Here is a 72089-nt window from a genome sequence, read left to right on the forward strand (position 1 = left end):
TCTTTGCAAGTGGGGGCGGATTTCTGCAATTAAGAGAGTCCCTCCAAACCTACCACTTGCTATTGTCCTTTAATCCCTGTATAGGGCCCAAAGTCCTTTCCAGTGCTCCCTCGCCGTGGGGAAACCCCATTTGGCGACGTGGCGCTTCGTCCTCCTCCTGAGGTCCACCAGGATCCTCTCCTGCATCTCCCTCGCCCCCCACTTTATGTTGTGCCGGATGAGAGTGTTCCTCGTCTTCCACAGTCCTTGTTTTGTGAGGGACAGCAGCAGCCCCCGCAGGTCCTGTGTCCCCTTGTCCAGTCCGGTGGGTGCCAGCCCCCAGCAGAATGTACTGGTAACTGAGCACCGCACCCGTTCCCAGGAGTTGCATAATGTTGTCCATTCTGCCCCACACCGCCTTGGCGAAGGAGCAGCTCCAGAACACGTGTTCCTGATTCTCCTCGACAAAACACGTGTCCCGGGGGCAATGCGGATTCCTGGAGATCGAGTGTCTGTAGAGGACCTTTCTGGTAGCCAGTCTCTTGTGTACAGCCATCCAGTTGAGGTCCTTCAGTTGGTTGTCAAGTTCTTTGGTCTGTGTCCTTTCCCAGACTTGTCTGGGAACCTGCAGCCTTTCGTCAGCGACCAAATGCCCCCTCACCTCTTTGTACAGGGCTCTGTGGTTGGTGCAGAGCTCTGGCTGTCTCGTGGCCTCGTACCTCCTGCTCCACTTGACAGCGTGGATGTAGAACTCCAGTCGCATCTCTGCCTTGGGCCCAGTGTTTGACCACTGGACCAAGTGCCTCATTGGGATGGAGAGCCACAGCCTGACAAAGTACAAGTACTTGTGGCCGATGGGCTCCCGCAGCGCCCAACAGAGCTTGCAGTAGATGATGCAGTCGAGTTTCAGGGGGAAATGTGGGACATCTCGACCCCCTTCCTCGACCGGCTGACACATCCGGTTTCTCGTGATGTACTCGTACTTGCCGCCCCAGACGAAGCCAAAGATCATCCCTTGCAGCGCTCGTCAGAGTCTGGCCGGCAGCGGGTACACCACCGCCAGGTAAACCAAAGCCACCAGGATGTCTGCTTTCAACACCATCACTTTCCCTGTGTAGGACAGCGACCGCGTTTTCCACAGACCCAGCTTCGCGTTCACCTTGGCGATCCTCTTGGTCCAGTTGTTGGTCTCGTTGTCCTGGCTCTGGAAGGAAACCCCCAGTATTTTGAGGGGCTCCGTGCAGAGCTCGAGACCCTCCGGCGCCATCGTCCTGTGCTTCCAGGGCCCGAAGAACTTCAGTTTGCTCTTTCGGCGGTTGAGTTTCGACCCCGAGGCTCTGGAGTATTGCTCCATGACCTGCAGGGGCCTCCTCAACCCCCTGTCCGACCTCAGGAACAGCGTCGTGTCGTCGGCGTACTGGGAGATCTTCAGGGTCTCCCCCGCGCCTCCCGGTATCTCCAGGGTCCCGTCTCACCGTCTCTGCTAAGGGTTCTTGAAGAGCAGGGAGATGATGCCCTCCCTCATGGTGTCTCCGAGTTTCCCCCGGCGGTACTCGTGCCTTCAGCTCCTCCAGAAAAGCATCGCCTGCCTCCACCTCCGTCTGCTTTTCTGAAAAGAGCTCCGTGTAGAAAGCGGTGGCCGCTTCTACCATGTCGCTCTCGTCCAGCACTTCCTCTCCATCTCCCTGTCTCAGGCCGTGGATCACCCTCTTTTTCTGGGCTCCTCGGACCTGATTGAGTTTGCGGAGCCTCTCCTTCAGGTCCCGTGCCCGGGCTGAATTGAAGGCTCCTCCCCCGTTAGCCGAGCTGTACTCCTCCTCTAGTTGTCTCTGGAGTCGTGCAGCTTCCTTCCTCTCCCTGGCCGCCTTCCGTCTGCAATACGTCTGCGCCAGGGTTCAGGTCCTGTCTTTCACCGACTCCCACCATTCCACCATGGAGCTGTAGCCGTCTCTCAGATCGACCCAGCTTGCGTAGTCTTTACGGAACAGTGCCTTGAAGTCGTCTTCCTCCAGTATCTCCTGGTTCAGCTTCCAGTACCCACGACCGAATGCCGGCAGGTTGGTGTTAGCCACCACCGTCAAGCGCTCGTGGTTGGAATACCACTCCGGGGACACCGTGGCCGACTACAGGGAGCAGGTTGTGTGCAGAAAGATGTAGTCCAGGTGGCTGCACACTCCCCGGGAGTTTTTCCATGTCGTTCCGGCGTCGTTAGGGCGGCACCGTCTGAAACCGTCTACCAGGGAGAACTGCTTGAGTAGCGACTCCAGCTCTGCCGAGCTAGCGTCGCTCCCCTTCTCCCGGTCGACGTTGAAGTCCCCGCCAAGCACCACCTGTCTGTTGGTGGTGCAGCAGCTGGCCAGGTCAGCAAACACTTCCTTCAGGATAGAGGGTTCTGTTGGAGTATAGACGTTAATCGCTCTCAACTTCTGCCCCCTCCAGTCGATGTCTGCGACCCTGCACCACCGAGAAGGAGGAAACCAGCGTCATCTCTGGGTTTCCGAGGAGGATTCCCACTCCGGAAGAGTGGACCCCTCCTACGCTCCAGCATGATTCTCCCTTCGTCCATTCCCTGGTGAATGTCAGCTTGTCGCTTTCATCCTTCAGGTGGACCTCCTGTAAGAAACAAACTGAGAAAGACTTTGAGGCCAGATCATGAAAGACTCCCCGTCTTTTCAACGGGTCTATTAGCCCTCTCACGTTAGTTGTTAGAAAGGTAAGTTTCACAATCATGATTAAACAAGTGAAAGTTGAACCTCCTCTCTTTGTGCTTACAGTGCAAAACTTGGGAGTCTACATCTGGGCACTGTTTAGCCTAGATGTAACTCCTCTCGTTCGGGTCCTGGGGGGAATATGCTGGGCTCCCTCCAGGTCTCGCTGGGGACTGAAAGGTAAACATGCTGGACAGGTCCAGCCCTACCATCAGTCCCGGCTCCAGGGCGGCTTCAAAGTAATCCTCGTCTTCCTTGAGGATACTCTCCACCACCGCTTCAGGAAGGCATTTTTCTTCCCTTTCTCCAGGAGTTTCGGGGACCTCCAGTTGCTCCTGGTCCTTGGGGGAGGGGGTTCCGACTTCCTGGGCTGCCTCTTCCTGTTGTCCCTGGGCCTCGGGGGAGGGGGTTACCTCTTCCTGGGCTGCCTCCTCCTGTTGTCCTTGGGACTCGGGGGAGGGGGCTTCTGTTTCCTGGGCTGTCACTTCCTGTCGTCTTTGGGCCTCGTGTGCTGTTATAAAAACAGGAGCAAGGAAATTCGAGGTTCGCTTGCTACCGGACAATGTAAATGGAGGCTTAAGGCACCTGCCCTCTACAATCCGGCTGGGCGCCTGCAATGGCTATGTTTTTTATGTGGGACAACCAAAGGTGTGTCGGCGCTGTGGTGCTGTGGGACACCTGGCATCGTCCTGCACTGTGAAATGCTGCAAGACCTGTGGCAAACAGGGACATTTAGCCTCTGACTGTTCAATGCTGCCAAAGTGCAATTTATGTGGCTCGGAAGGACACGTTTTTAAGAACTGCCCTCACGCCTACGCCAATAAACTCAAAATGAGAAAGGATGAGGCAGTGCTTGTTTCAGCCAAACCGGCCCGAAAAGCCAAAGCAAACAACAAGTCAAACAAAGAACCCTTGTTGGACAAAGACTCTCAGCCTCCAGCCAGGATCAGTCCTGCTGTGGCTCCGGGGCCGGTGGAAGAAAGATCCAGTACGCCCCCACAACCGCAGACTGCACCAGACAAGCACGAGGGTTTGAAAACCCCCGAGAACAGCGAGGACCCCTCCCCCACTCCTGCTCCTCAGAACGAGGGCCAGTGTGGGGCCCCCCGGTGGAGCGGGTCCAGCGAGGATAACCAGGATTCAGCGGAGCTGCTTTTCCCAGACTCTGCAAGTGCTACAGATGCCCTCCTCTCCTCCATCCAGTCCATCACGGAGGATCTGCAGCAGCTGGTGGGTGAGGGGGAAGAGGAGACTGGTGCATCGGCTGCATCCCTTTCCCCTCAGTGCTCCCAGGAGCTGGACGTGAGGAAAAGGAAAAATGACTCTGTTTTCTCCCCGAGCGAGGAGGAAGGAGAGCATGGCGATGGGGACAGCTGGAACCCCTCCACCCCTCCCTCTACCCCCTTCCTTGAAATGGACTCTGTGAACGCTTTTACTGCTGCCACCCTGATGAAGGCTCATTCAGAGGATGGCTGGCAGGAAATTGGTAAGAAGAAAAAGAAAAAGAAGAAGGTAACAGGTGAGACAGAAGAGAAATGTGTTTTGTAAAGACCGGTTCCACTTTCTTATGTAATATGGCTCTAAACATAATTTCTCTTAACACCAGAGGTATCAATGACAGAGTTAAATGTCAGTCTGTCTTTGATTACCTCCAGCAGAGAGAGGGAGATGTGTTGATGTTGCAGGAGTGTGCTTTAGCCTATCAAGAGAGGTATAAAAGCTTTGAAGATAGGTGGGATAAAGGGCCTTCTGTTTGGTCAGGGGACAATAACAACAGAGCCTCTGGCGTGGCCATTCTTTTCAAAGGATGGGCTTTCAAATTGAAAAGTATTCAGAGGGTCATAGATGGCAGGTTGCTGTGTGTGGATGTGGAATTGGGGACCGTTAACCTGCGGCTAATCAATGTGTATTGTCCTACTGACGTGGGAGGAAGGGTGGAGCTACTCAAGGCACTCTCTCCCCTATTGTTATGTAGCACAGACGTGATAGTGGGAGGGGATTTTAATTGTATCTTAGAGCACACAGACAGGCAGTCTAGCTCTCCGATAAAATTGGATTCCAGCTCACTGGCCCTGCAAAACTTAGTTCAAGACTTTAAACTCTCAGACACATATAGATGTATATATCCCACAACAGCAGGATATACATGGTCAGGGAGGAATAGCAGCTCCAGAATTGACTATTGCTTTGTCTCAGCGAGAGTGAAAGTTGTTGGGGTCACTCTTCAGCCTGTCTTCTTCTCAGATCATCAGGCTTTAGGGTGTAGAGTGGAACTCCAGGGCGGGACTGTCTTTGGCCCAGGCCTCTGGAAACTCAACACAAAGCTGCTAGAGAACGAGGGGGTAGTATCCCGCTACAAGGAGAAACTATCACAGTGGCTGTCCTTGCAGTGTCTGTACGGGTCAGTAGGAGAGTGGTGGGAGGAGGTGAAGGTGAGGACAAAGGCCTTTTTCATGGCTGAGGGAAGGAAGGCTGCTGCCAGACGGAGAGGAGTGCTAGCCAGGAAACAGAGGCAGCTGCAGCGTCTCTACACGATGCTGCACAGTGGCTTCGATGTGCTCGAGGATATCACCCTTTTAAAAAAGGACATCCGGAGCTTAGCCGAAGAAAGTAGTCGAGGAGTGCTGTTAAGAAGCAGAGTGCAGTTCTTAGAAGAAAATGTGAAGTGTACTCGCTTCTTTTTCAGGAAAGTGGTAGGCTCCAAGTCTGTCATGGAAAGTGTAGTTGATGAGGAGGGACGAGAGAGAACAGAGCCGAGTGCTATCCTCTCCTGCACCGAGGCCTTCTACTCAAGACTGTACAGCTCTACAGAGGTAAAGGATGAATAAATTCTTTTTTTCACCTCAAAGCTAGAAAACGTTTTGAGTGAAGAAGATAGGGAAGTACTTGAGAGTAGAAGAGCTGAGACAGGCTATGGAGAGCTTACAGAAGGGGAAAACTCCGGGTGCTGACGGGCTCCCTAAAGAATTTTATTGCACCTTTTGGGATCTGCTTCAGGATCCGCTACTGCTCCTATTCGAGGAAAGCTATAAGACAGAATTGCTGCCTGACTCCTTAAGAGAAGGCACTATCTCTCTCTTGTTTAAGAAAGGAGCAAAGAATGACATAAAGAACTGGAGACCCCTCAGCCTGTTAGGCGTGGACACTAAGATCCTGTCCAAAGCCCTTTTCCTGCGCCTACAAAATGTAGTGGCCTCACTGGTAGGGAAAGAACAGACTTGTGGGATAGCAGGACGCCTGATGAGCGACAACCTGGCCTTGTTGAGGGATGTCTGTCTGTACTCGGAGGATCGCTCCCTCCCTCTGTGCATTTTAGGTGTAGACCTAGAAAAGGCCTTTGACCGCCTAAACCGGCAGTACTTAACATCGGTACTTGAGCACATGAAGTTTGGCCCCATCATGAGAAAGTGGATTAACCTGCTGTACACAGGTAGCAACAGCAGAGTAATGGTTAATGGCAATAGATCACGCCCCTTTGAAGTCTGTTCAGGGGTGAGGCAGGGCTGCCCATTATCCCCCTTGTTATTCGTTTTGGCTATGGAGCCCTTAGCCTGTGCCTTGCGCCAGGATCAGGCCATTAATGGGATACAAGTGCCTGGAAGTGGGGGGGGGAGAGGTAAATACATCTCTATAAATGGATGACGTCACCCTGCTCCTCTCTGACAATGTCTCAATTAGCAGAGCTCTGAAGTGCTGTGATCGTTTCTCTTTGGATTCCTCCGCAAAAATTAACAAATCTAAGAGTGAGATTTTTTATCAGAACTGGAGGGAGCCAAAAGAAGGGCATGATCTCAGGCTGCAAGAGAAGAGAATTAAGGTCCTGGGGGTGTATTTTGGAGAAGAGATGGGAACAGTAAATTGGCAGATCAAATTGCCAATCTTAAACAAAAAACTGATGCAATGGAAGGACCGAGACCTCACCATGACATGGGGTGGGAAGCAGGAAAGACTCAGAAGGGAAATAATGTACAGGCCGCTACTCTCAGGGAGGAAGTCTGTCCCAGATATTGCCATGAAGCTGCTGTGCATTTTCCTGGCCTTTGTGCTGAGAGGCTTTGCACCAGCACCTGAAGCGCGTACCTGGACTTTTTTTGCCAGGCTCTGGGTAGGTAGGGAGGTGTTCAGAGTGTGGGGTGTCAGACCCAAGCTGGATGTCCCACTCTCTGATACATGCCCTGCAATTTATGGGACAGTTAAAAGTTTTCTATGATCTCACCCAATTGGCCATATTTCCCTCCGTGATGTCAGCGTCCAAAAACTGGAAGATTTCGTTGCACTGCAGAAGAATAGGCAGACCCCTGTGGGCATTTTAACATCAGCCCAAACAAGGAAGGTGTGGAAACACACATCCTTTAAGTTTCTGTGCAATATTCACAGAGATTTAGCCTGGAGTGTCGTCCACCAGTGCTTACCAGTCCGAACTTTCTTGTACCATAGGGGCCTCACCCCCAGCCCTCGCTGCGTTAGGGTGGGCTGCGGCGAGGAGGAGACTGTGACCCATCTCCTGTGGTCCTGCTTTTTTGCTAAGGCCTTCTGGGCACAGTTTGAAGATTGGTTGCAAGCTCTCTCACTCCAATTTACCCTGACCGCTGCTTTCGTCATATACGGCATCTCTCCTGTCAAACTTCCTCCTGACGTGTTTGACAGGATCTGGGCCGTGGTGAACAGTGGGAAAGACGCCCTGTGGAGAGTGAGGAACATGGGGCTGTTCAAAGGCATCGAGGTCCCAGTCAAGGCAGCAGGGAGCCTGGCCCTGTTCATCACCCGAGAGAACTATTACTTCAGAGATCTGTGGAGAGAAGGGAGGGAGGAAGCAGAAAATCTGTGGGAAATAGAGAGCATAGGTCAATATCTCAAGAAACTGTGAAAAACATTATCATGTTTAAGTAAAGTATGTGATTTGCACCAGAAAAAAAGAAAACTGTTGCTATGTAACTGGTACCGTGTCAATATGTAATGAGATGTGATCATATATACTGTTTTAAGTATGTATATTAATGTAAACCTTTCTAATTTGTGATGTCCTGAATTTTTTTATGAAAAGAAAATAAAGTTCTTAAAAAATCGGTTCACCCAGGGGGAGGCTCGGCCATTGCACTCCGGATGTGCTGACCCCTGCGAATTCCCCAAATGTGGGAATCTCGACTGCATAATTTCTGGTAGTGGGGGACTGCGTTCGCGCTCTCCCCTGATGTGCTTGGTCCAATATCGGATAAGGAAAAGTTACGACACCACGTGCGATAGGATCCCAGTTCGAAAGGAGTCGATGCCACTGCTGGTTCCCGGTTTCTTTTAGTTAGAGGTCCGGAGAAGCATTACAAGCTGGTTCCACTACTCCTTCCGGACATTCATTCCCTTTTCAAAGTCAGTCGTTTTGCTGTAGTCTGCATTATTTAGGCTGATTATCGAGGTTAGCCTTTATTTGGTCATGGGGGCCTCGGTACTGTATGCTAATTCTCAAGACAGTTTCACCCGTTTTCTGATTGCTAGGTTCTGTACCAGTGCAGACATGTCAAACAGTGAATGGCTGTACCTCTATTGTATCCGTGCTCAATGAATGAAATCAGTAATAAATGAATATATGTATAGTTATACGAAAAACAAGTGGTTTATCGACTCATCTTCATTTGCAGATTTAGAGGCAGCTTCGATATTCGTTTTACAAATGGGTTTTTTTTTATATGGGTCACACACATGCCATAGCAACAAAACATCTCTAGAGATGAGGCTATAGATCACCTTTCCATCCTCCAGGTTTTCCTCCCTACTGGGACCAGTAGGGAGCGCTCACCCTGCGGTCTGTGTGGCTTTCTTATGCCCCAGCATCCTGATGGCGACACTCTGCTGCACAAACAGGCGCCGTCCTTCGGGGGAGGCGTAAAACCGAGGTCCCGACCCTCCTTGGCCATTAAGAAATCCCAGGGCGTCTCTCAAAATGAGACGCCGCGGGTGTCACTCTGGTGTTAGTGTTCCCCTTTACCAATCAGTCGGGGTCTCCTCCTAATCCCCGTCTCATATGTAACAATCAATGACGAGGCCCCCCTGTCCCGCGATATTGTACTTGTCTCCTGGCCGCTGGCTGGCGCCGTGAGATTTAGCACTCGCGCAAGAGATCGGGGGCAGAGCGCGAACGCGGTCTCCCGCCCCCCACAAAGTGTGCGCTCCAGGTTCCCTCTCAGGGCTCTGCAACACAGCGGAAAGGCAGCGAGAAGGAGCCTCTTGCTCTGACGCCGCAAGGCCACAAGAGGGCGGAGGTGCCGCGCGCCCGGCCGACGTGTTGGACTGGTGCGCTTTATGTGCTGAAATAAACACACGACAGCCCAGAAATGTTTTGAGTGCTGTGCATTGGAGGTTTTTGTCTTGTGAAGACTTGCCTTGTGCTCCTCCGAGCAGTTTGTTTGTTCTCCTCCAGTGCGGGACAAGTCAACACAAGGGAGCACATTCGCCAACATCCAGGTACACAATGCGATTTGGAAAGAAGCTCCTTTCCAAAGAGCTGCACATGAACGATCCTTCAGTCCCGCTCGGGGGGCGCGGAGCCCCAGCCACACACAGCTTCAAGTAGCGAGTCAGGCACCGTGGCTTTCGCTTGCGGCCACACCACCCTGAATGTTCCCGATCTTGTCTCATCTTGGAAGCTAAGCAGGGTTGGGCCTGGTTAGTACTTGGATGGGAGACTGCCTGGGAATACCAGGTTCTGCAAGCTTTTGCTCTCTCGGCCAGCAGGGGTCGCCGTTGGTACCGTAGGTTTTGGGAGGAAAACCTGGAGGATGGAAAGGTGATCTATAGCCTCATCTCTAGAGATGTTTTGTTGCTATGGCATGTGTGTGACCCATATAAAAAAAAACCCATTTGTAAAACGAATATCGAAGCTGCCTCTAAATCTGCAAATGAAGATGAGTCGATAAACCACTTGTTTTTCGTATAACTATACATATATTCATTTATTACTGATTTCATTCATTGAGCACGGATACAATAGAGGTACAGCCATTCACTGTTTGACATGTCTGCACTGGTACAGAACCTAGCAATCAGAAAACGGGTGAAACTGTCTTGAGAATTAGCATACAGTACCGAGGCTTTCATGACCAAATAAAGGCTAACCTCGATAATCAGCCTAAATAATGCAGACTACAGCAAAATGACTGACTTTGAAAAGGGAACGAATGTCCGGAAGGAGTAGCGTAACCAACTTGAAATGCTTCTCCGGACCTCTAACTAAAAGAAACCGGAAACCAGCAGTGGCATCGACTCCTTTCGAACTGGGATCCTATCGCAGCTCGTGGTGTCATAACTCTTCCGTATCTGATATTGGACCAAGCACATCAGGGGAGAGCGCGAACGCAGTCCCCCACTACCAGAAATTATGCAGTCGAGACTCCCACATTTGGGGAATTCGCTGTGGTCAGCACAGCTGGAGTGCAATGTCCGAGCCTCGCTCTGGGTGAACCGATTTCAATTTTTAAGAACTTTATTTTCTTTTCACAAAAAAGTACAGGACATCACAATTTAGAAAGCTTTACATTAATATACATACTTAAAACAGTATATATGATCACATCTCATTACATTTTGACACGGTACCAGTTACATAGCAACAATTTCTTTTTTTCTGGTGCAAATCACATTCTTTACTTAAACATGATAATGTTTTTCACAGTTTCTTGAGATATTGACCTATGCTCTCTATTTCCCACAGATTTTCTGCTTCCTCCCTCCCTTCTCTCCACAGATCTCTGAGGTAATAGTTCTCTCGGGTGATGAACAGGGCCAGGCTACCTGCTGCCTTGACTGGGACCTCGATGCCTTTGAACAGCCCCATGTTCCTCACTCTCCACAGGGCGTCTTTCCCACTGTTCACCACGGCCCAGATCCTGTCAAACACGTCAGGAGGAAGTTTGACAGGAGAGATGCCGTATATGACGAAAGCAGCGGTCAGGGTAAATTGGGGCGAGAGAGCTTGCAACCAATCTTCAAACTGTGCCCAGAAGGCCTTAGCAAAAAAGCAGGACCACAGGAGATGGGTCACAGTCTCCTCCTCGCCGCAGCCCACCCTAACGCAGCGAGGGCTGGGGGTGAGGCCCCTACGGTACAAGAAAGTTCGTACCGGTAAGCACTGGTGGACGACACTCCAGGCTAAATCTCTGTGAATGTTGCACAGAAACTTAGAGGATGTGTGTTTCCACACCTTCCTTGTTTGGGCTGATGTTAAAATGCCCACAGGGGTCTGCCTATTGTTCTGGGGTGCAACGAAATCTTCCAGTTTTTGGACGCTGACATCTCGGAGGGGAATATGGCCAATTGGGTGAGATCATAGAAAACTTTTAACTGTCCCATAAATTGCAGGGCATGTGTCAGAGAGTGGGACATCCAGCTTGGGTCTGACACCCCACACTCTGAACACCTCCCTACCTATCCAGAGCCTGGAAAAATAAGTCCAGGTACGCGCTGCAGGTGCTGTTGCAAAGCCTCTCAGCACAGAGGCCAGGAAAATGCACAGCAGCTTCGTAGCAATATCTGGGACAGACTTCCCCCCTGAGGGTAGCGGCCTGTACATTATTTCCCTTCTGAGTCTTTCCTGCTTCCCACCCCATAGAAATTGAAACATCAATCTCCTCAGCACCGCCGCAACACGGTGTGGGATTGGGAAGGTAGAAGCCAGAAAATTCAAGACAGGCAAGAGCTCAGCTTTGATGACCAGCACCTTCCCTGTCATGGTGAGGTCTCGGTCCTTCCATTGCATCAGTTTTTTGTTTAAGATTGGCAATTTGTTCTGCCAATTTACTGTTCCCATCTCTTCTCCAAAATACACCCCCAGGACCTTAATTCTCTTCTCTTGCAGCCTGAGATCATGTCCTTCTTTTGGCTCCCTCCAGTTCTGATAAAAAATCTCACTCTTAGATTTGTTAATTTTTGCAGAGGAAGCCAAAGAGAAACGATCACAGCACTGCAGAGCTCTGCAAATTGAGGCATTGTCAGAGAGGAGCAGGGTGACGTCATCCATGTATAGAGATGTCTTTACCGCTCCTCCCCCACTTCCAGGCACTGGTATCCCATTAATGGCCTGATCCTGGCGCAAGGCACAGGCTAAGGGCTCCATAGCCAAAACGAATAACAAGGGGGATAATGGGCAGCCCTGCCTCACCCCTGAACAGACTTCAAAGGGGCGTGATCTATTGCCATTAACCATTACTCTGCTGTTGCTACCTGTGTACAGCAGGTTAATCCACTTTCTCATGATGGGGCCAAACTTCATGTGCTCAAGTACCGATGTTAAGTACTGCCGGTTTAGGCGGTCAAAGGCCTTTTCTAGGTCTACACCTAAAATGCACAGAGGGAGGGAGCGATCCTCCGAGTACAGACAGACATCCCTCAACAAGGCCAGGTTGTCGCTCATCAGGCGTCCTGCTATCCCACAAGTCTGTTCTTTCCCTACCAGTGAGGCCACTACATTTTGTAGGCGCAGGAAAAGGGCTTTGGACAGGATCTTAGTGTCCACGCCTAACAGGCTGAGGGGTCTCCAGTTCTTTATGTCATTCTTTGCTCCTTTCTTAAACAAGAGAGAGATAGTGCCTTCTCTTAAGGAGTCAGGCAGCAATTCTGTCTTATAGCTTTCCTCGAATAGGAGCAGTAGCGGATCCTGAAGCAGATCCCAAAAGGTGCAATGAAATTCTTTAGGGAGCCCGTCAGCACCCGGAGTTTTCCCCTTCTGTAAGCTCTCCATAGCCTGTCTCAGCTCTTCTACTGTCAAATCCCTCTCAAGTACTTCCCTATCTTCTTCACTCAAAACGTTTTCTAGCTTTGAGGTGAAAAAATGAATTTCTTCATCCTTTACCTCTGTAGAGCTGTAAAGTCTTGAGTAGAAGGCCTCGGTGCAGGAGAGGATAGCACTCGGCTCTGTTCTCTCTCGTCCCTCCTCATCAACTACACTTTCCATGACAGACTTGGAGCCTACCACTTTCCTGAAAAAGAAGCGAGTACACTTCTCATTTTCTTCCAAGAACTGCACTCTGCTTCTTAACAGCACTCCTCGACTACTTTCTTCGGCTATGCTCCGGATGTCCTTTTTTAAAAGGGTGATATCCTCGAGCACATCGAAGCCACTGTGCAGCATCGTGTAGAGACGCTGCACCTGCCTCTGTTTCCTGGCGAGCACTCCTCTCCGTCTGGCAGCAGCCTTCCTTCCCTCAGCCATGAAAAAGGCCTTTGTCCTCACCTTCACCTCCTCCCACCACTCTCCTACTGACCCGTACAGACACTGCAAGGACAGCCACTGTGATAGTTTCTCCTTGTAGCGGGATACTACCCCCTCGTTCTCTAGCAGCTTTGTGTTGAGTTTCCAGAGGCCTGGGCCAAAGACAGTCCCACCCTGGAGTTCCACTCTACACCCTAAAGCCTGATGATCTGAGAAGAAGACAGGCTGAAGAGTGACCCCAACAACTTTCACTCTCACTGAGACAAAGCAATAGTCAATTCTGGAGCTGCTATTCCTCCCTGACCATGTATATCCTGCTGTTGTGGGATATATACATCTATATGTGTCTGAGAGTTTAAAGTCTTGAACTAAGTTTTGCAGGGCCAGTGAGCTGGAATCCAATTTTATCGGAGAGCTAGACTGCCTGTCTGTGTGCTCTAAGATACAATTAAAATCCCCTCCCACTATCACGTCTGTGCTACATAACAATAGGGGAGAGAGTGCCTTGAGTAGCTCCACCCTTCCTCCCACGTCAGTAGGACAATACACATTGATTAGCCGCAGGTTAACGGTCCCCCATTCCACATCCACACACAGCAACCTGCCATCTATGACCCTCTGAATACTTTTCAATTTGAAAGCCCATCCTTTGAAAAGAATGGCCACGCCAGAGGCTCTGTTGTTATTGTCCCCTGACCAAACAGAAGGCCCTTTATCCCACCTATCTTCAAAGCTTTTATACCTCTCTTGATAGGCTAAAGCACACTCCTGCAACATCAACACATCTCCCTCTCTCTGCTGGGGGTAATCAAAGACAGACTGACATTTAACTCTGTCATTGATACCTCTGGTGTTAAGAGAAATTATGTTTAGAGCCATATTACATAAGAAAGTGGAACCGGTCTTTACAAAACACATTTCTCTTCTGTCTCACCTGTTACCTTCTTCTTTTTCTTTTTCTTCTTACCAATTTCCTGCCAGCCATCCTCTGAATGAGCCTTCATCAGGGTGGCAGCAGTAAAAGCGTTCACAGAGTCCATTTCAAGGAAGGGGGTAGAGGGAGGGGTGGAGGGGTTCCAGCTGTCCCCATCGCCATGCTCTCCTTCCTCCTCGCTCGGGGAGAAAACAGAGTCATTTTTCCTTTTCCTCACGTCCAGCTCCTGGGAGCACTGAGGGGAAAGGGGTGCAGCCGATGCACCAGTCTCCTCTTCCCCCTCACCCACCAGCTGCTGCAGATCCTCCGTGATGGACTGGATGGAGGAGAGGAGGGCATCTGTAGCACTTGCAGAGTCTGGGAAAAGCAGCTCCGCTGAATCCTGGTTATCCTCGCTGGACCCGCTCCACCGGGGGGCCCCACACTGGCCCTCGTTCTGAGGAGCAGGAGTGGGGGAGGGGTCCTCACTGTTCTCGGGGGTTTTCAAACCCTCGTGCTTGTCTGGTGCAGTCTGCGGTTGTGGGGGCGTAGTGGATCTTTCTTCCACCGGCCCCGGAGCCACAGCAGGACTGATCCTGGCTGGAGGCTGAGAGTCTTTGTCCAACAAGGGTTCTTTGTTTGACTTGTTGTTTGCTTTGGCTTTTCGGGACGGTTTGGCTGAAACAAGCACTGCCTCATCCTTTCTCATTTTGAGTTTATTGGCGTAGGCGTGAGGGCAGTTCTTAAAAACGTGTCCTTGCGAGCCACATAAATTGCACTTTGGCAGCATTGAACAGTCAGAGGCTAAATGTCCCTGTTTGCCACAGGTCTTGCAGCATTTCACAGTGCAGGACGATGCCAGGTGTCCCACAGCACCACAGCGCCGACACACCTTTGGTTCTCCCACATAAAAAACATAGCCATTGCAGGCGCCCAGCCGGATTGTAGAGGGCAGGTGCCTTAAGCCTCCATTTACATTGTCCGGTAGCAAGCGAACCTCGAATTTCCTTGCTCCTGTTTTTATACCGTCAACATCTCTAACCTCAGTTCCATGGTGGACGGTGCAGTACTGGTTAAGCCAGGTGTGAATGTCCTCCGTCTTTGCCAGTTCCGAGAACATAACAACATGCACGGTTTTCCTCTCTCTCTGTGTCAAAGGCTGCAAGTTGATCTTCTCAAGAGCAGGAACTTTCCCTCTTTTTGCCTCAAACACATCCACACATTGTTCAAACAGAGGATAGGTAGCAAATACAACCTCAAATGCTTTCTGACCTGGGAGAGCGAAGATGAAATCCAAGTGCCGAGGTTCAATGCCAAGTTCCTTCTGCAACACTTTTCTGCTGAACTGCATACGATCCATGAAGAGGTCATCCAAAAGCTCAAAACGCACAGCATTCTTGCGGGATCCAAAAGTTGCTATTTCGTAAACTGCAAAACAAACACTGCTTCCACAAAACAAGAAAACAATCCAACAACTCCACCTACAGGCTGATCAAGGTATCTCCCCTGCCAGGTAAGTATGAGCTGTACAAGCCCCTGCAAGCGGCCCGCACCCACAGCACAAAGCGCGCAGCCTAGGCCAGCTCCTCGCCCCGCACACCACCGCCTCCTGCTGGGCCCACTCTTTCGCACACTCACACGCCACACTAACACTCAAAAGGGTGGGCAAAACGAGAAAACGAGCGCGCCGTTTCCTACACATCTGCAGTCGCCAATGCGCATTCGCAGCATGTCCCGGGACGCAATTCGGCCTCATTTGCATAACACCAGACCGGCAGATCGCTACGCAAGCTCGCGTCGTGCGCCTGCCACACACCGAACAAACACCGGAGCCTTTTCAGCAATTTCCAAAAAACGGGCCTGCTAGCCTGCCCACAAGGTTTGTCTCTTACCCACTCTCCAGAGCCTGCTGCCTTCTGTGCTGTTCTCTCGGCACCGCTGCAGCGCACACAACTCCTGTAGCGCGGGGAGAAAGTTTCCACGCTCCACCGCAGGGAAGGCTCGCTCCGTGCGCACACGTCCTTTCAATGCCAGTTCAACAAGTGCTCCGCATTAGCAGCGTCGGGGCTCCGGCGTGTCGCACCGCACCTCACCCCGCACAGCCCCCTCCTTCAATGTCTGGTGCTGGGCATGCCCCGCTCTCCTCCACCTTATCTTATCGCGTGTGACCACCGACAATGGCCACAATGCCGGGGAATGGCACCTGTAAAGTGTTAATTGGGGCACAGGAACAGCCCGTCTCGTCTCGGGGGCCGGCTTCAAAGACAATACAGCAAACACAGCGGGGTGGGGGAAGTAGACGACACGACACATGCAGGTACATTCAGCTCCGGCGGGAACGAGTCATTTGTCGGCCTTTTCAAGTGCAGGTGTGAGCCTAGCCGGCACCCGGATGGGAGATTCCCCCCGGAAAAGCTCAGGTTGCTGCTGCTCCTGCAAGAGGTGTTACTGGGACCAGTACGGAGCACTCACCCTGCGGTCCATGTGGCTTTCTTATGCCCCAGCATCCTGATGGTGACACTCTACTGCGCAAACAGGCGCCGTCCTTCGGGGGAGGCGGAAAACTGAGGTCCCGACCCTCCTTGTGTCAGTGTCTCAGGGAGAGGATGTGCACTGTGAGACTGACAGGGCTGTCTGGGAGAAGCTCCTCCTACAGGTCTAGGCACAGAAGAGCTTCACCAACAGAGTCACACAGCGAATGTGATAACCGCTACACTACGGAAACATGCAGGGGCTGCTGCTGGTGTCTTGCTTGCGTTTTGGGCTGTGAAAGAGAACGATGGGAACTCGTGCCCAGTGGCCAAGCACTGAGCTTCGCCAAAGCTATTCAGCTGCTTCCAGTATTTATGTTGGAGTGCGCTGATTGACCGCGCTCTCACACCAGAGCCCAGCATGCCTGTCATGGACGGAGCAGGAAAGGCGGCCCCACATTCTACAGCCCTCTCCACACAATCGACAAAATCGGGCTACTGAACTGGAGAAAATCTCCACTCCAGAAAGTGCAAATATCATCTTAGAGAGTATAAATCCTATTGCCGAAGGTCAACACTGTCTACCAGAGTCACCCCTCCCACCTCCTGCAGGTTTCCGAGCTGCAGCGATGATCAGTTCGGCTCACACGCGAGAGGTCCTCGGTTGAAAACATGCGCCCCCTCTTCTCATACGTTTTGCACATGATCGAGTGGTTTAAATACGGCTCCTTCGTACACGGTGCTGATCTTTTGGAAAGCAGGAGGCAAAACTGACACGTTCTCATACAAGGAGCTGAAACCAGGCCACCTGGGTGAAGATCAGGTATCGTAACCGCTAGACCATATGGGAGCATACAGCCATGTTGTGCGTGCGTCATGTAAGCAAACTGTAATTGCTGCCTTCATGACCTGCTTGGTGGAGAAAACACACAAGAGAGTTGGCACTCAGAGTGTCGAAGGGTCGATGTATACTAGGGCTCAGTTGAAATGCAACGTCAGGACTTTTCCGACTAGTGTCACACGAAGAGAGTACATCCTTTCCCACCCCCCTGTTTCTGTCTCGGTAACTCGCTGTGATCGTATTGTGGCCAGTATTTTGTGTTGTGGCCGCAACAACCCCGGTTCGATTCCGGGTCCTGGCAGAATAGGAGGAGTACTGCCTGACTGGATGGTTGATGAATGACAGAGGCCACTCCGACCTCTTCTTGGTTTTCTTCAATGACTTACTAAGGATCTTCTTCACATTCGCCCATGCAGGGGAAGCCAGTTACACCAAAGCAAATGCAGGAAAGTGCATTTCAAGCAGAGACCAGGAGGGACTTGTTTACACCGAGAGTGGTCGGAGAATGGAACAATCCGCCCAGCCCTGTTGCTGGAGCCGATTCTTGATGAGACTTTCGGCTCACTAAGAGGCCCCCGCTGGATGCTAATCTTTCTTTTGTTCTCGCAGGTGCTGCGCTGCTTTTGAGCCGACAGAGCTCTTCCTGGTCTGTCGGCACAGCCCAATTGCAAATGATCGGCTCCGCGTACAGAAGTACGTGCGTTTGGTACAAGAGTGCATGAAGGCACCGGAAATACATTGGGAACAAATGACCGGTGGCTCAAGTCCTCTGTGAAGTACGGGAGCGTGCAAAAAGAGGCTGTTTTTTTCCACCTGGTCTCCCAACTGAGCTATTTCGGCGGTGCACACAGCCCACAGCCACCTGCTCCAGCCTTCCTGTGTTGCGGCATGAGCACACCAAGAGGAGCGGGAGAGTGTTGCAGGAACGTCACTCAGAAGGAAAGCCACCCAGCTGCGCCCTCTGAGCTCTGTCCAGCGCATCTTGCTCATGTGGACTCCTGCCTGCGACAGGCAGGAAACAATTAGCAAGAACAGAACAACACCCCACGGGTGTCTCATGACCACACCTTAGGTTGTGACACGTGCAGGTGTGAGGGGTTGCCAGGCCAGATTGGACCAGAACTTGGGCGGAGGGGGGGTGGGAAAGCAGACAAAGAGGTGACACTTCAAAGTCTGCACGATCACAGCTCTCCGACGCCCCAGGCTTCCGCTCAATAAGCTACTGGATACACCTGCCCCTCCTCACACAGACCGTGGAAAACCTCCGAGTGGCAGGGCACTCTCTTACTCCCAGGAGCCCTTGGACACGACGCACAGACAGAGCGACGGGAGCCACCGCCTGCCACACGGCTCCAGGTAGGACTCCACTCCGCAGGAGCCGCAGAGCAGAGCAGAGCAGAGCAGAGCGGAGCAGAGCGGAGCAGGGGAGATGGGGGCTGCTTAGACTCGAGCTGTTGTTGCTGCGGACGCTCTCTTTTCTTTTCTCGGGGTAAGAGTGAATGTTGAGTAGCCCTTAGAAATGAAGCAGAACACTTCAACGGTACTGGTGTGTGTGTGCGCGCGCCCTGCTGATTCTGGGAGACAGATCGAACCTGGGCTTAAAGAGAGGGGGCTTAGCCGTCTTATATTTGCTAGTTCTGCTTCTACCTCCTTAGAGGATCAGACTGCCTTTCACTGTGTCTTCTTTCACAGGATTGTGCACCTTTTCATTGCTCTCGCTTTCAGAGCCTCTGCACGGCACACGACTCGACATAAGGACACGCGTTGAAGTAAAAGCAGGAAGCACTCACAAGTACACTATAAATAACACAAATACAAATACCAATAATATTGCAACAGTAACACTATCACTAAGACTTACACTATCATCCTCTCTAACACTGACACAAAATACTACTACACTAATAATACTAATAATAACAGTAATGCTATCACTAAAACTAACATGACTACTAGTGTAAATAATCTAACCTTATCTCTGTAATTATCACTAATATTAACAGGAATACTAGCATTAAAACAATCAATAGCACTATCATCATTAATACTCACATGAAAACTATCATTAATATTAAAACTACCGATTGTACTCACACTAATTTTAACATGAAGACACTAATATTAGTATTAGTTGCTGTCCATGACGTCACACCGCTCTTTGTGACGAAGGCGAGACACCTAGCAGTGGCCAGTGACGTGGCGCCTGTTACTGTGGTTACCATACTGATGATTTGTAAACAGTGGGAAAATGCATTTAAACTGTTACCTACACAAATTTATCAACTTGGAACATAATTTTTAAGTTCTAGCATACAATTCCTAAACAATCATTTGAATAATAGTTCTTTCATTTCGGATTGAACATTGTTAACACTAAAGGCACTATGGTAATTGATCGTCACAGGTTGTATTGACTGTTTTCTAGATATTAAAAACAGGGTCAAAACGGGAAAAGAATTAGTACTCACCAATCCGTGAAGTTAATCGATTATTCTATGGTTCTTCAGTTGAATTAATTAATTGTCGATAGATAAGTGATCAATAACTCTCCTCCGTGCGCTCCGCTCGCCTCCTGCAGTCTCGCTCTCTGATCCTGGTGCTCTAGTTGGTGTCCATGACGTCACAGCGCTCTTTCTGATGGAGCAGACATGTCTCTGCTGGAGGAGACTCCTGTCCGGAGCCCAGGGGGCTTTTCTTACAGATATAACATCTCCAATAATAAAGGCGATTCGTAACAGCTGGCAATGGAGAGCGACAAACCAAGGAATAAAATTCATTAAACCAAAAAAAATAGTTTACTTCACAGACTAAAATAATTGTATAGCATACTCCCGGAGAGCAGAAGAGAAAGGGCACAAGTCCCTGTAATGAGCTCTTTTAAGCATTTTAAACGAATCTCCACAGAATAGAAGCCAGGAGGATCAGACACCTGATCCTGAAGGTTGAAGAGTATCTTCTGGTTTTATTTCCACCCGAGCTCTCAGCTCCTCAGCTGGTTTGATGATTTAATTAACTGTATAACTGTTATCAGACTCTGTTTAACTGTATATTTATAAGACTCCCCATGAGAGATGTGTGGGAGACGCTGAATCCCAGGGCTGGTGTGGAATCACACACAGACAGGTCTTCTGTGTGATCTGAGTCCCACTGCTCAGAGCTAAAGCCAGGTCAACTGGTCACTATTGTAGACACAACCATTGGTCTGCTGCTGCTGAGAATCATAATACACTGTCAAGAGTGGCAATACTCACAACCAATTAATTCAACTGAAGAACCGTAGAATCATCGATTAACTTCACTGACTGGTGAGAACGAATTATTTTCCCATTTTGACCCTGTTTTTAATACCTAGAATACAATTCAACTGAAGAACTCAGATTGTCAGGATAAAGAGAAGGATGGAGATGAGCTTCTGTCTGTTCAGGAGGTAGGAGTTTTGGTAAAGTACTGAGGGATCCAATGCTCTGTGTGTGAGTCTGAGCTGTGAATCTGACTGAGAGGAGATACATTTTTTTATTCTGCCTGTGAGAAGTCTTTTCCTTTGCCGATCAATGTTACATCCCATTCAGATACTCTGCACAGACTGTCAGAGTGAGAGAAAAGGAGAGAGAGATGGACAGATAAGAGCACACACAGCGAGAGAGACAGGAAGTGGGAGAGAGAGGAGAAGGAGCAGGAAGACAGTGCAGGTGTACAACCACACTGTGACCACAGGAGACAGGAGGCTTTTCTCAGCTGCTGAGGAGCTCAGGGCTCATGGCCACTCAGGCTCAGAGGCTCTGGCAGCAGTCAGGTCTGGGAGCTTCTCCTCATACTGACTCTGGAGCTCTAAGAGTCAGCCTCCATTCTGACAGGAATAGCCCCTCCTGTTCAGCCCTGAAAGACACACTGAGAGAGCTGTTAGAGCCCTGAGGCAGCTGTGTGGGTAGAAGACCTGTCACCCTGTAGAGCTCTGAACACTGGGCTCCCCTGTGTGCCTCACTGTACAGGAACAGAGCTCTGACTGGACTCCCCGTGTATCTCTGTACAGCACTAGAGCTCTGAGCACTGGGCTCCACTGTGTGTCTCACTGTACAGCAATAGAGCTCTGACTGGACTCCCTGTGTGTCTCTGTACAGCGCTAGAGATCTGAACACTGGGCTCCCCCATGTGTCTTTCTCTATACCTCATCACACTGCACTGCACAAACCACAAACTCACTGCACAATCTGACCTGCAGTTCCAGTAAAGCTCTGTCGAAACAGGCCCATTTTCTAAAGACAGGGGAGTGAAGAGATAGTGCAGTTTTACTGAAGATAATATGTCCCTCTCTAAAAATATGCTGTCATATCATTATATGACATTTTTTCATGCTAGCCCAGCAGGAATTGTGGCCTTAAATCACAGCTGTTCAGCTGTATTAACAGCCTATGCATGCTGACGCAGCTACCCACCTGAACTACTAGTGTAAATAGTCTAACAGTAAATCTATAATAAGCACTAATATTACATGAATACTAGCATTAAAACTATCAGTAGCGCTATCATCATTAATACTCACATGAACACTAGCATTAATATTAAAACTACCAGTGGTACTCTCACTAATATTAACAGGAATACACTAGCATTAGTATTAGTAGCTGTCCGTGACGTCACACCGCTCTTTGTGACGAAGGCGAGACGCCTAGCCGGGCACAGTGACGTGGTGCGTGTCGCCGTGGTTACCATACTGATGATTTGTAAACAAATGGAAAATGCATTTCAACTGTTACTTAAACAAAATTTATCAACTTGGAATACAATTCTCTAGCTCTAGGATTAAATTCCTAAATAATAATTTGAATAACCATTCTTTAATTTCGGATTGAACATTATTAACACTAAACAGACTATGGTACTGTAATTGATCGATTCAGGCGGTATTGACCGTTTTCTAGATATTAAAAACAGGGTCAAGAACGGGAAAAGAATCAGTACTCACCAATCGGTGAAGTTAATCGTTAATTCTACGGTTCTTCAGTTGAATTAATTAATTGTCGATAGATAAGTGATCAATAACTCTCCTCCGTGCGCTCCACTCGCCTCCCGCGGTCTCGCTCTCTGATCCTGGTGCTCTGGCTGGTGTCCATGACATCACAGCGCTCTTTCTGACGGAGCAGACATGTCTCCGCTGGAGGAGACTCCTGTCCGGAGCCCGGGGGGCTTTTCTTACAAATATAACATCTCCAATAATAATGGCGATTCGTAACAGCTGAAAATGGAGAGCGACAAACCAAGGAATAAAATTCATTAAACCAAAAAAAAAGTTTACTTCACAGACTAAAATAATTCTATAGCATACTTCCGTAGAGCAGAAGAGAAAGGGCACAAGTCCCTGTAATGAGCTCTTTTAAGCATTTTAAACAAATCTCCACAGAATAGAAGCCAGGAGGATCAGACGCCTGATCCTGAAGGTTAAAGAGTATCTCCTGGTTTTATTTCCCACCGAGCTCTCAGCTCCTCAGCCGGTTTGATGATTTAATTAACTGTATAACTGTTTGTTTGTCTCACACGCAAGAAGTCTTCGGTTGGAAACAAGCTCCCCCTCTTCTCGCACGTTTTGCACGTTCGAGTGGTTTTAATGTGGCTCCTTCGTACACGGTGCTGATCTTTTGGAAAGCAGGAGGCAAAACTGACACGTGCCCATACCAGGAATCGAACCCGGGCCGCCTGGGGGAAAACCAGGAATCCTAACTGCGAGACCATAGGGGAGCACACAACCACACTGTTCCGGGCATCGTGCAAGCGAACTACATAAATATGAGAAAACATGCAAGAGAGTTGTCAAAGGGTCGATGTATACTGGGGCTCAGTTGAAATGCAACGTCAGGACTTTTCTGAATTATGTCACACGAAGAGAGCACAGCCTTTTCCGCCCACCCACGTGTGTCTCGGTAACTCGCCATGATCGTATAGGGATCAGTACTTTGCGTTGTGGCCACAACAACCCCAGTTCGAATCCAGGTCACGGCAGAATTCCCGAGCTTACAGTCTGAGTAATTGGAGACTGCGCTATTCTGTTGCCTATGGTTATATACGGGTTTTTCACATGAAGCCGTATTGAACAGTATTTCTCGCATTGTGAACTTGTGTATACAGCGGTCCCCCGGGTTCCAGTTAGTGCGTAATTACGCGTCGATGAAAAACCGGCGGTTTAAAAAAAGATAATTAGCTCACTGATACTTTGATGTAGAGGATGTGGAAATATCCACATGTTGTGGTCTTTAAAATGCATTTGGTTTGAAGGCGTTCTGTGCTTCCGTTGCGAAGATATGGACAAAAGAATATTCGTGCTTGGTCAAAAAAATGTCATATAAACGAAAAAGTAAAGGCTGAGAAAGCATTCACAATGTATTTTATACACAAAGCAAGTATTCTCGCGATTCTAAGAGGTTTCGTGTAAACGCTACAGGCGTGCCAAAATCGTTTTCGAATTTCAAGCTAACTTTACCCCGGTAGGACGGCACCTGTTTACAGTTTAGTGTCCCCGTCATTGTACTGGGGTATTAGGACCTGCATGGACCGTAGGGTGTGCACCCAGCGACAGAAACCAGACGTGTGTCGGGCTCGGCTGCGAGCAGGACAATGACATCACGGGGACAAAGTAGAGGAAATCAAAACGGTCCTATAGAAGACCTGTGTCAGCTGTCGGTTTGCAGTCTGGACTCTAAATCCTCCGATCCGATTTTAAATCTCTCTAATACCTGAGCTGCAGCTTCTTCCGAGTACTTATTCGTATACTTATTATGTGTAAGTGTATAGATGAAACCTATACACCTATACACTTAGGTGTGTTCAGTTTAAATCAAAATGCTTTACTAATACAAGAGAGAAGTATAGTATGAAGGATGTGACAAATTTACGATTTCTTGGAACAAAACGGTTTTTATTTGCATTCGAAATGAAGCGGAATTTTAGCGTGACACACAAACCCTTTGTCTTTTTTAGAGTGATTTTTAAACAGACAAAAATATAGAAAACGTGTTTTTTTGGCCCTCCAATAGCAGGGTCAGTGGCGTAATGAATAACGCGTCAGGCCTCGCGTCAGAAGATTATAGGTTCGACTGCCGTCTGGCTCATTGCGTTTATACCACTTACATTCTTTTATATAAATGAACTGCACCTGAAATCTATAGAAAACACTTTGGGAAAAGTTGTCGAAATTCGCATGAGGCTGCAGACAACTTAACACTGTACTGTCTGGAGATCAGCTCCTGCTCTGAACTTAATTGCAATGAAAAACTATGCGTAACAAAGCTGGAGAACAGCTGAACTTGTGCTCAGTTCGGTGATGAGGGTTCAGAACTGGCGTTGTTGTAATAAGCACGAACTGCACAGGCTCTGAATCAGACCATTTCAATTAGTCTGATCAGTGTAGGACACTGTTAATGTAGAATTATTAATAGGTTTATTAGCTAGTTAGTTCAGGTTTACCCACCTGAACTAATGTAGAATTACTACTCGGTCTGTCTCTTGTTTGTATATAAATGAATGTCTCTGACAACTTAATGTTAGTTTTTAATTTAGTTTTACGATGTAGGTCTGGCGTTGACATATGCACAAGTATACGAAATGTCTCACTCCTGATTCAACTCATGTTCTATAGGAGATTGGCGATTCCTCCTGTTTCTCGTACAACCATATCAGAACAGAAGACCGTGTCACCCAGCTCTGATTCAAGATTGACTCGCATCTTTATCCCTTTTTTGTTCGTGATCATTATTTGAACTTTTTCGAAATGAAATGACAATAATCAAACATGCAGGCAGATTTTTTAAAAGTATTCGGAATTGACAGGGTGCCCCTTTGGAATAGTCGTCAGAAAAAGTGAGAAAAGGAAAGTTATGTAAGCTCTCACACAAAGCATTGAAGATTGGAATCTGAGTTTAAAAAAGCTACCCGTCTCCCAATGATAGGCAGGGATACACACCATGACACTAACTAGGAGCACTTGTCAGCTGTTAGGAAGCATTTCCTCTTAACACTACTATTGTTTCGGGTTTCGGCTTTTACAACAGAATAACAAAACAGCTTCAATTACGTCGATTAGACTCAGCGAAACTTTAACACCTATGATATTACGAGTGCTTTGCACGAGTCGAACTTCAAGAAGAAACTACTACAACAGTTGTGGACATACAGTAATTCAATACCACCAGCAAAGTCCAATGCTGGCAATGTCTGAGAAAATAATGTTCACTCATGGAATTTGGTCTTTGAATGGCTGGCGGGAAAATTCATTTATACTCCCGTTGCGCCCTCAGCTGAAACATGTTAAAATAACAAGGCAGATTTGTTGGAGAACCTCACAAGAATTATTGGGTTAGCACTGTATGTATTCTGGTATATTTACTTTAATTTTAATATAAATGTAAACATGCATGCTGTATAATATATTGTAATTTTAAAATATGTTAGCTGAGGATGCGAGGGGGGCAATTACACCTTGTGAAACAAGCAAGGAACTGTAAAAAAGGCTGGTATTTGAAAAAAATTGGCGATCACAGGAAAACCACAATTTATGTGGTATTATCATCAATATCCTTCAAAATTGACGTTCAAATGAAGGATTTGAAGAAACTATGAAAAAAGCAACAGTAATAGCAGAGGATTTTGATTTTTGCTCTTCAATTCAGTAGATCCCAGTGGAGTTGCGCCCCTACAAACAGCACAAAGGATGAATCCCACCTCTTTCGTTATTGCTACGTTTGTGCTGGTGAAAGTACCGTTTGTGCTATTGAAAGCAGCTTGGAGGATGAAGGTGCAGTCACTTCCACATGTCATGATACCATTAGATCCGATGACAAGAGCTGAAGCCCCCCCAGGCCAAGCCAACAACGTGAGGAAGATGGGCATGGTGGAAGGTAGTGTGGCTGAGCAGTCTAAGGCCCTGGATTTAGGCTCCAGTCTCTCTGGGGGCGTGGGTTCGAGTCCCACCACTGCCAAATGTTAGTGTTTTAAGACATGCAATACGATCAGTAAAAGCTCTTTTTGTTAGTCTGTTGAGAGGCTGCGTGAGGTGTTTAGAGATAGACATTCTAAAAGATAGGCTGTCAGCTTAACATCAAGGAAGAAAAAATATTTTGTTTTCTCAAGAGAAATTCTCTTTGGCACTTTCAGCTTTATGTAGGGAACAACGTCTGCCGAGATCACTTTTGAGCCAGTGCACATGGTAGTGTGGCGGCAAGTACATTTAATATTGGTGGGTAGCTGCGTCAGCATGCGTAGGCTGCAAAGGAACAAGTAATAGGTTTATTCCATGCTGAAAAAAAGAAGAAAGAGAACACAACGTTTCAGCCATGGAGCCTTCTTCAGGTGTGAGAGAGACAGGGCAGTAGGCAAAGGTAAAGTAGCGGGAGAACAAAGGTGGGGAGGGAGGAGGAGTGAGAGGCGGGAGCAGGGGACAGAAAGAGAGGCCAATCAAGAGGTGTGAAGTCAGAATGGGTGCAGAGAGGTGTGAAATGAAACTTCCAATGAATGGAGAAAATTTAAAAGAACAGTAGTCTGTCGTTAAGGGAAGGGAGAATGTGAATGTGTGATCCTAGCTGCAGAATAATTTTGGTTTCGGTGGTCTTTCTGAGTTCGGAAAACCGTCTTTGAGAACACAGACGGAGAGATTAGAGTGGTCGTGGCCGTCAGAGGTGAAATGAGAAACAATGGGCTTGGAAAGATCTTTAATCTTCACAGCCCTGACGTGTTCTCTGAAGCGGTCTCCGAGTCTCCTTCCTGTTTCTCCAATGTAGATGGTGGGGCATTTACTGCAAGAGATACAGTAAATAAAGTTGTTGGAGGTACAATATGCCATCTGGGTGATCTGGAATTGTCCTGAGGGGCCTTGAATGCATGTGGTGGTGGCTGTGTACTTGCAGGTTTGATACAGCGAGCTCTGTTGCAAGGGAAAGTTCCTGGTGTGAATGGTTGTTGGGGACGGTCAAGGGAGCTGTGAACAAGGAGGTTACGCAGATTAGGTGGTCGGCGATATGAGATGATAGGGCGATCAGAAAAGAGGGCCCCAATGGAGGGATCATCCTGTAGGATGGAAAAGTTGTGGTTAATGGTCGTGGGGATAGGAAGTGTGTTAGGGTGGTAAGGAAGCACCAAAGGAATGCGGTTGTTACGGCGGGAGTTCCTGATTGGGTTGATGGTCCTGGGGGTGTTTTTGGCTCGGGCAAGGGCCCTGTCAATCACACTGCTGGGGTATCCTCTGTTGATGAAAAAGGAGTACATTTCGAGGGCTTGGTTCTCGAAGTCGATGTCGTCGCTGCATAATCGTCGTAGCCTAAGGAACTGTGAAAAAGGAAGAGAGTTTTTAGTGTGGTTGGGGTGAAATGAGCTGTACAGGAGGTAGCTGTGTGAATCCGTGGGTTTGTAATAAACTGAAGTGGACAGTCGGGGGTAGTTGATGGAGAAGTTGATGTCTAGAAACGGAAGAGTAGTGGAAGATATGTTAACCGTATATTTGAGGGACAGGTGGAAGTTGGTGAAATGGTGCAGGAAGAACTCAAGCTGATCGTTGGAGCATGTGGCGGCACCGACGCAGTCATCAATATATCGTTTGTAGAGGTCAGGGACATAGCCAGTGTGCAAATAAATATTTATAATAGAATGTATAATTTAACACAGCAAAAATATATTGTATTTTGCACTATAATCAGATATTTCAAATGAAGCCCTCTGGATTTGATTACCCTTCTCACTTTACAAGCCCGAGCAGCTGATGCACCATGTGTCTTCCCATAAAAAGTCTTTGACTCCATACTATGGCTGTTGCAGTGCAGGCTCATATATGAGTAGAACAGGTGAACCTTCCAATGAACGAGGGGTTCCTTTTCACACAAGACTGATAGGAAACAGTCAAAACTTGCCACACCCGGACTGTTAAATTGATCAACCATTTTTAATAGCTGTGGAAATGCACTCACACTGTAGGATACGCACTCGGTGCGCCACAGGCATCACATTCACATGTCAAACACTTGTTTTCAGTAGCAGGTGATTTGGGATCCCCCAGTCTTCGCTTTATCATCCACGCAGTATGCCTGTTCCAGAGACATTTTCATTGTTGATAACTATGGGGGAAGAGCATGTAGATTCCAAAACACTCTACGGCAGCAGATGTGAGCAATTACCTGCTAGAAAAACAAATGTGTTCCCAGAAGCATATACTGCACAATTACCACAATATTTGTAAACATTTCCGATACATAACCACGTTATGTGCTCTACATTGTTCTATTTTGTACCGTGTGAGGAGAATACACACTCTATTACTGTTGTTGCTGAGCTTCGAGTCTCCTACTTATTTCTTCTACTAGCTTGCATAGAAAGTCATCGCCCTGCTTGTTGTCTATCACTTAATAAAAAGGTCAACGTAGAAAACGTTATTTATTACTGTGTGTTTATTTTGGGGCTTAATATTTACATTTATAATTACACCCCAGGGTCAAGAAAACATTTTCATACTATTTTTTTAAATTAAAATTGGAAAGGCATGTTTAATTAAATGATTTTATTGATTCACAATCTGACAAAGCAAGACAGAACAAAAGCCTTCATGAAATCACATTCTCGAATGTATCCCCTTGCACTCAACAATCTAAGGAAGAACACGAAACCGCCTGTTATTAAAATTGTCACAGTTTTTTTATCGCTCTGAGGAGTTCTTGCTTCCCCCCCCCCCAAATATAGTCTTTCAGGGAATGCCATACCATTTCTATTGGATTTAAATCACGGGATTCTGCTGGAGTTTTCACCCAGTTTATTTCCTCTGCTTTAAGTCTTCCCTTTGCTGCTGTGCGTTTCAGATCGTTGTCCTGACAGAAATGATGCCTGGATCCAAAGTGCTCCCTGATGTATGGGGCAGTAGATTGTTTGATCATGACTTCCTCGAAGAATTCCCGATCCATTATTCCTTTGAAATTAAGAAGTTGTCCTGGGCCTCTTCTAGATATTCCACCCCCAGCCATGGACCTTGAAAACTGTTCCAAAGCCACTGTTGTTTCATCAGTGAAAAGGGCATCATGAAATGCATCTCTCAGTTCAATCCATTGAAGAGCTTGCTTGAGCATTTCTTCAGTTTTTACCTTTATCTCCATCCCCAGCACTGGCTGGAGATGCTGTGTGTGTCCGAGCTCAGCGGTTATATAGGACAGGACTCGGCGTGCAGCAGGTGCGACTCATTGCTCTGTGCTGCCCGTGCGGAATACGCGTCTCCTCCCTCCACACACCACCACCTCACTAAACCGCCTTCATACTCCCCAGCGGCTATAACATCTCCATTTATTACATTTATTCTTCCCTCTTAACCCAGAAAACTCCCGGGACGTTTTTGTGAACCGGGAAAGCGTCTCTCTATTGGTGGTCACAAGTAGAAACAATGCACAAGCTGAAAGCAGGAAGTCAAAACACTCCTCCTCACTGTACGAGCACATCTGGGTCCAGAGTTCCGAAGACTCCTAAAAGTGAATTTCCAGATTCCTGAAAGGCATGTTAAAGTCCCCCATCCGTTCGTTTCAAATGCATAAATTGGATGAGTTCGGGTACTTTTCTGATGTATTTTAATAGTTTGGCACTGTAACGTGTTAAATATTTTACAAGCAAAATTTATCAACTTCACTTTCATGCGAGGTTTTGCGTGGATACAAAAACACCCCAGTGGGCAAAAGACGTATAATATACGTCTATTAAATGCATACCTTAGACGTCTAAATGTGGTCCACAATTCGTCTAGAATGAAATTCTAATATACGTCTATTGTTATACGTCAATTATACGTCTATGATTAGATGTTCATTATACGTAAATGTTTGGAGTTCTATTATACGGATAAATTTAGAAGACTATTATACATATATGGTTGGAGTTCCGGATAACTTTAGAGGACTATTATACGTATATGGTTAGAGGTCTATTATACGGATAACTTTAGAGGTCTATTATACGGATAACTTTAGAGGTCTATTATACGTATATGGTTAGAGGTCTATTATACGGATAACTTTAGAGGACTATTATACGTATATGGGTAGAGGTCTATTATACATCAAAGATAGGTTTTACAGGTGTAGAAACTAGTAAATCAAGCCAATGATTTGTTTTAGAAATTTATTCTGAAAATACACATTCACACCTGAAAAATATGTATTTCAAATTATACATTGTATACAATCAACAATCAACATATGGGCAATAACCATAAAAAACACAACTAGTCTTAAACTTCAGCTACAAATTCTGGTAACATGGCAATATACAGTATAGTAATGACAAACACAAACTAATTACATTAACACACTAACTCAAAACCTCATTTTGATTCAAATATAAATTTTAAAATGTACAACTTCTATATTTCCAAGAAAAAAAATATTACAATGGAAGTTAAGACGATTTTTGTCCACTATTTGCAAACCCTGTCTAATTGTCCTAACAGAACCAGAAACCTATTATTTTCAGTGTCCAGATCTACTGGCCCCCTGCCTTGCATATGCATTCGTCAAGTAACGTATTGCGTGCTCCTTTATTTCTTTTTCTGTTGATGTAGGGTGGGACTTCAGCACCGCAGCTAGGAGAAACTTATATAATATTACTTCCCAAATAAATGACGATTAATATCTTCTTTAGTATAATCTCAAAAATGAAACGGTTTACTAAGCTCAAAGCTGAAATAAATGTATAAAATTTAGCTTGCATCATAGCATTTGAGCAATAAAGTCTGTCCTAATTAAAGAGTACCCAAAGTTTGAAAGTACAACATAGAATAAGAATAATTAGAGAAACGGCAAAACGATTTTGTGTCATCTTCCCCATTCACACTATTTTTATGTGCCATTTTTTGCTTATTCACGTACTATTTTAATCAAAATAATATTAAGAAAGATCTGTTTGTATTCAGATAGTATTATTATTATTCATACTTACTCGTCAAAAGAGGATTGCTGAGATATCTGCGAATACTTCAATCTTCTACATTTGAAAAACGTGTCCAAAATGGTGACCAACGAATACTAGCAATGCATTGTGGTATATAACCGGAAAATATGCTGGGTTAGATATTTTCTCAACGTATGCATTTATTAATGTTGTCGATATTATGGTTGAAATTTAACATTGATAATACATCGCGGTTATGTGCCCCCCTGATGTGCAATTTTAACGCATGCAGTTAGTAAGGATAGGTCACTGTTGTAAGGTATTATATATAATGACATTATGGAATAGGATGGGGACAGGCCTGGCATCACGGGGGGAGGGAGGAGTGTCGCCCCTTCAGTTTTGGGCAAAAGGATTTACTTAACTTGCGCCCTAATAAAATAGTTGTACTTTGTCAATGGTCAGACAACACTAATTGACACTAACAGTCATTCAGACTGTTTGATGTGCAGGAGGACTCTCCGTCCAGGAAGGGCACGTACTGTATCAGTGTCGTTAGTGTGTCAACATTACGATCCTGTTTGCTCAGGTGGACCGATTCCTTGCAGTAGTTTATCATTATACTTAAAATCGTTATATAACTAGGACTAGTTATAGCAGTCTGTGCTTTCTGTTGGTTTTTACAACTATTTTTTCTTAACGATTCAGAACCTCCGTTGATGTAGCTGCAAAAATGAACGCTTGTGGTACTTTTCGGTCCAGGCAATCCAAACCGCGAGAGTGACGAAAAATGTGAAACTGAACTTCATCGCAAATACCAGATCGCTAGTCTTTATCTTCTATCATGAAGCACTAATCAATGGCATAGCTGCGAGATTTCATTTGGGTAGCTGCACCGTACAGCTCCATTTCAACCGAAATATCAGAATTTCAGACGCCCCCTACAGATTTTTCCTTGGGCACCGGCTCTGATGGGGGACGGGGTGTCCAGGATATGGTATCAACTTTTTTTAAGAAAATAAAAATAGAAAATCTATAGGCACTCAAACATTTTACTTTGTGTTTTTCAGGCAGGGGGAAGACCCCTCCGCAAAACCCTTGTATGCAAAGCTGTGTAAATAAATTAATTACTGTGAAAATAATTTACTTCGTACACTATGCAGATTGCCGTATACTCCTAGATGCGGCACAAACAATGTATAAAAGCCTTTGGCACTGTCTTAGATGTGTTTTCGACGTTATATATGTATTTATTAATGTAGTCAATTTTACGGTTGCAATTCAACATTGATTATACGTCGCGGCAATATATATATACATATAGCTATATTATTGCTGTGATATATACGTATATTTGACGAATCACTGCCCACTGGGAAGCCAGTGTATCGGCTTGTTCCACACCCCCACACCTCACTGTGTACAGTAGAGCCTCCTGTCCTGACTGGAGAAGCTGATCCAGCTGTGCATGGAGAGAGAGCCAGGTTATCAGCTTGTTCTACACCCCCACCCCTCTCTGTGTACAGTAGATCCTCCTGTCCTGACTGGAGGAGCTTGAAGGCATCCTCTCACGAGGCTCCAGTAAATGTAGGGGTTTGTGCATTTACAGGGACAATTATTAATTGTAGCATTAAGTCAGAAAATGGCTTTGATGGCTATTAGAAAGCCGACCTTGCGGGATAACTCAGCAACACACACACTCGGATACTAATACATTTATTAATGCATAAAATGAGCATTTAAACATAACAGATCTTATAGTGAGGGTTAGCAGAATACAAAAGGTATACATTCCATCACGAAGAGTTACAAACCAAGAGGGACATACATTCCGTATATCATTCATTTAGACCGTTTTGTAAATGAACTTTGTTACAACTTGTACATTAGATACTCAAAAGCAAGTACATGACTCATATGAATTAAATTGATATCAACTCTGGTTGAGGTAACAATTGAATTCTCGAGCTGTAATGCAGAACGTTGAATACTCGCCCGCTCTGTGGGGATTCAGATCTCCTGCAGACGCAAAGGAGCAGTGGCAGGCTGTTGCCGTGTCCAATCGGCGCTCTCTGGCCCGGTGCCAGGCAGTGTTGGTTCGACGTGAGAGAAGGAGAAGGAGGGAGAGATTTCTGCTGCGATGCGCTGCTGATGCTCTCTGAAGACCGGCTAGTTAGTGTTGGCTGAAACTAGCAGAGTTTGCACACAGAAAAGTGACTGCAGATCCGAGCAAGTCACACTCTTTAGACAGGAAGAAGACCGGTTCGTTCCCGATGTAGCGCGAGTCCTGAGTACTGATATTCAGCTGTCCACAGCTCTGACCATAGTTCACTCGATCAGGTGAGCGTTTGCGGTGGGTTCACGAGGCTTGCTGCTGGGCTAACCTCGGGTGGATCCTTTGGTTACATGCTGGCAACCTCCGTTCTCAACTCTTCGAACAAGGAAAAGTCCTGGCACTGGGACACACTGGCCGTTACGTGACTGTCTGAGCTGAGTCTGAGGATGTCCAGGAGGAGCTGGAGTTGTACCTGGAGGAACTACGGTCGCTCATTGGTTGGAAGATCCATGGGCATTCAAGAATCATTTTGTGACTAACTGGAACGATTAACAATTGTCCCAGTAAATGCACAAACCCCTACATTTATTGGTGCCTCGTGAGAGGATGCCTACATTTATTGGTGCCCCATGTGAGGATGAGTAACCATGCACTCTGACCTTGGGGTTGTAAACCACTTGGGATGAGACTCTCCCTTGGAATCTCCCAGACAGTGAGGCATCAGAGATGACCATTTGTTAGGGTGGTTGATGTGTCTCAGCTTTGGGAGTTGTTCCTTATCAGGACACTCTATCAGCTAGAAAAAACACCTTAAATGTGAACCAAATGGAATGACCTCTCTGTATCAAGCACCACTTGAGATGAGGGAGAGAGAGACTGGCAAGGGAGCAGCAAACTTAATTCCTGTATTTTAATAAACCTTGCTGCTACAATGGTCTCTCTCCTGTGTGAATGCGCTGGTGGGCTATTAAGCTTCTTGACCGACTAAAACTCTTGCCACACTGACTGCAGCTGAACGGTCTCTCTCCTGTGTGAATGCGCTGGTGGGTTTTTAAGCCACCTGACCGACTAAAACTCTTGCCACACTGACTGCAGCTGAACGTTCTCTCTCCTGTGTGACTGCGCTTGTGCCTTTTTAAGCCACCTGACCAACTAAAACTCTTGCCACACTGACTGCAGCTGAATGGTCTCTCTCCTGTGTGACTACGCTGGTGTGATTTTAAGTAGCTTTTTAGACTAAAACTCTTCCCACACTGACTGCAGCTGAAAGGTCTCTCTCCTGTGTGAATGCGCCGGTGGGTTTTTAAGTCACATGATTGACTAAAACTCTTCCCACACTGACTGCAGATGAATGGTCTCTCTCCTGTGTGAATGCGCTGGTGGGTTTTTAAGTCACCTGACCGACTAAAACTCTTCCCACAATGACTACAGCTGAAAGGTCTCTCTCCTGTGTGAAGGTGCTGGTAGGGTTGTGAAATGCTAGACTGACAGAAACGCTGCTTCTCCCCGTGCCATAATGGCAGTTTGTCCACTCCATCTGAGCAAGGCCTTGAGTTATTCTTCCACAATCTCTGATTGTGCTGGGGTCTCTTATTCTGCAAATGCTCCATGGAATGGTCTTGCTCCGTGTGCTGAAACGGAGCTGTGTTTTCTCCACCGTGACCTTCAGTGTGCTGCTCAGCAGTGTGAATCATCTGGGGCTCGTTCTCCAGCTCTCTGAGTCTTAAACCATCCAGTTCATTCAGCTGTTCCTCTCTTTGGCCAAGAACAGTCATACTCTCCAGTTCAACAATTTTCTCAGTAACCAGATTATTAAACCTGTGTGTAAAATCATCAGATACTAAGGGATCATATGATTGTTTGAGACTCTGCAGTGACAGTCTCTCCACTTGAACAGAACAAGGCCTAATTATTATCAAGCCCTGTAGGAGCTGCTGTTGCTCCTCCCTGTACTGACTCTCCTCTGTGTGCTGTACATCAGTAATGTTCTCTTCACCAGGTACATCAGTCTGCTGCTCTGCAGGGTCAATCAACTTGGGATCCATATCCTGCTCTGTAAGATTTAAAACATCCAGTTCTTCACTGTGCTCTTGTACAGAGACACAGCCCAGTTCATTACAACCTTGTGTAATATTGATTGTGTCCAGATTATTCATCTTCTCTGTAAAATCATCACATACTAAGAGCCCAGGTGTCTCACTCTCAGGCTCTGTCTTCATCATGGCCACAGAGTCCAGATCCCTGACACTCTGTCTGCTGTCTATGTGCTGCTCACTAAGTGCCTCTTTCCCTTCTGCGGAAGTGAGCTCTGTCTCCTGCATCAGACTGGAGCCCCACTCCTCCTCACTGTGCTGCTGTTCAAGAAGAGCCCTTTCCCCAGCGTCGGAGAGAACACTGGCCTCTGAGCCTGTAAACACAGGCCAAGAAGACACGACCTTTATAAGGATAAACTATGTTATAGTTTTATACCTTTAGAGGTGGCTTCTCAAATCATTTTACAGAATGCCAACAACAAAAAATACACAAAATTAACACGATGAGAATACGCAGTTAGAGGAGACAGTAGACAGTGGTACTAAGTACAGTAGGAGCAGAGGGGTACAGAACAGTTAAATAAAGGCTCTTCTGAAGAAAAAGTTTTTAAGTCTGGATTTAGAGTTTAGAGACGTTGACTCTCTGATATCCTTGGGGAGAGAGTTCCAGAGCTTGGGGCAAAACAGGAGAAGGCCATGTCACCCATAGAGTGTAGACAGACTGGGGGACAAATAGTTGAACACAATTAGAAGAGCGAAGATTGCAAGGTAGGGAGTAGGGTGATAATATCAGACCAGTATGGAGGTGCCAAGCCAAGACATGGAGAGTCTTATAGGTGAGCAGGAGGATTTTTAAGTCGATATGAAACTTGACAGGAAGCCAGTGCTAGGACTCCAGGATAGGAGTAATGTGATCACTTGTACTAGACGTGGTCAGGGTTCTGGCTGCTGAATTTTGGACATACTGGAGTTTGTTCAATGTGGATTTAGAAACCCCAGAGAGTAGAGCATTACAGTAGTTGATTCAAGATTAGACAACACTTTTCAGCCATAGTTAGTGATAACATAGGGTGTAGTCGAGCAATATTTATGAGGTGAATGAAAGATGTTCTGACAACATGCTGCACATGTGGGTCGAACGTCAAATATCATCCCCAAGTTTTTCAATTTAGACTGAAGCTCAAGTACAAGACCATCTACAGATGGAGTTACACATTGGTCCTACAAAGGTGATGGGTGGTGCCAATAAGCATGACTTCAGTCACAGTTAAATGAAGGAAATTTTGAGTCACCCAAGTTTTTATATCGGGGATGCAAATAGAATAGAGACAGCCACATCAGCGTCAGGTTTGGTATGGATGTATATTTGAGTATCATCAGCATAGTAGTGACAGCTGAGGCCATGTGATCTAAAAAGCTTTAAACTACACACACGCATACAAGTACACTCACAAGCAATTTGGATTGTTTAAACATAGCGGAATATGTGGGTATAAGGGCATGTTCTGATTTAGCTTCGTCAGAAACCTAACTACCATGTTAAAAGTAAGACTACTGTAATAATATCACTATTACATTACATTTACATTGACACTGCACTGAGAGAGAGGGGGGTTAATACAGACACACCGACTGGACACTACAGGACATTAACACTGCACCGAAACAGAGGTTTATACAGACATGCTGACTGGACCGTACAGTAGATTAACACTGCATTGAGAAAGAGAGGGGTTAATGCAGACACACTGACTGACTGGACATTCCAGTACATTAACACTGCAATCAGAGAAAGGGTTTAATACACACACACTGACTGGACACTCCAGTACATTAACACTGCACTGAGAGGGATTAATACAGACACACTGACTGGACATAACAGTAAATTAACAGGGCACTGAGAGAGGGGTTAATAGATACATACGGACTAGACACTACAGCACATTAACACTGTACTGAGAGAGAGAGGGGTTAATACAGACATGGACAAACTGGAACTAAGAGCATATTACCACTGCACTGAGAGAGGGGTTAATACAGACACATTGACTGCACAACACAGTACATTAACACTGCATTGAGAGAAAGGGGTTAATAGACACACTGACTGCACATTACATTACTTTAAAACTGCACAGGTTAATACAGACCTGAGAGAGGCAGGTTAATACAGACACTGACTGGACACTGCAGGACATTAACACTGCAATCAGAGAAAGGGGTTAATACAGACACGGTGACTGACTGGGCACTACAGTGCATTAACACTGTACTGAGAAAAAGGGGTTAATACAGACACACTGTCTGCACACAGCAGGATATTAGTACTGCACTGAGAGAGGGGTTAATACAGACACATTGAATGGACATAACAGCACATAAACACTGCACAGAGAGAGGGGTTAATACAGACACACTGACTGGACATAACAGTACATTAACACTGCACTGAGAGAGGGGTTAACACAGACTGACTGGACACTACAGTACACTAACACTGCATTGAGAAAGAGAGGGGTTAATATAGACACACTGGATTAATATTCAAGGACTCAATACAGACACAGACCCTGGAAGACAGTAATACTTAAACCAATTAAATAATGTTTATATACACAATCATTAGTATACTTAGTAAAAAATTAGACCAATACAACGTAAATACAATATTTATAAATGTTCATGTGGATAGCTGCGTCAGCATGCATAGGCTGCAAAGGAACAAGTAATAGGTTCATTCCATGCTGAAAAAAAGGAGAGGAAAAACACGGCTCCACGGCCGAAACGTTGTGTTTTTTCTCTCTTCTTTTTTTCAGCATGGAATAAACCTATTACTTGTTCATTTAAAAATGTTGTTTCCTAATGACGTCGGAGTACAAATTGATTCAGTGAAACAATTGTTGAATGTGAACGAGGTATTTTCAGCACCGTAACCGGACAAAACAGTTCAGTTTTCAGTAAAGAATCCCGTTGCTACATCACACAAGTCTTTCCCACGTCACTCTGCATCTCGCCACTATATTCTCACCACTGAGGAAAGTTTTTTTTTATGACACTTTGATAGTTTGTTAGATAACGAGAATGTTTACTCTTGCGAGATGTTTTCTTTAAAATAAAGTTTATTTTAAAAAAAAATCTCACCAGTGAGAAAGTTATAGACACTGGTTTTAAACACAATGACTTCATACAAGTCACCACACTGACCTGAGAGCTGCAGTTCCGTGTCCATTTCTTTTATTTCTGCAGTGACTTCACAGGGAAGCGTGTGTCCAACACGATCTGTCTGTTCCTTATCTCCTCCTGCTCCCGACTCCTTCTCCCTCAGCTGCAATCTCCACTTCAGGCTCTCGTTTTCCTTCTTCAGCTGCGCCATTTCACTCCCGACACTGTCCTCCACACACTGCGTGATTTTAAACACAGCACGTCTCACCAGAGTTTGGGAGACGCTGCAGAGTTTGTCTTGAAACTCGTCCTCAGAGTCAGACATCCTGTTTCGGAAAACTTCTGACACTTCATACACGATCGATTTGAGCAACACCTGCATGAAAGAGTCAAGCTGGGTTTGCAGATTTAACAAGCACTCCGCCATCCTTCTTCAGAGTCGGTCAGAAACAAAGGCTGACTTGCGATGTTTAAACAGAACAGCTTCTTTATTTTTATTCTTCACAGATTCTGTTGTCAGGTCTGTGCTCTGTTCAAGCATAAACACAACCAACAAGACGCTACGTTTTCAGAAACTGAAGTTATTAAAAAAACAACTTCTTTCTTTACCTAAAGAAAATGATTCAATCACCTACACGTGGGTGAAATATATGCAGTGTTGCGCAGTATGATGACGTCATTCGTTAACGTGGCGGCGACTTCAAGACAATCGAGAAGCGGAGCTGAGAAAGAGGAGTCTCTGCAGCCGGATATAAACTTCACTGCACCTCCTATCGCCACCTAGTGAAGAGGGGTGAATCACCTGCGACTTGCGCCGTTCGTAACTGAATTTTGTGAAACGCAACAGATTTATTTTTTTGCCCTTCCACAACCCTCCTCCCCAACGAAAACGTCTCAAGCGGATTTCTGTTTTACATCTCCCTGTGCAGGTTTTTGGTTAAAGAAAAAAAAATCCGTCATTTTCTTGGCAGCTGGCAGTATTTCTTCTGCACCGATAAGCAAGATTTGTATTTCCCCAAAAAGTGTCTATTGTGGGACAAATATTCAGGAAGTTTATCACATTCTCTCTTGTGCGTTAGACTTTCAGCAAGGAAAAGTGAAATTTTTATGATCCATAGACTTGAAGTACAACGTAAAATTGTTTTATACTGTATATACTTTGTACCAAGATCTCTCAGAAACAAAAACAAAACAATAATAATAATAAGAAGAAGGCAGTCTCTCCTATTTCTGTGAATGAACCATATATATATATACAACAAAGAATATGCATGTTAGCTGTTTATATAAAATGCAAAAAAGACTGGCAAAAATACAGAAGCAGAATTGTCAAGTGGCAGAAAAAAACTTGGGCCAATTGAAGATGGTATAGTAGGCTGACACCAGGAACACTTGGCCCACAAACAGCAACAGTATCAGATGTAGCTGCAGTGTATTGGCTTGTGGAAACATATTTACCTGTGTTAATACAGTTCTTCTAAATGGACAGAGAAACATGAACAGACCTAAACTTAACAATTAGTTTCAGTCGCTAAAACTAGAAGTAATGATACTCCAGGAGCTGCTGAAACTCACAATCTCAGCATGACTCTGCTGTATAAGTATGCTGACCTATTGCACCACCGGAGCAGCGTGAGTCCCTCTCCTCACACAGACTGATGCTGCACAAACAGGGTGAAACAAGCAGGGTTTCAGCTGTGGATCCATCTCCACATGAGGGAAGGGGACAGTAATACAGCAAGGAAAAGACAGGAGAAGACACTGAAAGTAATGTGCTCACTGCAAAAGAGGAAGGAGAGATGTGGTCAGACATAAAACAGATTGGTGAATAATTTGAAGCGACTTTTTTGTTGTCAATCAGCACATGGTTTTTCCTTCATCTGTCTTCCTGTGGAGGACATGACGGGAAAGGGAGAGGACATGAATCTCATGTACAGGGGGATACTGAGGTGTGTCAGGGTGAACGGTTCCCTCATGATCTTCTTTCCCGTGACCAGGTGAGTGTGGCAGGGTTGCCCTCTGTCTGCCCTGCTCTTCTCCTTGGTGACTGAGCCCTTGGGCCTGGCGATCCGCAGGAAGGAGGGGGTGCGCGGGGTCACCTTGCCTTGGAGAGCTGCCACCTCACTGATCTATTAGTATGCCAGTGACACCACAATGATGTTGACAGAGGTGGCGGAGATCCAGTCCACCTTGGAGGTGGTTCAGGCCTACTGTGCTGCCTCTGGCACCAGGGTTAACCTGGAGAAGCCCGAGGTCTTTCTGGTGAAGAAGGCAGACACTGCCCTGCTCCTTGGCTACCCTTCAAGGTGGAGACGGGTCACCTGAAGGTCCTCGGAGTCTATATTGCTACTGATGAGTAGGCCACTGGGCTTCTGCTGTGGAAGGAGAAGCTCGTTAAGATAAGAGTCAGACTTGGCAGGTGGAGACGCAGGTCCCTGATCTCGAAGGGAAGGGTCCTGTTGGTCAAAATGCTGTGCCTGTCCACCCTGTGGTACCCTCTATCTGGATGCCTCTTCCCGAGAGGATTGAGAGAGAGATTCAACAGCTGGTGGTGGGCTGCATATCGGGGGGGAGAAAAGAGAGAAAATAAACACAGCGTTTCGGCTAAGGAGCTTTCTTTGGGTTAATTAAAAGTAAATGGTTAGTTAAAGTTAACCCAAAGAAGGTGCCACAACTGAAACATTGTGTTTCCTTTCTTCTCTTTTTAGCACGGAATAAACCCTTTACTTGTTCCATTATTGGTAAATATTCATTTAACCCTATTTTCTTTATTTTAGCTCTTCCCCACAGCTCTGCCAGGGAACAAAGTGCATTTAATTATATCAGCTTAACCCCTTCTCTGTAATTGTTTTAGAAGTGGGATTCTCTTGTTTACACTGTCTTTGTGTGAAGAGTAATTATAGAGGTGGAATTTAGTTTAGTTCAGTGCAACAGTAGTTTTTTACCTTATACATGCAAAGGAGATGACCAAGAACTGCTAGAAGTGATAGATATGTTTTTTAATGAGTGACTTTAGGCAGTTGCATAGTAGCTTGAAAAGGCAAAAAATAAAATAAAATGGATAATAAAAGCTAAAAACTGAAATGAAGCACATTTGTCAGGAGCTAGAATGGACAGCTGGTCTTTTAATTCTGGGGAGACAGAAGTAAAGACTGGAAGGCCAGAGGAGAGTCTGGTAGCCTGAGTGCAGGTAGAGGAGTCACTGGCCTCTGAACCTGCAGTATAGGAAGTTAGTGAATGGATAGAGGTGTGTGAGCCGCGGCTCCAGTATTCCTCCACATTCAAGGACACTGGCTCCAGTATTTCCCTGAATCCTTGGACATTGGCTCCAGTATTCCTCAGAATTCCCAGACATCAGCTCCCTTATTCCTTCAAATTGCCAGACATCGGCTCTAATATTCCTCGGAATCCCGCCAGGAAGTTGTGAATTCAGCAGCTCCAGTCTGAGCTCTTCTGTGTTCGTACTGCAGTGCCAACAGGAAACGATTGACTCTGATTAAGGTCGTACTAGCATCACTCCCAGTAGCCCAGCATTGCTGGAGAAACCAAATTCTGCTCTGGTGCTGGACAGACCTGACCCTCCTGCCTGGTGTTGAAACTTGAATGCAGTTGAAACTTTCGACTTTTTGTATGATGACATTTATTACTCAGTACCAATAACACTGCTGCTATTGATGGAGTAGAAATTATTGATGTATTGGCAGTTTTATCTGAGGTGAGAAGTCCTAGAATACCTCCTATAATAATGTTAGGATTCAGAGCAAGAAATATTTTTCCACTTCACCTCACCTAATGATATTGCATTAAATAGGCTGAAGTTGGCTTCTTATTCGCCAGCTTCCTTTTATTCGCGTTTTCCGATCCACCTTAAATGCTGCTGCTGTGATGTTATGTCGCCTTTCGCCTGTAGATGTCTCTCTACAGTCATTTTTAAATGTGCTAATCCTGAATCCTTGGACATTGGTTCCAGTATTCCTCAGAATTCCCAGACATTAATTCCTTTCTTCCTGTCTTGTCTTACAGAATGTATCACTATGGATGATCACGTGTAGCTTGATTTTGTTTAATGCAAGTTTTCATTTCCTTTCTGGAACAACTTGCTTTTCATGAAATTCATACAGCCTGCAAAAGATGATATACAAATCTTGCTTATTAGTGCATTCTCTCGCTGTTAGAATATTAAAATTTACAACACAGATTTGTTGGAGAAATTGACAAGCAAAAAAGACAGATGGACAGCATAATTATGTCAGGACTGTACATTTGTATTTTAATACCTTTGTATATTTACCTTAATTGTAATTTACATGTAACCTTAAATGCTGTTCTATATCAATTAAGTTTGTTATATTTTTAAATAGTTTAACTGAGGGTGCAAGGGGTCTGTTATACCTTGCGAAACATCCAAGACAACTGTAATAGAGGCTCAGATTTTCAAATTTGCTTTAAAAAGAAAACCACAATTTGTGCAATATAATCCCTCAATATCAACGTTCAGTTAAAGGATTTGAAGAAGCAACAGCGATTGGAGAGTACATTAATTTTGGGCTGATGAAAATCAAGTAAATAAGACAAAGGCAAAACGTGAATTCACTGGCACTTTCTGCATATTTACCACGACCTTGCCTTCTGATCATTAAAAATCATTAAAAATCTTAAAATCTTGCATTTTGCAAGAACTTTTAACATAGCAGTTTTAATTTGGGACATTTAGAACATGGCATATGAGAATATATGGGTAACCGAGAATGAGCAAAGGGTGATGGCACTTTCTGCTTATTGCATGAAACTATCTCCAGGTTATAAAAACAGCTCAAAATTCTGACACTGAGGTCTGAGAGACAGACTATCAAAATCCTGAACTTCAGGAAATTTAACTGTACCATTTTTAAAATATGACCCTGTAAACATGGCATGTCCCTCCTTCCTCATTACCAAAACATCTTAAAATTCCAACACTAAGGTAAGAGAGACAGAATCACTCATCATGAACATTTGTAATTACGACACTTCACTGTTGCATTTCTGCGTTGTGACATTCTGAACATGGTATGTTAAAGTATATAGAATATCTAGATCAGGTCAATCTAATTGCAATACATAGTGATTTGTCATTGTCTTACTTCCTGAATGTACAAAACATTTTTTCAGTGATTATGACATAAAATACACTTCAATGTCAGAATAATTAATCATGGAAAAAATGCCTGCAGTGGACATTCATAGTTGTGATTATAGGAATGTTATATACAGTATCAAGTGGGTAGCTGTTCCTGCATGCGTAGGCTGCAAAGGAACAAGTAAAGGGTTATTCCATGCTGAAAAGAGAAGAAAAGAATCACAACGTTTTGGCTGTGGAGCCTTCTTCAGGTGTGAGAAAGACAGGGCAGTAAGCAAAGATAATTTTCTTTTTATCTTTGCTGACTGCAGTTTATCTTTGATGACAACATCAAAGACGTTAAGGAATTCTTACGGCTAACAGCTCCACATCAACTTCCTTTTATAACTAACCTCATCAGATCCCTCAACCCCCAACTCTTCCGGTTTCTCACTTCAGAGAAGGATAAAAAACTCAATCATCCTCTACAGAGAAAAACCATCAACACCCCTACCACCTCCACCAGTCCTAACCTTGGTGTTACTATACCCCCTGACCTTTCCCTTTCACCCCTTTGCATCCTCAGCTAACATATTTTAAAATTACAACAAAATTACAATAGATTCTACAGTATTTATGTTTAAAATTAAGATACATATGTCAAAATATCAAAACTGCACAGTACTAAGGTAACAATGCTTGTCAGGTTCTCAAACAAACCTGCATTGTATTTTTAAAATATTTCAGCAGAGGATTCAACGGGAGTATAAATGACGATTCGACGATCATTTTTCTTGGGTGAATATGGTTTTCTGGGGAGTTGCGATGTTGCGCATTATTGGACATTTCCCGGTGATCCTGACACGTGTTAAACACTCGCATTTCCTGTAAATATTAAAATGGTTAAGGTTTCGCTGAGAAATGCAATCGACCTTTGCGAAGACAATGCTTACATCGCAAAAGAAATCTATCCCTGGGTGGACTTAAACCACCAACCTTTCGGTTAACAGCCGAACGCCCTAACCAATTGCGCCACAGACACTGACCGGTAGGGGCTTCTCTCGAATCACAAGTTTCCGGTTAAAAAAAAATCTCTTACCGTTTTTTTTTTGCCATCCGGTAATATTTCTTCTGCACTGATAACCAAGAATTGAATTTCATTTTTCGCAAGCTGTGTGAATTTCTTGAAAAACAAGTTTTCCAGAAAGGAACTGAACACATGCATTTAACGAAATCAAGCCCTTTGTGATTGCCCGAAATGGTACGTTCTGTACCACAAGATAGGAAGAAAGACACGGCTAGGATTTGAATCTAGATTCTTTTGTTTAATAAACAGGCGCTTTAACCAACTATGGCACGGTGACAGGATGACCATCACCTTTTAGAGCCACTTGGACACACCGCTCTGAGACATCTGCATTCAGTAAGCGCTGAGCCTGCTCTCAGACCAAATTGCCTCTTTTACATAGCAGCCCAGACACTGAGAAATGAAGAGAACTGGCTTTTATCTGGCATTTTTCATGTCCAATGCGTTTGACATCTCCCAAGGGTTCTTTTGCGACACTACTACTTCTTCTTTTTTCTTTCTGTGCGCTTTGATAGAAAAAACGAGAAATCGTGCAAGGGAAAAATGTCCTTTTTTCATAGAGAAAACGTGCACCAGGAAATGTGTTGAGAAGAAATCATTTAACACGATATTAACTTACCAGAGCAAATGCTCACCCGTCGAGGTCTGCTTTACTACAAGAGTGAAGTAGAGTGAAAGATTTGATAATTTCTCGGCGTTGTGGAAGAAAATAGTCTTTCTTTGAATTCTAAATCAATCGGAATTTCAGTGCGATACATAAACCCTTTGTCTGATTTAAAGAGATTATATTTTAAAACTCATAAAAATGTAGAAAACACCTGTTTCTCACTTTGAAATTTTAGACGGGGCGGTGTATTACTAGCAGCAGCGCTGAGCACACTATGGCGCAATTCAGGTTATGTGATATACTGTACTAGTGGTTTAATAAATAACGCGTCTGATTTCGGATCATAAGATTGTAGGTTCGACTTCTACCTGGCTCGTGTAAACTTTATTCAGGCTCCGCAGTTATAGATGTCTATTATGTAATGAACTGCACCTGAAAGCAAACGTTGGGTCTGTTTCCTTTTTTTTTCCAGCACGAAATAGCAAATCGTTACAAAAAGCACCAGCTAATGCCCAATAGCGGTTTTTTTTTTCAAATTACATTTACTTCAGGCTTCAGACACTTTTTAATAAAACAAAAGTGTCCTGAAACTCCCTAGCAGGTTTGCTTGAACCTGTAATAAAAAAAGTTATCTGAAACTTCCAGGATTCCATTTTCTGATGTAGCTGTCTCTGAAGTCGGACGTGATGTTTAACAGATGTGAACTGTGCCTTTTCTCTTGTGTTCAATGATATTCGCTGTGTGAGCTCCACACTGCATGTCCTTTTCTGCTCTATTTTGTTTAGATTATCTATGTGGTGTACACACAGAACTCAACTGTATGGTGTGAATTCCGTGTTCAGGACCAGCAGAACCTGAAAAACTATGAGCTGACCCCGACGTGATTTGAACACACAGCCTCCTGATCTGGAATCAGACACGAAACCGTTGCGCCACGAGGTCATAGCTGTCGGCACATTTGAATTCCCCAAAGGAGAAAAATTAGCTTCACAAAAAAAAAATTTTTTTTTCCTCCTGTGAGGACACCGCTCTTCTGAAGAGAGTCTCTTCTTCCCAGACCACATTTTTTCCTGCGCAGCTGGTGCAGGTGTTGTTTTCGATAACAGATCCAGGAACACTGATTGTTTTTCCATTTCTTTAAGTAAGTACCCCATGGTGCAACTGTAACACGTCTGACTCTAAATCCCGAAGTTAATTCTCAAAGTATATCGGAGTCAACTGATACTGATCAGGTTCTGATGCTGCTGAACCCACAGCTTTATTCATAATGTCCATCCCTTCTCGTCAAAACTCGTATTTTCACAGGGTACCGTTCAGAAATCGCAGTATAGAATGAAAAACTCCAGTAGATGTTGGTGATTTTCCTTTAAAAACAATTGAATCTCTGGAAATTTTACGGGGTGTATCACTTTTACTGAGACCGAGGAGTGTTAAGCTGTACATGAGTATTTGTGGGTCGGTTGTTAACCAAAAGGGTGGTGGTTTGAGCACTCCCAGGGACGCTATGAGCCTTTTAATGATCACACCCTCTTCACTTCATTTCTCCATGGCCGGTCTTGTACAGCAATCAAATACAGAGCCCGTAGGGGGCAGTAGGCTCGCAAATATAGCTCACTGTGTACATAATGAAGAAGCAGAGGTTAGTTTCTTATCTGCATGTTGCAGAGCCTTACGCGACTCGTACCAACAGTTGGGGTTTGATCCCTGCACGGGCTCTTAGTTGAAAGACCATTGTAAATGACGTGTAACAGCTTTATCCAGCTGGCTTTTATGTTTCATACTAAATTGCTATCTTGAAACCAAAATAATTAGAAATATGGAACACAACCGTTGTTCCCCAAGAAGGAAAGCTGTTTTACACTGACATCACTCCTTTTTATTTAATCCAGATTTTAAAGACAACTCCGCCCTCAAAGGAAATCAAAGGAAAATGTTGTATTAGCACGAGCTGCACAGGCTCTGAATCAGACCATTTCAATTAGTCTGATCAGTGCAGGGCAAGTTAATGTAGAATTATTGCTTTGTTTGTCTCTTGTTTGTATATAAATGAATGTCTCTGAAAACTTAATGTTAGTTTTTAATTTAGTTTTAGTTTTACGATGTAGGTCATGCATTGACATATGCACAAACACACGAAATGTCTCATTCCTGATTCAGCTCATGCTCCATAGGAGAGAAAAGATTCCTCCTGTTTCTCGTACAACCATATCAGAACAGAAGCCCGTGTCACCCAGTTCTGATTCAAGATCGAGTCGCATCTTCAACATTTTGTTTTTGATCATTATTTTCTTAAGTTATGATCAATATTGAACTTTTTCGAAATAAAACAAAAATAATCAAACATGCAGGCAGATTTTTTCAAAGTATTAGGTGTTGACAGGGCGCTCCTTCGGAATAGTCGTCAGAAAATGTGAGAAAAGGAAAGTTACGTAAACTCTCACGCACACCATTAAAGATTGGAATCTGATCGTAAAAACACTAGCTGTCTCCCCGTCGGTAATCAAACCCCAGTTTCCCGAGTGACAGGCAGGGACACAACTTTACGAACTAGGAGCGCTTGCTTGCTATTATGAGGAATTTACTCATAAGTATGTTACTGTTTTGGGTTTGGACTTTAATTTTCCCAATACCAGTTTTTTACAAAAGTAAAGGCACATAGCACATGTGTGCCACATCACGTCCGGGTTTAGTGACAGCTACCTCAGAGATTGTAAGCTGGGTAGTTTCAGATCACTTTTTTTTAAAGGTTCAAGCAAACCCGAATACCTTTGCAAGAGACATTTCAGAATCCCAGTCAAATCCAGTACAATTGCTGGATCCCTCGAATTCGACTGAACTATAACACAGATCTGCAGTCCATGATTAGAATACTGTGGGTGTGTTGTATAAGCCATACCTCCCAAAATAGTTCGAAGACAGGAGATGCATCCTCGTTTAGGAATGTGGTATAAAGTGAAATGGTCTGGGAAGAGTCCTACGTTTGAACAATTCAAAATAGACGTAAAGTTGTATTTACAGACTTTCTAAATGTAAGAACAAGCTGTGCTGACCTTATCTTTATTTACCTTGTGTAATCGTTTTTCATAAAGTGTAATTGTATTATAGCATGTGCCCCTGACGATTTTCTTGATACGTTATATGTGCTCTTGTTTGTATTGTATGTAGTTTTGTTGTTCAAATACAACGTAAAAGACACAACTTTCCGGATGCGGCTGCTGTAAAAATAAAATGACATCAAGGGTGCTGTACGCAGAGGTCCGAAACCTGCTCCACAGAAGATCTTTATCCAGAGGTGTTAAAGAAGTCGAGATCTTGCCATGAGAGGGGAAGCATCTCAGAAAAAGCAGGCACAGTCGGTTCCACAGTCATAACGCCACTAAGTCGGGCGACAAGAGCAAAAGCCACCCGGCTTCCTCCAGGCAAGTAATGAGACAAAGAGAGAGGGCACAGCGGGTAGTGTGGCCGAGTGGTCTGGATTAAGGCTCCAGTCTCTTTGGGGGCGTGGGTTCGAATCCCACCGCTGCCAGGTGCTTCTGTTGAGACCTCCTTTCAGCTGACTTCTGACAAAAGGGAGAGAGCTGCTTTTGTGCAGTCTCTCAAGAAACTAAGCAAAGTGTTCAAAGATACTTTGTCAGCTTGACATCAAGGCAGAAAACAAAAACTTTCTTGCATCCGCTCAAACCAAATGCGCTTTGCAACCTTTTGCGTTATGCAGGGAACGACGTCTGCCGAGATCACTTTTGAGTCAATGCAAATTGTAGTGTGCCCTCCGTTTTAATGTTGGTTGTACTGGCGTGCTGCTTCTGTCTGTGAAACTCTGTGGGAGCCTCTTGACTCCCCGTGTCATGCTGCGTTTCTCTCTCATTGTACTGGGAGTGGTACCGTTGCTTCTGGATAAAGTCTGTCTTGGGTCATTCCAGACAAGTCAGGTATGACTGTGCTTCACCACAAGAAGAGACACTTCACTTGCGAGGATCCCAACAGTATATTTCTCCTTTCAGAGCCCATGGGAGTGAATTTCATACACAATTAAAAAAAGGCTAATTTTATTTAGAGGCTTCAGACACTTTTTTAATTAAAAAAGTGACCTGAAACTCCTTAGCTTTCAGGTTTTCTAGAACCTTTAATAATAAAGTGGTCTCAAACTTTCATTGTCTGATGTAGCTGTCCCTAAAGTTGAACATGATGTTTTGGAGATGCTGAGATATTGAGAAGAACTCAACTACATGGTGAAAAGTCTGGGTTCAGCACCAGCAGATGGTGAAGAACTCTTAGCTGACCCCAACCTAATTTGAACTCACAACTTTCAGAGCAAGAATCATCTACACTACCACTGTGCCACACCCTCTAGTCTTCTTTAGCTCCCCAAAGGAGAAAAATCAGTGTCCCAATGTCTTTAACAAAAAGGAAAATTTAGACAGGCTTTCATTTCTGCATTAAGAACTGTTTGTGCTGTCCTGTAATTGAGTAAATTTACCGCCTAAATCAGCAAAGAATTCTACGTTTGAACAGTTCTAAATAGACTTAAATGGATATTTACAGACTTTCGAAATGTAGGAACATGAAAGCTGTGTGGACCTTGTTTTTATTTACTTTGTTTAATCTTTTTTTTCCATAAAGTGTAATTGTATTATTTATGTGCCCCTCACGAGTCTATTAATACGTTATATGTGCTCTTGTTTATATTGAATCTATTTTGTTGTTTCCGGAAAATTCCGGATGCGTGCTGCTGTAGAAATAAAATGACATCAAGGGTGCTGTACCCAGAGGTCTGTAGCCTGCTCCACAGAAGAACTTTATCCAGAGGTGTTAAAGAAGTCGAGATCTCGCCATGAGAGGGGAAGCATCTCAGAAAAAGCAGGTGCAGTCGGTTCCATAGTCATAACGCCACTGTTGGACAAGAGCAAAAGCCACCCGGCTTCCTTCAGGCAAGTAATGAGACAAAGAAACAGGGCACAGTGGGTAGTGTGGCTGAGTGGTCTAAGGTGCTGGATTAAGGCTCCAGTCTTGTTGGAGGTGTGGGTTTGAATCCCACTGCTGCTAGGAGTTTTTGTGTTACAACCACCAAATGGAGCAATGTGTTAAAAGCTACTTTATCAGCTTAACATCAAAGCAGGGAGAAAAAAGTATTTCTTCTTCTCAACACAAATTCTTGTTTCCACCTTCAGCAGGGAAGTTTGTCTACCAAGATCACTTTTGAGTCAGTGCAAATCACAGTGCGCCCTCAATTTTAATGTCGGTTGTGCTCCTTTTATCTGTGAAACGTTAATGTTCTGCATTTTCAAGTTGAGTCTTCCTTAGGGGTAGAGCTGATTAAGTCTTTCCGCATAGTGCTCCATCAGAAATAACTTGTCTAAGTTCAATAGAGATTGTGGGTTTCACTTCAAGCAATCACAAAGCATACATAGATGTCAGATCTAAATGGGGAATTTGTTGGTTACAAAGCTGAACGTTTTTCCGTGTTCTGCTAGAGTATCTACTGGCTTGCCTTTATCAGCTGTCTTGGAAAAATAAGCTGTGCTTCCTCTCAGGAAAAATCATCAGTAATCATCAGTAATTTTATTCTGTGCGTATGGCCTTTATTTAAAGTATATGAAAATCACGAGTTCATAGATTTATCCAAATATCAGCGGCACCTTGTAAACCTGTCATAAGAATTCCTTCAATCCAATAGTTTCACTCCAGGGAAAAGGCAGGGAAACATAGAGAATTCTTATTTAAAGACAACATTTGGATTGGATTGCATGTAAGCAGGCATCACTCAGAATTCCTAATATGATTTTAAATTCAGTTTTGCAGTGCTTTAGTGCGTTACTACTTTCAGAGAGTCTTTTATTGACCTTGCTGAAGCAGAGAAGCGACATAATCACAATTGTGACCAGTTTTTCTACTGTTTCTGGTTAATAATGATGATTATTTTGTATTTTGATTAGTATTTTTTGTAGCATTCTTCCTCAGCTTTTAAGTTATTTGGTGAGCAAGAACCACTGAGAACGAGTCTGAATCAATCAAGAACACATATGGTGTCCTGTAGAGGCGTGGCTTATTAATAAGAAAGAATTAAGTGTTCTGAGCCTTCCCAAATGAGGCCTCATCTCTCTGTTCATCTCTGTGGTGCAGCCACAGAGAAACTATTCATGCAGGCTGATTTAAGGTTCCTTTGATAAGGTTTCCTAGGACAGCTCCCAAAGGGGGATGCACTTAGCTAAGCCTGGCTATCATGATCAATGGTCATCCATTGGCGCCTATCTGTCTAGGGAGTGCCAGATGGACATCTGGACTGCATTCCCAAGTGTCAGGAGTAAGTGACTCATATCTCACCTTGATCAACCAATCAGGGACTGGTAGTGCCGAGTAACCCACGTGGCTCTCTGATGCCCATGGAACTTTCAGCCAATCAATGAGCTGAAGTTCCTCCAGGTAAAAACAGGCAACACAGAGAGCCTGTGAGATTCGTGAGATTCAGTGGAGAATTCTGTGGACAATTCTAAAGGGAATTCAAAGGAGAATTTCAAGGCAGGACGGCCCAGGAGCAGAAGGCTCCCAAGGGCAGGACATTCTCGCAGCGCGCCTCCTGACCATCCTGAGACTCAGCCCGGACAACCACGGAACGGCCAGTGGGTCCAAGTGCCAGAACTTTCCTTTGTTCTAAGAGTCTAGAGCGGAGGTTGCCAGAGAGTAACCAGAGGATCCACCCGAGGTTAGCACCAGCAGCAGGCCTCGTGAACAGGTCGGAACTGTGGACAGCTGAATCACTATTCAGAACTAGCTCTCCATCAGGAACGAACCGGTCCTCTTCCTGACTTGCTGGGACCCACAGTCATCTTTTCTCCTGTGCACAAACTTTGCTAGTTAAAGCCAACACTAACTAGCTGGTCAGTGAGCATCAGCAGCGCACCGTCGCAAGCCGCACAGCACAGCCTGGCACGGAGCCAGAGAGCGCGGATTGGACAGCAACAAGCCTGCAACTGTTTCTTTGTGCCCGCAGAAGATCTGAATCCCCAGAGATTGGATGAGTATTCAACTTCAATGCATTACAGCTCGAGAATTCAATTGTTATCCCAACCAGTTGATATCAATTTAATTCCTAAGAGTTATGTACTTGTTTTGAGTATCTAATGTAGAAGTTATAACCAAGTTCATTTACGAAACGGTCTAAATGAATGATATACTGAACGTATGTCCTCTTGATATATGTAACACTTTGTAACTGATTGAATATACATCTTTTGTATTCTGATAACCCTCTCGATAAGATCTGTTAGGTTTACATGCATATTCTATGTATTAATAAATGTATCCTTATGTATTAGTACCTGTGTGTGTGCGTTGTTTGAGTTATGTCGCATGGTTGGATTCTAAAGCCATCAAAAGAATCAATTTTGTGATTTACTGCTACGATTAATAATTGTCCCAGTAAATGCCCAAACCCTACAGAACTGGTGCCTTCAGAGAGCTACATTACATTTAATTTGGCTATGGCAACGTTACAGTCCTGTGTACAACTGCTTAGCCCGAATTTAGCTTTTCAGTGTTGAAGAAGACGTTTCCAATTTTGATTGCTGGTTTCAGAGGATGTGCTACAAGATCACAGATTCATTTGAAAAGATTTGGAGATGCATTGGCTGGGACTCAAACCTGGCTCAATTGCATGAAGGCACCTATACTCAGCAACGAGAGGGAAGGAGAAGGGGCCAGAGGTAGTGTGGCTGAATGGTCTAATATGTTGGATTTTAGGCTCCACTCTCTCAGGGGTGTGGGTTTAAATCCCACTACTGCCTAATGTTTTAAGACCTTACTTCCTGTGATTTGTAATATGGTCAGTAAAAGTACTTTATGTAAGTATCTCTTACATCAGTGCTACAAGTCACTTACTGCTCCACAGGTCCGGGGTTCAATCCCTGGCATCTTCAGGTGTTTTATATTACTGTACTCACATCTCAATCTTCTGTTGAGTGAGAACTCTTTGCTCGTGTTCATAGAGAGCCAGGTTTACCTTTTGAATCTCACCCGGGATTTCCTGAGAGATCATTCAGCGAGCGAGTCCTCCCTCTGGACTCGGCACTGAGCTGAAAGCTGCACGAATTCCTCACTGCGTGTCCTGTACTGTTACAGGTGGTCCAGAGTTAATGTACAGCACAGTGACATGAACACCTTGAACTTTTTCTGTATGTGAAGGAAAATGCAAAAGAGCATGTAAAGTATTGATCATATAAAATATCCATGGTACAACTTGAGAAAAAACTAAAGAAAAAAACAACGACTTTTGATGATTACAAGAGATTCAAGAAACACAACCGTCCGCAGATGGGTTCGGATCCTGAACGCTTAAGTCAAAAGAACAAAAGCGAAGTAAACTCTCTTCATTGTCTTATAGTTTATGAAATAAAACAATTTCTTACTTTCTCAATAATTTCTTACCGTTGATAGACGATTTATTGAATTTTAACAGAATCACAATTACAAACATTTTGGGTTAAACTGTTATTCACATACTCTTAACAAAGAGAAACATTAGTGTCTTCCGGTGTGTGAGCCCATTTCTCAAAAAATTAAAAAATAAGTTATATAAATTGAATTGTTCTACTTTTTAGGCTTGCATAGTCTTATTCATATTTCAGTTAAACCTTTTCTTCTGTAGTAATTTCATTCGATATTAAAATTAGTCCTGATTTACAATTTTTGGACATGGTTCATCTTAAAGAATTTTGTAATAAGTTTCAGTTTAGGAAAATCGTGCCCAGAAGCTACCAAAACTGGTAATGTTCACATAATGTGTAATGCAAAAGCAGCAGTTGGGGTGGGAAACAAAAGGCATTTCTTGGTATGAATCCTAAAACTTCATAGATGGTGTTCTAGGACTTCTCGCTTCAGATAAAGCTGTCAATACATCATAGATTTCTACTCAATCAATATCAGCAGTGTTATCACTACCGAACGCTAAATATAGATCCTGGCAATAATTCATGAGTTGTTCGTTAGAAAATTGTTTATGTTTTTTTAACATATTTTCAATACCAGACAAAAAGTCGGAAGTTTCAATTTCATGCAACTGATGAAATCTCTCTTCAATGGAAGTTATAAGTACAGTACATCCAGAATACTGCGGAATCAATCAGATTTACATGTTTCTTGTGGATCCAGAAGATCATTTTGAGACTCAAAACATGCCTGTCTTTTCTTTTTTCGAGGACGAAGGAGCAGCAGCAGGAGTAGCAGTAATGGCAAGAACGTGTTTAGAGTTCAGCACTTCTCATTTCTAATGCAGAGCCATCGACTCGGAAGCACCACCCGCGATAACAGAAATTGCAGAATTGGTCTGTTCATGCTGCTTACACGCTTTGAATTGCTGGCATTTTTTGCAAGTTCCTTTTTGAGGGTTCATGAAATTCCTCACATTTGAGCCAACACTAAAATATTTCATTCGGGGTCGCCTAATTCATAGTGCAAACCGAATCTACAGGGGAATGCTGTGGCACATGAAGCCGTTTGTTATTCTGTTGTGAGGTGTGAGGGGCGGAATGCAAATCGAGTTGGTGAATAGAAAATGAAACAGGAGTCACTTCTTGAGCTACGAATTCCAAAAAGTATGAAAACCTGTGCATTTTAACAGTGCAGAATACTCACAAATTGCACTGAGTTGCTTGCTTTCTTCTGCTGCTTTTATATTTCAGTCATTCACTGTCAGCTAGCACTGGAACAATTCAAGAGAGGTAAAATCAAAAGCTGTCAGGAGTGGGATTTGAACCCACACCTCCATTTGGAGACCAGAACACCCAAGCCAGCTGGAATGACACATGTCCTTGAGTCTGGCACTTTAGACCACTCGGCTACCCTGACAAGCAAGAGCAAATGCTGTGCTGAATGCACCAGTAGTTGACTAAACTGAGTTTCTTCCCTGAAATTATTTGCTTGCGAAGAGCCAAGTTGCCTTGAATGGATCTTGAAAATCAAATATACGGATGGATTGTTATTCGGTTGTGAGTTTTGAGGGGCGTATTATAAATTGAGTTGGTGAAAAGGCGCTTTTTGTTAGTCTGTCGGGAGGCTGCACAAGGTGTTTAGAGGGAGAACTTCTAAAAAGCAGGCTCTCTATGTTTAACATCAAGGCAGATTTTTTTTTTCTCAATGGAAATGCTCTTTGGCGCTTTCAGCTTTACGTAGGGAACAACGTCTGCCAGATCACTTTTGAGCCAGTGCAAATGGCAATGTGCCACCAAGTACATTTAATATTGGCTGTGGTAGCGAGCTGCTTTTGTTTGTGAAGCTTTTACTTCTTTAAGCTGAATCATCGGCAGGAGTAGCTTATTAAATCTTTGCTCATAGCGCTCCATCAGAAATACATTGGAGGTATTGGAGACCCACGTGGTGTTACCACCCCCTGCCAATCCCTGATTGGTTGATCAAGGTGAGATATGAGTCACTTACTCCTGACACCAAGGAATGCAGTCCAGATGTCCATCTGGCACTCCCTAGACAGATAGGCGCCAATGGATGACCATTGATCATGATAGCCAGGCTTAGCTAAGTGCATCTCCGTTTGGGAGCTGTCCCTTATCAAAAGAAAACATCTTAAATCAGCCTGCATGAATACTTTCTCTGTGGCTGCACCACAGAGAGGGAGAGTGAGAGGGGGCCTCATTTAGGAAAGCACAGCAATGCTTAATTCTGTCTTATTAATAAGCATTGCCGCTACAGCTGTAAAGTTATTTGGCGAGCATGGACCTCTGAGAAGGAGTCTGAATCCATCAAGAAGACAGGAATTCTAATATCGCACTGCCGTCTTGTGTACAAAATATTTGTTCAGCTCTAATGTCTGTGTGCATTGACAAGGCATCTCAAAAGGACATATTAAATAAGAAAATGATCCTTTCTGTTACCATTCCTGTGGTTGGAGCGTTGTTTCACCCTTTTACGTTCTACAGTATTTACAGACAAGGTTTTATCACTGGAGTTGTACAGAACAAGTGTGCATCAGTCCATGAAAATCATCAGTACTGCTGTTTTTCTATGCATAGTTTAATCAAGAGCACTTAAAAGATGCAAAAGATGGATTGTGTTCTGTGAGCACCTGCACATCTCTAAGTCACTTCCACAGCCTCCTGTGTTGGGGATGTAGCTCAGCGGTAGAGTGCAGTCTTTGCATGTATGAGGTCCTGGGTTCAATCCTTGGCATTTCCAAGTGCTTTATGTTACTGTGCTTACATCGCAGTCTTCTGTTGAGTGAGAACTCTTTGCTCGTGTTCATAGAGAGCCAGGTTTACACAATTAAACTTGAAGTGCTGCAGTTTTAAATGTACCTCCAAAGCATTTAGTTCTGTTAACTACCAAAGAATGTGAACTAAGAACTTAAAGTCACATTCAGGAAATCCAGAGAACGTCTTCACACTTGTCGTGGCTGTTGCAGAAAAACCTCACCCGGGATGTTGAATCTCACCCGGGATTTCCTGAGAGATCATTCACCGAGCGAGTCCTCCCTCTGGATTCCGCATTGAGCTGAAAGCTGCGCGAATTCCTCACTGCGTGTCCTGTACTGTGTAGCACAGTGACAAGAACGCCTTGAGCTTTTTTCATATGTGAAGGAAAATGCAAAAGAGCATGAAAAGTTTTGATGGTATAAAATATCCATGGTGCAACTCGAGAAAGAACTGATGGACAAAACAATGACATTTGATGATTACAAGAGAAACACAACCGTCCGAACATGGGCTTGGATCCTGACCGCTTGCGTTAAAAGACAAAGCAAAGGATATAACCTGTAAATGTCTTCATGTCTTACAGTTTATGAAATAACACAATTTCTTACTTTCTTAATAATTTCTTACTATTGATAGATGCTTTTTTAATTTTAACAGAATCACAATTGCAAACATTTGGGGTTAAACTGTTATTCACATACTCTAACGAAGAGAAACATTAGTGTCTTCCGGTGTGTGAGCCCATTTCTCAAAAAATAAATAAATAAGTTCTATAAATTGAATTGTTCTATTTTTCAGGCTTGCATAGTCTTATTCATATTTCAGTTAAACCTTTTCTTCTGTAGTAATTTCATTTGATATTAAAATTAGTCCTGATTTACAATTTTTGGACATGGTTCATCTTAAAGAATTTATTAATAAGTTTCAGTTTTGGAAAATCGCGCCCAGAAGCTACTAAAACTTTTATGTTTGCATAATGTATAATGTAATAGTAGCATTTTGGGTGGAAAACAACGAGTATCTTTTGGTATGAATCCCAACACTTCATAGGCGACGTTCTAGGATTTCTTGCTTCAGATAAAGCTGTCAATACATCATAGATTTCTACTCCATCAAAATCAGCAGTGTTATCACTACCGAACGCTAAATATGGATCCTGGCAATACTTTGTGAGATCTTTGAAAGAAAATCCAAAATTCTACTGAAGCAATCAAATTTATATGTTTCTTTACGATCGAGATGAGGATCGTTCCTCTCAAAACTCAAAACATGCCTGACTTTTCTTTTTTCAAGGACAAATGGATTATTGAGGTGTACAGATGGGTTCAAAAACCAAAATCATCTGCTATTGCTGCTGTTTCTTTGATAGTTTCTTCAAATCGTTCAACTGATCATCGATACCAAGAAATAATATCATACAAATTGTGGTTTTCTGTTAATTGCCAATTTTATTGTAATTACATCTTCGATTACAGATGTCTTGCATGTATCACAATGTATAATAGTCACTGTGCATCCTCAGCTAAAATGTGCGACAAAAGTACAAAATACTAAACAACATTTATGGTTACTTCTACATTAAAATGAAGGTAAATATACCAAGATATTAAAATACAATTGTACAGTCCTAACCTAATAAGGCTTGTGACGTTTTCCAATTAATCCGAACTGTCATTTTGAAATATTTAGCTGAGAATGCAAAGAGAGTACAAAGATCAAATTCAATGAGTGAAAATACAACAGTAGTTCACTAAACTGAGTTTCTTCCCTGAAATGATTTGCTTGCGAAGCACCAAGCACCCTTGAACGGATGGCAGAAATCAAATATGCAGATGGATTAAGAGTGTGCTTTCCAACTTTTGTGTAATATTTTCCTTTGTCTTCACAATCTGGATTATATTAAAAGGAGTAATTTCAGTGTAAAACAGCTTTCCTTCTTGGGGAACAACGGTTGTGTTCCATATTTCTAATTATTTTGGTTTCAAGATCGCAATTTAGTGTGAAACATAAAAGTCAGCTGGATAAAGCTGTTACACGTCATTTACAATGGTCTTTCAACTAATAGCCCGTGCAGGGATCAAACCCCAGCTGTTGGTACGAGTTGCGTAAGGCTCTGCAACATGCAGATGAGAAACTAACCTCTGCTTCTTCATTATATACAGTGAGCTATATTTGCGAGCCTACTGCCTCCTACAGGCTCTGTATTTGTTTGCTGTACAAGACCGCCCATGGAGAAATGAAGTGAGGAGGTGTGTTCATTAAAAGGCTCAGCGTCCCTGGGAGGGCTCAAAACACCACCCTTTTGGTTAACACCCGAGCCACAAAGACTCATGTACAGCTTAACACTTCTTGGTCTCAGTGAAAGTGATGCACTTCGTAAAAGTTTCGGAGATTCATTTGTTTTTAAAGGAAAATCACCAACAGCGGCCGAGATCTATTGGAGTTTTTTCATTCTATACTGCGATTTCTGAAGGGTACCCTGTGAAAATACGAGTTTTGACGAGAAGGGATGGACATATTAGGTCAGCAGGCTTGGGGAATTGGACAGTATGGTGAAGGCTGCGGGTTCGGCAGCAGCAGAACCTGATCAGTATCAGTTGACTCCGATATATTTGAAAATTAACTTCGGGATTTAGAGTCAGACATGCTACCGTTGCACCAGTTGGTACTTAGTTAAAAAAAATAGAAAAACAATCAGTGTTCCTGGATCTGTTATCGAGAACAACACCTGCACAAGAGCTGCGCAGGAGGAATTAAAATGTAGTCTGGGAAGAAGATACTCTCTTCGGAAGAGTGGTGCTCCTCACAGGAGAATTTTTTTGTGACGCTGATTAGTCTCCTTTGGGGAATTCAAATTAGTTGATATCTGTGACCTCGTGGCGCAACGGTAGCACGTCTGACTCCAGATCCAGCTACATGTTAAAATCACGTCGAGGTCAGCTATTAGTTTTTCAGGTTCTGCTGGTCCTGAACACGGAATTCACACCATGCAGTTGAGTTCTATCTACACAACGTAGATAATCTAAACAAAATAGAGCAGTACAGGACACGCAGTTAGGATCTCACACAGCGAATACCCTTGAGCACAAGAGAAAAGGCACAGTTCACATCTGCTAAACATCACGTCCGACTTTAGAGACAGCTACATCAGAGAATGAAATCCTGGAAGTTTCAGATCACTTTTTGTATTACAGGTTCAAACAAACCTGAAAGTTAGGGAGTTTCAGGACACTTTTGTTTCATTAAAAAGTGTCTGAAGCCTGTAAATGTAATTTGAAAAAACGCTATTGGACAAAAAAGCTGGTGCTTTTTGTAACGATTTGCTGTTTCATGCTGGAAAGAAAAGGAAACAGACTCAGCGTTTGCTTTCAGGTGCGGGTTATTACATACAGGACATCTATTACTGAGAATCTCGAATAACATTTACACGAACCAGGTAGAAGTTGAACGTAGAACCTTATGATCCAAAATCAGACGCGTTATGTATTAAAACTCTGGTATATCACATAACCTGAATTGCACCATAGTGAGCTCAGCGCTTCTACTAGTAATAGCACCGCCCTGTCTAAAATTTAAAGTGAGAAACGTGTTTTCAAAATATAATCTCTTTAAATTAGACAAAGGGTTTATGTGTCGCACTGAAATTCTGATTGATTTAGAATTCAAAGAAAAACTGTTTTCTTCCAAAACGCCGTGAAAGTATCACATCCACCAGACTCTCTGACTTCACCAGACTTTGCTGGGTGAGCATTTGCTCAGGTATATTAGGTCACGTATCATGTTAAATCATTTCTTCTCAACACAACATTTCCTGGTGCACATTTTCTGTATGAAAAAAAATACATTTTTCCATTGCACGATTGCTGGTGTTTTTTTTTTCTCAAAGCGTACAGAAAGAAAAAAAGAAGAAATAGTGTCGCAAAAGAACTCTGTGGCCCTTGTGAGACATCAAACACACTGGACATGAAAAATGCAAGATAAAAGCCATTTCTCTTCGTTTCTCAGTGTTGGGGCTGCTATGTAAAGGAGGCAATTTGCTCTGAGAGCAGGCTCAGCGCTTACTGAACGCAGATGTCTCAGAGCGGTGTGTCCAAGTGGCTGTAAAAGGGGAGCGTTCAGTTCTTGGTTATCAGTGCAGAAGAAATATTGCTGGCTGGCAAAAAAAGGCAAGCGAACCCGAAACTTGTGATTCAAAACAAGGACCCACCCGTTAGTCTCTGTGGCGAAATCTGTATTGGCTGTTACCCAAAAGGTCAGTGGTATGAGCCCACCCAGGGATGGATTTCTTTTGCGATGTAAACATTGTCTCCTCAAAGGTCGATTGAATTTCACAGCGAAACCTTAACCATTTGAATATTTGCAGGAAATGCGAGCGTTTAACACATGTCAGAATCACCGGGAAATTTCCAATAATGCCCAATATCGCAACTCCCCAGAAAACCATATTCACCCAAGAAAAATGATCGTCGAATCGTCATTTATACTCCCGTCACATCCTCTGCTGAAATATTTTAAAAATACAATGCAGATTGATTTGAGAACTTGGCAAGCATTGTTACGTTAGCACTGTGCAGTTGGGTTTTGATATTTTGACATATTTACCTTAATCTTAACATAAATGTAAACATAAATACTGTACAATCTATTGTAATTTTGTTGAAATTTTAAAATATGTTAGCTGAGGATGCAAAGGGGTGAAAGGGAAAGGTCAGAGGGTACAGTAACAACAAGGTTAGGATTGGTGGAGGTGGTAGGGGTGTTGATGGTTTTTCTCTGTAGAGGATGATTGAGTTTATTATCCTTCTCTGAAGTGAGAAACTGGAAGAGTTGGGAGTTGAGGGATCCGATGCGGTTAGTTATAAAAGGAAGTTGATGTGGAGCTGTTAGCCGTAACAATTCCTTAACGTCTTTGTCATCAAAAATAAACTGCAGTCAGCAAAGATAAAAAGAAAATTATCTTTGCTTACTGCCCTGTCTTTCTCACACCTGAAGAAGGCTCCACAGCCGAAACGTTGTGATTCTTTTCTTCTCTTTTCAGCATGGAATAGTCCTTCACTTGTTCCTTTGCAGCCTATGCATGCTGACACAGCTACCCACCTGATATATAACATTCCTATAATCACAACTATGAATGTCCACTGTGGGTATTTTTTACATGATTATTTCTTTATTTATTCTGTCATTGAAGCATATTTTATGTCATACTGAAGTGTCATAATCACTGAAAAAATATTGTTTTTCATTTAGAAAGTAAGACAATGACAAATCACTATGAATTGCATTTAGCCTTTTCTGACCTAGATTTTCTATATACTTTAACATGCCATGTTCAGAATGTTACAACTCAGAAATGCAACAGTGAAGTGTTGTAATTACAAATGTACATAGTGTCGGGACATTGAGATGTTTTGGTAATGAGGAAAGAGGGACATGCCATGTTCACAGGGTCATATTTAAAAAACGGTACAGTAAAATGTCTTGTACTTTGGGATTATGAGGGCCTGATCCATTGTGTCTCACACCTCAGTATCATAATTTTGAGATGTTTTCATAATCAAGATGGAGGGCCATAGCAATACAGCAGAAAGTGCATTACCAATGCATTCTCTCATGCCATGTTCAGAGGGTCATATTTAAAAAATGGTACAGTAAAATTTCCTAAAGTTCAGGATTTTGATATTCTGTTCCATTGTCTCTCACACCTCAGTGTCAGAATTTTGAGACGTTTTTATTACCAGGGGGTAAGTTCATAGCAATAAGCAGAAAGTGTGATCACCTTTTGCTCATCCTTGGTTAACCACATATTCTCATATGCCATGTTCTAAATGTCCCATTTAATTAGGCTATATTAAAAGTTCTCGTAAAATGCAAGATTTTAAGACTTTTTGTGATCAGAAGGCAAGGTCGTGGTAAATATGCAGAAAGTGCCAGTGTACTTATGTTTTGCCTTTTTCTTATTTACTCATTTTGTTTGTGTTATTGTGAGTTTTGAAAATTGGTTTTCGATTTTCTGAAATGTGTTTCATACAAAATTGCAATTTGGATAGTCACTACTTACATATTCCTCTTTACTGAGGATATGTACAGTAATCCGTCCCTATTAGTACTTTTAAAATGACTGTAGAGGGCCATCTACAGGCGAAAGGAGGCATAACATCACAGCAGCAGCATTTAAGGTGGAAGAAGACGACAACGTCAGCCTCGTTAATGCAATAGCATTAGGTGAGGTGGAAAAATATTTCTTGCTCTGAATCCTAACATTTTTATAGGAAGTGTTCTAGTACTTCTTGCCTCAAATAAAACTGCTAATACATCACTTATTTCTACTCCATCAATAGCAGCATTGTTATCGATACTGAGCCCTAAATGTAGGTCTTGTCATCATATAAAAAGTCGAAAGTAACGACTGCATTCACCTGAGAAAATTTCATTTGATGACAGTTAAAATTTTATCCAAAATACATCAGAAACAAATTTGCACATTTTTAGGGGGATCCAGAAGAGCATCATCATGAGACTCAAAACAGACCTGTTTTCTCTTCTTTCCAGGAGGAAGGATTGTTCAGATGCAAACACAGGTCCAAAATCAATGTACTCTCCTATTGCTGTTGCTTCTTCAAATCCTTCAACTGAACGTCGATATTGAGGGATGATATTGTACAAATTATTTTAAAGCAAATTTTCTTAAAATATGACCCTCTGTTATAGTTGTCTTGGAAGTTTCGCAAGGTATAATAGGCCCCCTTGAGCATAAATGAATTCTCCCGCCAGACATCTGAAGATCAAAGTCCATGGCTGAATACGATTTCCTTGAATGTTGGTCATTATTGGCCATTCCTAGTGATATTGAATTACATACTCAATTATTTAACAAAAACAATCACATTTCCTGCAAATATCAAGTGGGTTAAGGATTTGCTAATAAATCAAATTAAGTAGAGATGAGGTTTACATCACAATAATGAGAAGTGTGTTCCTAGGTGGGTTCGAACCACTAATCTTTCAATTAACAAAGACTCACATGTGTCCCTTTTCTCCATTTGCAAGTTTCTGGTTAAAAAAAGAAAATAATGTTTCTGTCTTGCCAGCCTGTGATATTTGTTTTGCACTGATAAGCAAGATTTGTATTTCATCTTTCGCAAGCTGTATGAATTTCATGAAAAGCAAGTTGTTCCAGAAAAAAAATGAAAACGTGCATTAAACAAAATCAAGCAGCACATGATCATCCATAGTGATACATTTTGTAAGACAAGACAGGAAGAAAGGCACCCCTGCCTACTCAGGATCTTCTATTTAATTGGAAAACATGTTAACCAAATCAGCCAAGGTGCTGTCAGAGTATTAACATCATGTCTGAGTCAGTGATTGCAGCTGACTATCGCTGGAGGACAGTTCATCATGAACAAATCAGCCTGCAAAATGACAGGGAAGAGACCGGCCTCCGTGATGCAGTATCGAGTTACACTAACCTTCTGCCCTACTGTTCTATGCTGCATTCTACTCTAGCAGGTAAGTATTGGTTTCCATGCGTGTAAGGTTTTTTTTGTCAAATATTTTCAAGCATATTTTTGCTGTTGAAAATAAGCCTTGTGGTTTTCAGTGTTGTGATCCTTTTCCCTATGTGTCACCCAAATTGATACATTGTACTTTGGCAATTCTTCAAACTATAGAGTTTAGAGGAGCTCAGTCGAATTAGTTTGCGTAGATAAAGTATTTATTTTCCTTGTAATCCTTTAAAACATATTACATTTTCAATATCTCAGTATCTTTCTTCCTCCTAATTGTCATCATTTTTTTTCTGGCTTGATCTTGTAATCAAAGATTTCAGAATATTCCTTAAAAACTAGTAAAAGAAGTGGGACAGATTTGTGCACATTAAAAAAATATGAAAGAGTAGCAGGACACAGTATCCACCAAACATCTTGTAGATTATGAATGTGCCTGAAATGTTTCAGTAATTTAGAGGGTTCTGCCATTTTAGATGTTATACTGTTCCTATCTGATTTGTCAAATGTGTCATTTAAATCTCCCGTCACTACTATATCAGTCTGAAGGCCTTGCAGTAAAGATTGCAATTCATCCAAAAATGCCATGTTTCCCACTGGTGATACACACAAGGAAATTAATGGACATTTTCCCCCCAAATCAACCAATTTAAAATCAAATACCTCCCTCATCTGCAGGTGGAGAGAATAATGTCAGAATAAATACAGGTTTAAAAGTCAGGAGCATTGATAGTCCTATTTTTATATTATGATAAATGCTCCCAATATATTAAAAAAGTTCTGTAAAATGCAAAAATAATTAAAATATTAAAACAAGGTTAAAAGAAATGATACACAGTTATAAAGCTCAGGAATGATCAATTTGAAGTTACAATCCACTTACAAAATGCCAAAAATTGCAAGAATATGTAAAACAGGTGTATAAAATTGAAAAAAAAAATAAAACAAGTTAAAAATAAATACTAAATACTTTTAAAATTCAGGAATGTGATTGGTCAGATACTTACAATGAGTGTTTCTGGTGTTTCGTGTGATTTAGCGAATTGAAAAAAATATTCAATTTAAAAACGGCAAGAGCTCGCATGAAAAAAAAGTTCGTAATGTAAGTATCTTTGTTGTAACAGCTGCGCCAGAACTAGTATATTCATATACATCAGAAAAGTACCTGAACTTGACTGGTTTATATTCAGTTATGTGCATTGGGAATAAAAGGGAAACACATGGATTTTAGTAGGTTTTGGGAATCAGAAAATGTATTTTTACACGTTTATGCCTACAAGCAGAAATAACTTCCTGCTTTCAGCGCTTTTATTGTTTCTGCTTGTAACCTTGAACAGAGAAACCCAGTACCGACTCACAGAAACACCCCGGAGTTTCTGTTTTTCTGAGATTTAAGAGGGATGTATTAAGACAGTAAAGAGTTTTTTTTCCCGCTGTAGAAGGCGGTGTGACGAGTCTGGAGGGAGGAGACGCGCATTCCACACGGGGAGCGCAGAGCAATGAGTTTCACCTGCAGCTCGCCGAGTCCTGTCCTATATAACTGCTGAGCCCGGACACACAGAGTCTCCAGTCAGTGTTGGAGACGCACTATGTCAATAGTTTTTTTTTTAAGCAGAAGCCGGGAATTTTTCGCTATTATTATTGTTAGTGGATTATTGGAGTTAGTGGTTACTGTGCTTGACCGGCGTGAATAGCGCTTCTATTTCTTTTCTGTGCTCAGACATTGCTGGGCAAAGCTTAAATTAAAACCTTTTTCTAAAACATTGAGTGTGAGGGGTAACAGGTGGAGGTTAAAGCCTAAATGAAGGGTTGTTTTGGATGAAAGCAGTCGATTGGGTCTGATCGAGCTCGTTACTGACCTCACTCACGCAAACTCCATACGCGGTATTCGGGACTACGTGCGGTAAAGAGAGTGCCCCCTTGTGATATATCAAGAATACACTAACTATGGAAGCCCGTCTTGCCAGGGAGTGAAAAAAAACCGCGCTATGGTATCTCATATTTGTAACTTGGAAATTATCCCCATTTAACTGTCTGTCCTTCTCTTATTGTAAGCGATTTGAGTTCTAGGGCTTGTACCCCCGCCACTCCCACCCTAGTTCGTGCTTCACTGTATAGGCTCGAACCCAGGTCTTGCCCACTAAGCTAAAGACCTTTGAGTTAAAAAAAAAAATTGTACCAGAATTGTTTTGGATAGGTTTGTGAAATGTTATTGTTAAATACATAACTCACCAGAGCTGTTTTTTAAACAAAATAAATAAAAAAGCAATAGGGCACTGCTGGAGTTCATAGACTGTGATGCAAATACAGGAACAACTAAGAGAGGAGGGACTAGTTCAGGAGCACAACCGGCCCTCCCCTGCCCAATTTCACAGCAGGCTCTGTTGTACCCCAATGTGAAATTCAGTATCTTGGAGTTCAGCTTTTGATCACTCAGCTGAGAGATGAGCCCTGGGAGTATGGGGTAAATACAGGAGATACACATGACTCGAGGGAGTTTTTATCCCTAAGGGATAACTTGTTTTACAATGGCAGACAATATAATGAAACAAAACCTCTGTTCTGCTGGTTCCACTGGGAACAAGTGGAGCTAGGAGCTCATGAACAGCAACTGGCCCAGAGGGCAAAAGATGTAGAATATAAGTCTATTAAACGCATACCTTAGATGTATAAATGTGGTCCGTAATTTGTCTAGAATGAAATTCTAATATACGTATATTGTACATCTATGATTATATGTTCATTATATATAAATGGTTGGAGTTCTATTATACATCAAAGAGATTTTATAGGCATAAAAACTAGTAAATCAAGCCAATGATTTAGTTTAGGAATTTGTTAATTTTCAGAATAATCAAACACACCTGAAAAATATGTAGTTCAAATTATACATGATATACAATATTGTAATCAACAAAGGCTAATTATAAAAAGACACAACTAAACTTTAGCTACAAATTCTTGTAACATGGCAATATATATATAGTAAAGACAAACACAAACTAATTACCTGAATATGCTAATATTTAAGTCAAAAACACATTTCAATTCAAATGTAAATTTTGAAACATATAACTTCTATATTTCCAAGAAAATATGATTACAATGTGAAGTTAAGACCAATTTTTACTGTTCACCATTTGCAAAGCCCTCTCTAATTGTCCTAACAGTTAGAACCAGCAACTTATCATTTTCACTGTCCAGACTTCCAGGCCCCCTGCCTTGCGTACGCAATCTTCAAACAAAGCATTGTGTGCTCCTTTATTTCTTTTTCTGTTGTTGTTGGGTGGGACTTCAGCACTGCAGCTAGGAGAAAATTTTATAATATTAGTACTCAAATAAATTATGATTAATCTCTTTTTTAATATAATCTCAAGAAAGAACCATTAAGGTTTACTAAGCTCAAAGTCTTAGAATACAAAGTGACCATATTTCAAAGTTAAATTGTAGTAATGTTTTAGAACATAGAACATTATGTAAAACACTTTATTTTGGCATTAAAAGATAAGTAATATTATACATTATAAACTAAAAATAAGAAAGTATGCCAGAGATGGATCCTATTAATCAGATGTAGGCTGTCAAATTTTGACCCATCTGTAACCTAGAATACTAGTGAATATTTTCTACACCACAGAGAGAATATACAGTAATATCATACCAGCAGCAAGGACTCGCTCGTGTGTACAGAACTCATCCATTGTGCTCAGCCTCTTGATGTGGAACTGGGAGTCCAACGGTTCTGTACACCTTCCCACACACCTCAGTTCATCTCTGATCTCCATCAGGAGACCCAATACCCACTTCTGAAACTCTGAAGTCATTCACATTTTGTATCAGCATTTGAAAGGAATTGGATCAGGATTTTCTTACACAATTGTTATATTAGCATTACTGTAGTGTTGCTAATGTGCTACATGCAATTTATAATCTTACAAATTTTAAGTTCCCACATTTGTAGTTGATTTTACGTGATCTTCACCTTCAAACTATTTTATGTGCCATTTATTGCTTATTAAAATACTATTTTTAATCAAAATAATATTAAGTAAGACCTGTAAGTAGTATAAAGCGACACCTTTCGTCAAACTTTTTGACAGGTACCATGCCCCCTTTTTCAGCCAATGGGAGGCCGTGGTGGGCGGATGTCCAGCCCCCTTTTCAACCAATGGTGTGTTGTTATGGTCGGCTGTCCCGCCCTCCACCCGAGCCAATGGTGTGTCATTGTGGAGCGGATGTCCCGCCTTCCCCCACGGAGCAGTCCTGAGCCTCAAGGTCCAAATACCCGCCACCGCATTCCCCTCGATTTATAAATAAGTGTTTGAAAGCACGTATTAGCGACGAGGGTTGGAAGGCGATCATGTCTGCCGCGGGGTTGAGCCCGCTCTATTATAACCCTAAGGAAGCGGGGAGTTACGGCAGCATGGGGAGTCTGTTGAGGGCTGTGACTTCCTCGGGTGTGAGCGCCAGCCGCGGCGGGTGTCAGACTAGTTGTCCGGCCAGCTGGCTTATACGCTGCACAAGCCGGCACGTGTGAGCTCTTTAAGAGAAACAGGACGCTGGTACCTGAAATGGACCGGCAGTGGCAGGCCGACTTGGTGAACATGAGAGACTACAGTGGGTTCAACGATGGTTTCTGTTACATCTTATCACGTATAGACATGTTGTCTAAATATGCCTGGGCCGTGCCACTGAAAAGTCTGGAGGGGGCGTGACAAGCGCTTTCAGAAATATATTTCAAGAGGGACGTACTCCTAAAAAGCTACAAACGGACGAGGGAAAAGAATTTCTTAACAGGACCTTCCAAAATTTTCTGAAATGTGAGAATATTGAATACTTCATTATGGCCAGCGATGTGAAGGTTAGAGTGATAGAGAGGTTTAACAGAACTATTAAAACTTGGATTTTTCCACAGCACGTTTCATTTCATGCATGAGCTGATCGATGTTGCAGTCGTACCCTCCAGGTAACGTACATGTTCATATAGTCTCATTGTTGACGAACAGAAAATCTTCATCTTGATCAAACGTGTTTAGCGTATGCGGATAGTGCAGCTCGACCAGACCCACTTCCCAGCTCCCGTCCAGGTCAATCGCCTTTGCCAGATGCTCTGTGAAGCACGCGCTGGTGTTCTTTGGAAACATCTTTGAGGATGAATTACTGGCCAGCGTCACATAGAAACTATTGGGGTTCATTTTTCAGCACCTCTATATTTCTCTGACCTCGGAAGCCTTTACCCAACTATTGAATTTATCGCTCTGTCTGCGCCACTTTACCAAAATCTGTTTGTTTTTCTTACGCCCTCTGGCTGCTTTAATCTTTTGGATGCGATAGACGCTCTCAGCAGTGGGGTTTATCTTCTGTAGCTCCTCTGTGTAGAAGGAGCCCTTAATGTCATTGCCTGCGTAGTCCTGCAGTTTGTAATAGGGTCTCAGAGCCAAGCTCCGCTCTTTGACAATGAAAATTTCATCTGTGAAGGTCTGTTCATACCCCTTCTCAAACATTCCCTTTTATTTTGGACACCTGCACATGATCACCTACATTAAATGAAAACTGTGACGGTTTTCGCTTAAAGTGTTCGCCATAGACGGTTCTCCACATCTCAAGGGAGTTATTGGTCGTAACAGAAGCCGGGGTTCGTTTAATAGTCATGTGGTAACTATGATTATAAAAGTAAATAAGATCAGACAGATCGATATATCGAAAGGTGTTTTTGTGTGTCAGGTACCTCACATTTTTGTTTTAATAGTTCGGTTAAACCTCTCTATCACACTACTGCTCGGTGGGGGAAGGCGGGACATCTGCCCTATAACAACACCATTGGTTAAAAAGGGGGCAGGACATGGGGTTTTAAAGTTTTGACAGACGCTGCACACCACAGTGGGGCAGACTTGAGTTTTTCAAATAGCTCTCGGTTACCAGCGTTGGCTAGCAAGGTGCCTGGTACGTTGATTTCAGCCATTGCCCCTGTGAACACATCCCAACCTTTTAGCTTCTTACCGGCCGCAACTGATTGCTGTTGTGTGAGAGCCCTGACAAGATCAATCATGTGAGAGCCCTCAACGGGTGCCCCCTTGTACACAAAATTTCCTATTTAATTCCAGGCTATTAACAGTTGATTGCGTGCCATAGTCTTTAACAATATCTCGGCATTTCTCTGGAATCACTGAGACGCGCTGTCTAAAATATACCCAAAGTCAGCGTCGGTCGATGACGGCTGTTGTGGTGATGCGTGTGATAGATCGGCGGGTGCATTTTCGGGTAGTACAACAGTTAAAATCCCCTTTTCAGAAAACTCCTGGCGTACTAATGTCAAATACCGTTGTAACACCTGATTATATAATTTCACTTTTTCATATTCAGGCAGATACGAGTTCTGAAAAAAGTCTCTCATTTAGTCATCCAACCTGCGGGTTGTTATTTTTCTCACATCGCTTTCGTTGCCGGACTGCTCTCGGAGTCGATCGAGCTGTTTCTGAGGTACAGGTACATTTTTTTTCAGCATGGTCCATTATCGGTGTTGTAGAAGCCCCCGTAATCAATGGTACCGCAATACTCAACAGGGTCCCGATAAAACTGCCGGACTGGTTCACCAAGAGTCTTTCTTTTAAGAGAAAGACCCTTTTTACTCAGTCTTTAAAAGCTTATGCTTTCTCTTCAGGGTCCCAAACTGCTAAGCAGATAACAGTATGTTCCCTTTCAAGGTGTTCAAGGTGATTTTAGCTATTGCCTGTACAAGATCACCTGAAGCCCCACAGAGAGTAGGTTTCCGCTGACTGGGGCTGGCTTTCACCAGAAAATGTAAGAGTCAGGTTTCGCTGAACTCGTGAAGACATGTCGACGGACCGAATGTGTTTTTTTTTTTACTGAGTCTATGGTTGCAAGATCACTGACTTTTAATTTTTTTTTAAAATACATAAGCCGTGGGTACATCTGGGGGGGAAAGACTTGTTCGCAAGCGATAGTCTTCTGGGGTGTCGGCATTTAAATCCACCAACAAGTAACCGAAAGGTTTTTTAGTAGCGTCATCGAACGCTTCCAAAAAATATTTGGTTTTACCGGGGTACATCTGCTGGGACAGGGTTGTAATCTGTAGTTTATCTCTAGGGTTTTTAAACAGCACCATGTACTTTGTATCTAACGCTACGGTTCTACTTTTCCGGCTTTGACAAAACACATTTTGGATGATATACATGATGCTGAGGTTTCGGTGGTGTACGTATTTGGTGAAAGCTTTTTCTATCTCATTATTTTCACACGCAGACTCCATCAAATCATCAACTATAATCAAATTTACTCTACCCGGCGGCAGTAGCTGATCGTCGGAAAACGACGTCGGTAGTCTTTCTATAAACTGAATGTATGGAAATTTCACAAGCAACTCAGCGTATAGAGGTTGCCAGCAGCTGTAACACCAGACTATCTTTTCGGGTTTACGAGTCATAACGGCATCACCGTTCTCCAAGAGCTGTTTTATCAAATAACTTTTACCGCAATTCGAGGGTCCGGACAAAATGCATGAAAAAGGGTGTTTTAACCTGACATCCATCGTGTTAATATCCGTAGGGCAACGATGTCAAATTTTCTTGCAGCACCCGCTTGTCGTACACCACCTTCTGGGTTTTCTTTAAGGTCCAGGTCTCAATGCGCCAATCCTTTTTAACATGCACGATCATCGGCTGTTGAATAGAAATGTGTTTAAATTCCCGGCACTCAGCATAAGGGTTAACGCCATAGTCAAAAACCAAGTCACGCAGACTCTCAAAGTTAACTTTTTCACCATTATTACGCTCAATGTGAACACCTTTTACCTTTAAACAGGCTTTCCCACCAGACAGCTTGTACCCGTACGACTTGGGCCCTGTTGATACAAACTTGATGTGTTGTCCAGCATCGATTTCGCTGGTCGGCTCATGATATGGCGTAAATAAGTACCTGAACAATTAATCGGGGTTTCTCACAATGGTGGTCTGTGGTAAATTGTCTCTTTGTCCGTACTTCCCCCCACAAACTGTTCAAGGCAATTTTTGAAAGCTGTCTTTTGGCCGGATTCTTTTTAATGTTGCCGGGGTCCAGCCGGACACCCTCTTTTTCATAATATTCGCTGATATATCTTTGTTGTTTCGCAACATCTGTACACCACTCTGGAAACCCCGAAGCTTCCCGTTTCCCTTTCAGATGCAGTTAGATGTAGTCTGTAAAAAGATTGTGTGAGGCCTTTTCGAAATGCCTAATTTCGTACATTTTACACACTCTATACCCCAGATCTAAGGCCATCTGTAATTCCGGGGTGCACCAGACACCAGTCAAGGCGCGATCTTCATCACTGTGCTCACA

At 43.6% G+C, this 72089-nt stretch overlaps 3 non-coding genes and 2 pseudogenes across 3 annotated transcripts; 3 read left to right on the top strand and 2 right to left on the bottom strand.

The window, feature by feature from the left end:
• Positions 1–7714: 7714 nt before the first annotated feature.
• Positions 7715–7878, top strand: LOC148825649 (U1 spliceosomal RNA). The gene has a single exon (XR_016092418.1). It is a non-coding gene; the product is annotated as a U1 spliceosomal RNA (small nuclear RNA).
• Positions 7879–9274: 1396 nt separating this feature from the next.
• Positions 9275–9393, top strand: LOC148825650 (5S ribosomal RNA; annotated as a pseudogene).
• Positions 9394–10016: 623 nt separating this feature from the next.
• Positions 10017–10153, bottom strand: LOC148825651 (U1 spliceosomal RNA; annotated as a pseudogene).
• Positions 10154–25994: 15841 nt separating this feature from the next.
• Positions 25995–26076, top strand: trnal-uag (transfer RNA leucine (anticodon UAG)). Its single transcript has one exon. It is a non-coding gene; the product is annotated as a tRNA-Leu (tRNA).
• Positions 26077–54776: 28700 nt separating this feature from the next.
• Positions 54777–54889, bottom strand: trnal-caa (transfer RNA leucine (anticodon CAA)). The gene is made up of 2 exons: positions 54852–54889; positions 54777–54822 (listed from the first exon to the last, which is right to left on the bottom strand). It is a non-coding gene; the product is annotated as a tRNA-Leu (tRNA).
• Positions 54890–72089: the final 17200 nt, after the last annotated feature.

This window comes from Atractosteus spatula, chromosome 10, assembly GCF_055471065.1.
Source record: "Atractosteus spatula isolate fAtrSpa1 chromosome 10, fAtrSpa1.hap1, whole genome shotgun sequence".
Lineage (NCBI taxonomy): Eukaryota > Metazoa > Chordata > Actinopteri > Semionotiformes > Lepisosteidae > Atractosteus > Atractosteus spatula.